Raw genomic sequence first — 72,089 nt, forward strand, 5'->3', positions numbered from 1 at the left:
TGGATTCCCAAGCCCTGAGAGATGTTAATTCAGAACAACAAACCCCATTGAGGCAGCCTATGAACTGAAGGGTACCATCCAGCCAAAGAGAAATATTTTTCATTCTCTTTGATTTCAGTGAGATTTACAAAGGGCCTCGTTGAATCAGACCTAAGGCTTATCGACTCCAGCTTCCTCTTTCCCACAGTGGCCAATTAGATACTTAGAGCAACTGTTAAAGCAGAACATGAGGGAAATAACTTAGGTCCGGCATACCTTAAGGACAATCTTAACCTGTACACCTCAAATCAATCACTAGGATCAACAAGGGGAGTATTATTAGTGGTTCCCTATGGGTGAGAAGCACAGCTCATGTCAATGAAAAGTTGTCTCTTTGGTGGGGCCAACTCTATGGAACTTCCTCCCTCAACAGGTTAGACAGGTTCCATCCCTCCTGAGTCTCAGATGCCCAGCCCAATTTTTTGTTTCAGGAGACCTTTGTACCCTGAATGCTTCTTCTGTGTTTTTCCCTTGTTTTTCGTATTTCTTTTGAGACTTTTAAATTCTTGAGGTTTTAAATTTTGTACACTACACTGTTGTAAGTTGTTTTGGGGTGTGTGTGTGTGTGTGTGTGTGAGAGAGAGAGAGAGAGAGAGAGAGAGAGAGAGAGAGAGAGAAAGAGAATACATAGACCTCTCATTCTATTGTTCAGAGGGATGCAGAGTTTAAAACACCATCTCTTGCAACATTTACGTGGAAACTTTGGGACTAGGCTGTGTAGCCTTCTTTCAATATACCCAGGCTGTGGTAACAAACTGGATTTCCCCCTTTCCCCTCTTCATTAAAATAATCACACAACAGACTGTAGATTAAGCATAAAAATAGTGTTTACTTACATAAAGTATTGTGCTTGATTCCAGCAGTAACAGTAACAAAAACAAGGTAGGAAAATTCTACTTCCAGATTACAAAATACATAGGTAGGGATAAAATAGGGTCTCCAACGTTAAGTTCAGCCAGCATTGCTATTGGAAGTAAAGAAAAATAGGGCCAAATATTACATACTACTTTATCTTTCTTTCTTTCTTTTTTGGAATATTTTTATTGGTTTTACAAAATAAATATCTCCCCCCACCCTGTTTTATTTATGCTTTGTTGTAAACACCAATAAAAATCGAAAAGAAAAACCATACATCTACAAAATAAATCTCACAATTAACACAATTAAATTTTAAAATAAAACAAGATTCTTCCAAATCTTAGAACTTCCCTCCTCCCTTCTGTGGGTCCTTTAAATATCTTAATCATCCAAATTGTAGTCCTTCAATATATCCAAAGTCTTTGTAACATTGCAAGATTTGTTCGAAGCCTGCCCGAGAGTTCAAGTGATTACACTGTTCTTTTAAATACAGTCTATATTTGCCCACAAGAGACGTGGGTGGCGCTGTGGTCTAAACCACAGAGCCAAGGGCTTCCCAATCATCCCCGCGACGGGGGTGAGCTCCCATTGCTCCATCCCAGCTCCTGCCAACCTAGCAGTTTGAAAGCACGTCAAAGTGCAAGTAGATAAATAGGTACCACTCCGGCGGGAAGGTAAACGGTGTTTCCGTGTGCTGCTCTGGTTCACCTGAAGTGGCTTAGTCATGCTGGCCACATGACCGGGAAGCTGTCTGCGGACTAACACTGGCTCCCTCGCCTATAGAACAAGATGAGCGCGCAACCCCAGAGTCGTCCATGACTGGACCTAACGGTCAGGGGTACCTTTACCTTTACCTTATATTTGCGCCATTCTCTATTGAAGTTTTTTTGGGGGGAAACATACTACTTTATCTTTATCTGTTTGGTGGCAGAGTCTTCAAAAGGGAAATAGTTGGGTGGCAAATGTATAATATTTGATGCATACTTTCCTTGAATTCTTGGCTGATAAAGGAAGGCAGAATTCTTTGCAATGGACTAGATGCTGGCTCTGTAACTGGAAAATAAAATTAAAGTTGAAAGCAATTTGAAAGCAACAGCACCACACAATGATTTTTTTAAAGGTGTTAGCGGAGATGATGAGAGAACAATCAGAATTGGGCTTAATTGTCTTCTGCCAACCTGTTGCTGAAGCTGCCTCAGCACAATTTGGCTGGATAATCCTTGCGCAGCCTGTGGAGCTGCAAGGTAGCTTGCCAAAGCGCTCTCGAGCAAAGGGGGTCTGGGGTCATTTGTATATCTTCCCAATTATAGAAGGGATGTTAAACCCAGATAATGCACGAAATAAAGTTAAGGGTGTGTGTGTGGATTTTGCCGGAATCATAATTAGGTGCAAAGACATTACATGGGGTTAATGGCTTAGAGTTATATTTAGCTTGCAGGGTAATAAATTGACCATCCTTATCTGGATCTCTCCCTCTCGCTTTTAAAAAGCTTAATTGGAAATTTTCTTCTCCAGCAATTAAGACTGAAACCTTTCACTGTGCTTAAAACTGAGACTACTACACAAGACAGCACATTTTGTGATAGTATGCTCATACCCAACAGCAACAACCCCCCCCAAAAAAAAGGTAAAGGGACCCCTGACGGTTAAGTCCAGACGCGGACGACTTTGGGGTTGCGGCGCTCATCTCGCTTTACTGGCCGAGGGAGTCGACATTTGTCCGCAGACAGTTTTTCCAGGTCATTTGGCCAGCATCACTAAACCGCTTCTGGTGAAACCAGAACAGCGCACAGAAACACCATTTACCTTCCCACTGGAGCGGTACCTGTGCTGGTCCCGGGGGTAAGGTACCGTGGGTGTAGCAGAGTCCACACGAAGAGGGGCGAGGTCCGATGCAGAGAGCCGGGCGGGGAACAGGAACGCTGGAACAGAAGGCTGAGCAGGTAACAGGAATGCCGGATGGTCGGGAACAGGAGGCCGAGCAGGGAACAGGAGTACTGGATAGTCAGGAACAGGAAGCCGAGCAGGGGACAGGCGTACCGGATAGTCAGGAACAGGAGGCCGAGCAGAGATCAAGAACACAGGAAGGTCCGTAGCCAACAACGACGTTGCTCCCGCAACCTGGGGCCGGCCTGACTGGGCTTTTATCCTCTTCCAAGGTCAGGGGCGGTCCCGACCCCCAGGAGCCCCGCCTCCTCTGGCCTTAAGGCGAGCACTCCTCCTGGGGGCAACCAGTTCCCTTCGCCTCTCTGCCCTAAGCCTCTGCAGATCAGGAGAGGCCGAAGGGTTACTGGGCCCTGGAGGAGGCTCACCTGTGGCCACTGAGTCATCCAGCACCTCTGGGGCCAGAATGGTTTCACCTGGTGCCTGCTCTTGAGTTTCCTCAGCATCTAGGCCCTGCCCCAGTTCAGCCGGCCCTGGAGGCGGGGACTCCTGTGCCGGCTGGGATTCCTCCGGATCGCTCTCAGACTCGGAATCCCAGGCCATCACAGTACCTATTTATCTACTTGCACTGGTGTGCTTTCAAACTGCTAGGTTTGCAGGAGCTGGGACCAAGCAACGGGAGCTCACCCCGTCTTGGGGACTCGAACCGCCAACCTTCTGATCTGCAAGCCCAAGAGGCTCAGTGGTTTAGATAATGCCAGTATTTCTGTGCAGCAGTGTAGGCAACAACCCGGGGCCGTATCCTGAGGGCAGAACACTTGTTTTCCACAGAAAAGGTCTCACATTCTGCCCTCGACATTCAGTGTTGCCAGACGGAAGGAAGAGACAGCTAGTGGAAGGCTGCACTGCCAGCAAACCTTGAGTAAAAAGAGGCAGCCTCGGTTTTGCATCTGGGGAATGGGAGTTAGAAAAAGAGCACACCAGAAGCACCCAGCTGGAGCAGACCAAAGGCCCATCATCAGTTCCCACATCCTGTGCCAAAAATGGCCACCAGATGCCAACATGAAAACCACAAGTAGAACCTGAACACAATGGGTTGTCTTGCTGGAGGTGTAGTCAGAGTGCTACATAGGTCTGGGTCAATACTGTCGGAATCAGTGGCGTAGCGTGGGGGGCGGGGGGGGGCCGGCCGCACCGCGCGCAACATCTGGGGGGGCGCTCGCACTCGCAGCTCTCTGCCCCTACCTGGCTCACTCACTCTCTCTCACTGCAGTGCTGGCTGTGCGAATCCGCGAATCGCCACCCACTGTGAAGGGGGTGGGTGCCAGGCGTGCGGTGCAGAGAGAGAGCGAGGGACTATCTGGGGGAGGGACAGTGCAGCAGCTGCCCAGCGCAGCGCTGAGCGCGGGAGAGAACAACACCAGACCAGACCAGGCAGCAGCAAGAAGAAGCTGGCAGTGGCGGCAGGTTAGGGGTTAGGGGGCGCAAATTACTTGCCTTGCCCCGGGTGCTGACAACCCACGCTACGCCGCTGGTCAGAATCTCCACTCGGCCAAGCCAATAAGGCCTCATCTTCCTCCCAGCCGAGCCTTTGAAATCGCCTCCGACGAATAATTAATGACCTCGAGTCTTTGATAAGGCTCCAAGGCGCATTCTTCAATCAGCAGAGTTCCCAGCAGCATGCGGAAGAGATGAGAGGTTTGGGCTACATTGTAAAGAGTTTTATTTCTAAACTATGCAGAACAGAAAAGACATCCTCTCTCTATAGAAGCAGAGAGCAACTGAAAACAAAGGAACAAAGGAAACAGGAAACCACTAACGTCATATCCCGTCTCCCTTTCCCGTGAGACTGCAAGGTCTCTGGAATGTAAACAGAGTCCTGTGACTCCACGCAGCTGCACAGTGATAACAGAAACTAACAAATACAACTGAGATTAAGACTTACTTTTTTTTATTGACTTAAGAAAATTAGACAGCAAAACGAAGAAGCCTAAAAATTGCTTTCTACCAATAAGAAATAATAATAACTATTACAATAATGAAAATACTAAAAATGCATTTACTTCCCCTTTTGAACTTCTATTCTGCTTACAATTTATTAATATTCTATAAGAATCTATTATATCCTTTGCAGTCCCATATATTATTTTATTTCCCAAATTCAACCTAACCCTCCCCTCCTCCCCACTGCTTCCCTTCACCTGTGTGAGATCTTCCCATCATAATATTTTTTCTAGTTGCTTTAATAAAATAGAATAACATGAAAACTGTTAAATTATAATTACTTATTTTGTCCTTACGCGCTTAACAATTGCCTATTAAGAGTTCTCCTTTAACACCATATTTCCTCATGTATTCCCCTATTCATTCCCATTCTGTAAAGAATTTTTGATTGGAGCAGCTCCTGATTGATACAGTCATTTTTGCCATTAAGACTTACTTGAGGTGATAATATTTAGAACATACTGGAACATATTTGTGCACTGTTTTGTTTTTTTAAAATATATATTTTGGATTCCCAGGTGCAGATTTTCTCTACCCTTCTTTTATATGCTGCCTCTCTTTTTAGACTCTGCAATTTATTATGTATCACTTATTTTAAGAATTGTATTTATATAATCATTCTGACCTTTCTATTGTAAAGGTATAATGTTGTGTATTGACATTTGTGTTCTGTGCTGTAATCTGCCCTGTGGTCTTTTGACAGAGGGTGGTATATACAGTACATTTGAATATGAATGCTAATACTGTAATATGAAGGTTTCCTATGCCAATTGGTTAGGGCTCAGGACCCCCAAATCACCTCATAAAAATAATAGAATCGTACAGTTGGAAAGGACCAATCGGGTCATCTAGTCCAACCCCCTGCCTTGCAGAAATCTTTTGCCCATTGTGGGGCTCAAACCCACAACCCCGAGATTAAGAGACTCATGCTATAATCAGGGGTCAGCAAACTTTTTCAGCAGGGGGCCGGTCCACTGCCCATCAGACTTTGTGGGGGGGCTGACTATATTGGGGGGTGGTGAATGAATTCCTGTGCCCCACAAATAACCCAGAGATGCATTTTAAATAAAAGGACACATTCTACTCATGTAAAAACACGCTGATTCCCAGACCGTCTGCAGGCCGGATTTAGAAGGCGATTGGGCCAAATTCGGCCCCCAGACCTTAGATTACCTACCCATGTGCTATATTGACTTAGCTATCCCACAGGCATCTGATATGATAAGATAGCCACTTCCACCTTAAAGAGGAGGTGGGGTTGCAGGCTTCACGGCCCCTCCACACGCGCAGTGGGTGGAGGCCAGCCCTGCGCGATTGGGGAGATTCCCTGCCGTGTCACACCCTAGCTGGCCAATTGGCTGGCTTGGGGGCGTGGCCTGCCCTATATAGGCGGGACATGGCCGGGGATCTCCCTCTTTGCCGCCCGCCAGCTGTTCCTGTTTTCCCACCCTCCCACCCTATAAGGTTTCGTTCTTTGACCTTGCTATGGACCTTGGTTGGTCACCATTGAGGGGCCTGGTAGGAATTTTTCCACTTGGCAAATTGGTACCAGCCACTTGGTTTTTGCCTACCTCATAGCAAATCGTTACAACTTTCTGGGTATTGGCGGTTAGGCAATGGTATTGTTCTGTAGATGGAAGAGGGGAGGTAGCGCCATCACCTCTCCCGCATATTGAAGGGTAGTCCGTTAAAGGATTCTGGGGTGTGTGGCCCTGTCCGAAACCTAGGGAGGTTCGGGCCTAAGGCACACCCCCGAGTGGTGATCCCGGGGAGTTCCTAGTTGATGTGCATCAGGAAGACTCCCCCGACTGGTGGTTAACCCTTCCTGGACTTCAAGCAGATGGGCTGGAATTGGATATAGTCGGTTAGGACCAATGCCTAAGCCAATACCGCTCATCACCTGTAACCAATAAAGTTGTGGCCTTTTTTAGCCCATTAACATTAATAATTGCGCCATGTGTCATTATATCCACCTGGGGGGGGGGGGTCGGGAACTCGCCACGCAAATGAGCCTACCCTTAGATCTTCTGCTAAGGCCCTTTTCCAGACCCTCAGAGGGTTGTAACAAGGGAGAGGGCCTTTTCAATTGGAGTTCTCCATCTATGGAATGCTCTCCCCAGTGAGACTCACCTGGCACCTTCACTGACATCTTTCAGTAGCAGGGAAACAGTTACATTTTCTTCTATACTTTTGATAGATTTGTATGGTGGTGTTTGGTTACTAGCATGTGGCCAAAGCTTCTTGTGATGTTTTGGTGAAGTCTCTATCTCTGTCTCTTATAGGTACATCCCCTCCAACATTTCTCCAATGAAAATAGGGATGCCCCATTCCATAATGATAATTTTACTATTTATACCCCACACATCATACTGGGTTGACCCGGCCACTCTGGGCAGCTTCTAACATATATAAAAATATTTTTAAAAAACATAAAGAACACTTCCCTATACAGGATTGCCTTCAGATGGCTCAGGGATCAGATAACTCCATACCCTCCAACATTTCTCCAATGAAAACAGGGACGTCCTAAGGAAAAGTGGGACAATTTGGACTCAAATCAGAAACCGGGATAGCATCTTTAAATCAGGGACCCCCTGGAAAATAGAGACACTTGGAGGATTTATAGCTATAGCCATATAGCCAAATAAATGGTAGATGTTTCTATGGATTCTTTTAACATATTTATGTTTTTAAATGTGTTGTGATTTGCTTGGAGACCTTTCAGTAGCAAGGAACTATCACAAGTCGAATAATCATCACCATCACCATCATCTTATTTGAGAGGTGATGCTTTTGAAAAGAAAATGATAAACCTCCTTGCACTTTGCAGGCACTGTTGCTTGGGAGGCAGTAGAGTGCAGTGGTTAGAGTGTTAGACATAAGTGGGAGAGACATGGTTTCTAATTGCTCTTCAGCTGTCAATTTAACAGAGTGCCCTGTTCCCGTCTCTCAGCAGGGTTGCCATGAGGATTAAGTAAAATAAACCCAATGTATACCATCTTGAGCAACACGGCAGAAAGGTGGGAAATAAATTAAATGTGATATGATGGAGACATAATTATCTGTGATGCTCACACTTATTTTCCCTTACTTAAAATATTTCTAGCCTGCTTCTCAGTATGAAAGCATATACACTCCCAGAGCAGCTAACAGTAAAAATGAAATAGCCAATTAAAATGTAAAATAAAGAACAAAAACCAGGAAGCAGGTTTTTAAAAATATTTTTTAAAGGAAGCCGGTCATAAAAGAATGAACAGCCATAGATGGGTAGTCAGCACTAGTGGGCACAGCACTGAAATCATCCATTAAAAACTCATGAGTATCAAATCGTCTTCAGCTAATAGTCTAAAAATGAGTGCCCCCAGAGAAGGATCTGCTGCAATGGCGATTCATCTGGGGCAGGCATAGGCCCAAAACATCTGGAGGGCCGAGTTTGCCTATGCCTGATCTGGGCTTTCCAGATGTTGCTCAGTTAAAACTCCCATCAACCTGAGCTGGTATGGTCAATGAATGGTCAGGAATGATGCAAGTTGCAGCCAAACAACATTATGAAGCCCATAGGTTAGTCACCTCCAATCTATTGCAATTAGGGTGCCACCACTGAGAAGGCCAAGCTTTGGTCAACACCATCCTAACTTCTGAAGTAGAGAGGGGGCAACGACAGCTCACCTACACTGTTAACATACTCAATACCCATCGGCTAGACTATGGGATGCAAACGTTTTTCTGGCCATCTGGCACATTTTGAAATCAGAGGAAGTGTTGTGGGCCACAGCCACAAAATGGTCACCATGGGGTACAGTCTAACAAAAAATGCATATCAAAGAGCAGAAAAAAGTGATGGGGATGCCCTGCCCCCAATCAGCTGCCCATCAATGGGGGATATTGCACCTACACCAGCTACCACATGGCCCTGGGCACAAAATTCTGAGGAGGTGCAACTAGGAGCTCCCACCCAGGCTCCAGCTTCTACAAGGATCCCCACCATGTCCTGGTGAAGGCGGCAGAGCAGCTCAGGCCGACAGTGAGAGGGTGTGATGGCCTGCGATTCGGACTCAGATCCTGAACCTGAGGGATCCCAGTCTGCACAGGATTCCCCGCCTCCAAAACCAGCTGAGCCGGGGCTGGGGCATGAGCCTGAAGGGTCCTCACCTGTGCTGGATCCTCAGGTGCAGGCATCAGCTGAGTCTGCTCTGGCTCCAGAGGTGATGGAGGACCCATTGCCTGCAGGTGCTCCACTCTCAGCCCCGTCAGAGGAAGCTGAGGTTGCCTCTGGGTCCAGTAACCCTCCAGCCTCTCCTGAGCTGCAGAGGCTCAGGGCAGAGAGGCGGAGGGAACTAAGTTCCCACAGGAGGAGTGCTCGCCTCCAGGCCAGGAGAGGCGAGTCACCAGAGGATCGGGGCCGCCTTACGCCTCGGGGCAGATAAAATCCAGCCAGCCCCAGTCCCAAGTTGCGGGAGCAACATTGTTGGTTCCTGCCTGAACCCTGTCCTGCTTTCCTGCCTGAGCTCCTGACCCGCCCTGGCTCCCTGCTTGCAAACCTGTTCCTGACTTCACCCAACTCCCTGCCCTGCACCCAGCTTCAGCTACTACAGACTGCCTCCACGTTGCACCTGTTGAATGGTTTCTGTACATGTAAAGGTTCATCATTGTTCCACCCGATGTGTGTGTCTTTAAGGGGCCGGAGCAAGGGCCAGAGCAAACTAACGAGACCCAGCTTTACAGCTGTGAAACATAGCAGGTGCTGCTGAGTTGTACTGATTAAACTATGTCAGCAATTGGGTAGAGTATATAAGGAGCAGCACCTAGCTCTCCCATTACCCTGGGGGATGGGTTGGTGGTTGGGTCTGGTTTGTTGATGTATCTAGTGTAAATGGGGTTTTTGTTTTTCTTATTAAAACCTCCTTTAAGTACTTTTTGAGTCCTTTCTTTTTAATGCATGGTCTCCCCAGCAAGCTCTCTGCAGCGCTACCATACTGCAAAAAGCCAACAGCACCTTGACCACGGACCGGACTTGGAACTTGCCTCTTGGGTAACCCATGGGACCAGCACAGTGGGCATGAATGGAGGGTGGTGGTGGGCAAGGGGCAACCACAGCCCGGCCCAGCACTCTTCTCAACAGGAGTCGGAAGGATTCGCTCACCAAGGGACACGTTGGCCAGCCAGGCTCCCCCCTGCACGGACAGGTGGCGAGATGCAGCCCTCCTTGGCTCTGTTGTGTGGGGGCTGTGTTGTCGTCAGCAGCTTGCCTGCCCCGGGTGCCGGCAACCCACGCTACGCTGCTGCTTGCACCCCTTCTCTGTTCCGAACCGGTGGGAGGGTGGACACCAAGTCCTGGCTTCCAATGATAGGTGGGTTGCATGTTTCATGTAGGAGAGGCCGAGTTAATGCAAAGAGGAACTGATTTTCCCAAGCCCAACCCAGAAGGGCAGACACTGTTCAACAGTGGCACAGATGACTTTGGAAGGTGGAGGACTCTCCTCCATTGGTGGGTTTTAAAGGCTGGATGACCATCTGCCACAGATTCTTAGCTGTGATTCCTGTGGGATGTAAACCACTGAGAGCAGTCAAGTACAACATTTCCTTTTTTTCCTAGAGTGGACCTGCAAGGGAATGTTTGATCCAGCCAGTCGAAACTTCCTCCTGGCCTGGAGCATCCTTCCTTGCATGTGACTGGTGGGTGGGTGTGACCTTTCCAGACCTGGTAAAAGGACTAGGCTGTTAGGATATTGTTCCATTCCACCTTTAGAACAGTTGTTGTATGTCACATGTCTGTTTACTTCCAGCACAGTCTGCTGGGAGCTTCTGTTATATATAGCTTTTGCCTATAATGTTTGCTTGGACATTTTTACAGAGTGTTCGTAAGAACCAGTCAGATTTCTTCTGAGCATTTCACAAACCCACGTGGGGAGAAAGTTAAACACTAGTTATCCATGCATACTTTTGGGGTAAATAAGTTGAGAACTACAAAGGGGAGCATCTGGCAATCCCGGTGGTAATAAACAAGCAATACACATGATAAGGAGGATGGCCAGGAGGACAGGGAGCATTATCACCTTAATGTGAGATCTGTTTCCTGGCCCTAAGATTAACATCCTACATCAGAGAAACTTGCCCACGGTCTTTGATGACCCAGGACGCCTGCCTGTCTAAGTGTGTACGTGATTTGTGAAGAGCAAGGAGAAATGGGCAGCAGAGGCAAAAGGGCATCAAAAGGGCATGAATGTAGAATCTTATGGGATTTAATCAGAAATTATCGTCAATATATCAAACCCAGTCAACACAATGCTTTCATCGTGGACACGATGGCTTGATGTATATTTTATAATTCCTCATGGTAATCCCACCCGATCACTACATCTCTGGATATTTGCACTCCTACACCATACACAAAAGTGGGACAAGAGGAATACATGCCTGCTACACAGGCATTAAAAAAGCAACCAACCTCTCATCACTCCAACTTTTATTCTGTTGGAATAAATATATATATCTCAGTCTTCAGCTTCGGAGTCTTAAAGAACTTTTCTTAAAACTGTGCAAGTTTCTTTTTTCCACAAGGAAGAAAGAACCCCCAGCCACAACCCACAAACAATCCGAGCCCCCTCTGGACCGTTTTTGAGCTGGAAATTTTATTTATTAATTTCCATCTACATTCTTCCCCCCCCCTCCCCAAATCAACCTCACCCTCCATCAGCCATCAAAATGCTTTTTAGACATGACAGGTCTACTTCTCTCTCCCCCAAGCCTATCAATCTCCATTTTAGACAATGTTACTTGGGGGGGAAAGGAAAAAGATTTATGCTTCCTCTCCAACGATATTTCAAAGGGGAATTACTAAATCATAACCGCTCTTGTCTCCCTGCATACTGACAGGCTTGCGGCTTCTCAGTTAAATCAAGTAAATGGGTTTCTACTTTTTTATTTTATTTCTTAGATTAAAGGGACTGCTTTGAATCTTCCTTAGTTTAATGTGGGGCAGAAGGCCCACTTTGCTGAACCATTGATTTGACCAAGAGTCGCATGATACATTAGGAACTGGGGAAATTAAAATTGGATTTCTTGGCTCCCCTCTCTTGAGCTGAGCTGTTTTGGTGTCAGGAGGATTGTTAATATTTCACTTGTAATGTGACTTTCATGCTGTTAGTATTATGGGAGAGGGGGAGAGATCTAGGAATGGGGTTCATCCTGAATTTGGGGTGTTGATGGTGGGGACAGGTCAGTGATTAATATCAAGCCACAGTTTAAATCATACTTCATTCAGCACATGTTGATCTCTCTCTCTCTCTCTCTCTCTCTCTCTCTCTCTCTCTCGGTGGGTAACTGGAACATTTATTTATAGAATGAAAAATTCTCCCCCAATGGCCAACCCTCCGTCATTCTCTTATGTCCGGAATGCCAATGCAAGCACTAAACGAGTGTTTCCTATTTGTTTGACACTCCTACGTAACCAAACATCGCACTAACTTCTCCTTGGCTGCTCTTGAACGTTTGAAGGTGCCTTTTGCAGAGTTAAACCCAGGGGCCAGTACCAGTGGTTGACATCGGGGGGGATTGCCAAGGTCTGCATCCCATTGGGGCCCCCACAGTTGGCTGCTGATGGAGTTCGATTATGTGGATGTCCTTCCTGTTTGCTGTTGCTGTCTGTTCACCTGACTTTATTTGGACAGATTAGTGGAGTAGAGAAGGATCAGTAACCTGGACATACCTCATCTCCTTTCTCTGGGAGGTGTTGTTGCTTGGGATCAGATAGAGAGAGGGGGGGATTCATGGTGTTTATTCAGATGTTTAAAGCCCAAAGCAGCCAGTACATTTCTGAGCACAATTCAAAGTGTTGGTGCTGACCTTTAAAGCCCTAAACAGCCTTGGTCCAGTATACCTGAAGGAGAATCTCCATCCCCATCACTCAGCCTGGACACTGAGGTCCAGCTCTGAGGGCCTTATGGCGGTTTCCTCACTGCAAGAAGTGAGGTTACAGGGAACCAGGCAGGGGGCCTTCTGGGTAGTGGCGCCCTCCCTGTGGAACGCTCTCCCATCAAATGTCAAGCAAATAAACAATTATCTGACTTTTAGAAGACATCTGAAGGCAGCCCTATCTAGGGAAGTTTTTAATGTTTGATGTTGTTGTTGTTTAGTCGTTTAGTCGTGTCCGACTCTTCATGACTCCATGGACCAGAGCACGCCAGGCACTCCTGTCTTCCACTGACTCCCACAGTTTGGTCAGGCTCATGTTTGTAGTTTCGAGAACACTGTCCAACCATCTCGTCCTCTGTCGTCCCCTTCTCCTTGTGCCCTCCATCTTTCCCAACATCAGGGTCTTTTCCAGGAAGTCTTCTCTTCTCATGAGGTGGCCAAAGTATTGGAGCCTCAGCTTCAGGATCTGTCCTTCCAGTGAGCACTCAGGGCTGATCTCCTTAAGAATGGATCGGTTTGATCTTCTTGCAGTCCATGGGATTCTCAAGAGTCTCCTCCAGCACCATAATTCAAAAGCATCAATTCTTTGGCGATCAGCCTTCTTTATGGTCCAGCTCTCACTTCCATTCATCACTACTGGGAAAACCATGGCTTTAACTATATGAACTTTGTTGGCAAGGTGATGTCTCTGCTTTTTAAGATGCTGTCTAGGTTTGCCATCGCCTTTCTCCCAAGCAGCAGGCGTCTTTTAATCTCGTGGCTGCTGTCACCATCTGCAGTGATCAGGGAGCCCAAGAAAGTAAAATCTCTCACTGCCTCTATTTATTCCCCTTCTGTTTGCCAGGAGGTGATGGGACCAGTGGCCATGATCTTCGTTTTTTTGATATTGCGCTTCAGACCATATTTTGCACTCTCCACTTTCATCCTCATTAAAAGGTTCTTTAATTCCTCCTCACTTTCTGCCATCAAGGTTGTGTCATCTGAATATCTGAGGTTGTTGATATTTCTTCCGGCGATCTTAATTCCGGCTTGGGATTCATCCAGTCCAGCCTTTCGCATGATGGATTCTGCATATAAGTTAAATAAGCAGGGAGACAATATACAGCCTTGCCGTACTCCTTTCCCAATTTTGAACCAATCAGTTGTTCCATATCCAGTTCTAATGTTTGAAGTACTTATCGTGTTTTTAATATTCTATTTGGAGTGGCTGGGGGAACCCAGATGGGCGTATAAATAATAATAATAATAATAATAATAATAATAATAATAATAATAACTACTACTACCCAAATGTCTGCAAGAACACCTCCTCCCATATCAACCATGCTTTGAAATCAGCAGATGAGGCCCTCCTGGTGGTCTTTATGCAATATGAGGTACAAAGCAAGCTGGAAATGTGGAGGTCTGAACATGAGTTCAGGAAAATGAGAAGCTGAGAGACACTGAACTTGACCGGTGCTCCCATTCTTGGTCTCAGTATGCCAGTGGCCCAATGTGTCGTGAAGGGCAGGCCATTGATTTGGCCTTTGTACCACATCAAGAAATGGGTGGTTTAGAAGTGGCTGTGCCATGGTGAGACAAACTCTGAGTGAGGTTTGGACTAATGATTGCTCCCCCCCCCGCCATTCAAGGGTTGTAGGGGATCCATTAAGATGGTCTGCCCCAACAGACCTACCGAGTCCAGTTCATTCCTGAATAGTCTGGGTAAAAATTCTGGGCAAAATGACTAGTTACCCTTTGGAAGCCCTAGTGAAAAGATACCTTCTATGTCAGTGGTAACCAAACTTGGCCTTCAAGCTGTTTTGGGACTACAATTCCCATCAGCCCTGGCCACTGGTCCTGTTAGCTAGGGATGATGGGAGTTGTAGTACAAAAACAGTTGGAGGGCCAAGTTTGGCCACCACTGTTCTATGGGGTGGCTCTGGAGTCAGCTTTGCCTGCTGAACAGCAGGCAGAAGGTAGAGGAGGCAGAAGGACTCCACCTGCAGCTGATCAGCCTTCACAGAGGAGAAGGCACTGAGGAGAACCAGCTGGCTTCAGCCTTCTTAAACAGAGCTCTCAACAGCAGTCAGATGCTGGAAACAATGCATGTAGTTTCAGACCCTTGGTGTTTCCTGTGTTCCATCTGAACCCTTGGTTCTGTGACCATCTAGATTCCCTGACCTTTGGACTGTATATGGATTCTGCTCTTGGGTAAGCATTCATTGGAGACCCCTAGCCCCTGCTTTCTTGGCAACGAGACTCAGAGCTACAGCACCATGAAACACGCCCATGGAAAGGAGGAGGCAATTTTGGTAATCCATCCTTCCATGGGCAGCCCTTTGTGCCTTCCAAAAATATTCTCTAGAGCAGTGATGGCTAAACTTGGCCCTCCAGCTGTTTTGGGACTACAACTCCCATCATCCCTATCTAACAGGACCAGAGGTCAGGGATGATGGGAACTGTAGTCCCAAAACAGCTGGAGAGCCAGGTTTGGCCATCACTGCTCTAGAGGGTTGGGGAAGCATCTGGAGAAGTGTGGGAGGTGGTTTGGGGTAGGGGGCATTGATCAAAATCTCCACCCCCATTCAAAGAAGGGCAAGTCTGGATCCAACCTGCTAACTGCCCCCACATTCTCCCCAAAGGATGTTGCAATAAAATGTAAACACTACTTTGGGTTTTGCAACACGTTCTGATAGAGGGAATTGTTTCTGCTGAATGCGGACGGTGATCGTGTTTTAATACATCTTTTAATTTTTATAAACACTGCAACACACGCACGTAAACATATGCAATCTACCTGACATTTCATGGAAAGGTTGGAGGGGAGCAACATTCCAGCATCCTTAACTTGGTGCTCAGCTGACAGAGAGCTGATATTTAAAAATTAATTGAGCTGAATATATTCCCTCTGTTTGTTTCAATAAGAGAGCGTTTTTCAGTTTGTGATGATAATCACTTCCCTTATGTTCAGCTCTCTTTGTTGACTGAGATTTTGGAGTGGGGCGTGTGTTGTGGGGGGGGGATTTAATTTGCTGAGGTTTAAGACATTCAAAACTTCACTAAAGGTGGCCATTAGGATAAAGTCTATTATATTCCCTGCAATGAATTCCATTCTGATAAGGGCACCGCATGCAGCCTTCATGAAAAAGCTGTGTAAAATGAGTGTTGGGACTAGATAACATACTTTAAACAAATCCTGATTGCTTTAGAAAACTGGCCAGCCAGAAAGGTTGTAATGGGGTTTTTTCTCTCTCTCCCCTAACTAAGGGGTTTCTGAAGTTGATGATGGGTACTGAGATTTCATTTTATTATGCGCCAGCCAGCCAGCCAGACTTCTTGGGTGGGATTATGAAAACTTCGTCTGATACAGTGGAACCTTGATTCTCAAACTTAATCCATTCCAGAAGTCTGTTCGACTCCTGAAACTGTTCGAAAACCAAGGCACAGCTCCCAATTGGCTGCAGGAGCTTCCTGCACTCAAATGGAAGTTGCTTCTGAAAAACGTTAGAAAACCAGAACACTTATTTCCGGGTTTTCGGCGTTCAGGAGCCGTTCGAGAATCAAGGTTCCACTGTACATATTTCTGGTAGCCTCCTTGGGTCAAGCCATTGGGCGTTCCACAGGGTGGGTGCCACTACCGAGAAGGCCCTCTGCCTGGTTCCCTGTAACTTGACTTCTTGCAGTGAGGGAACCGCAAGGGAATATAATAGACTTTATCCTAATGGCCACCGTTAGTGAAGTTTTGAATGTCTTAAATCTCAGCAAATTACTGTATTTTTCACTCCATTGGACACAGTTTTTCCCCTCCAAAAATTGAGGGGAAATGTGTGTGCGTCCTATGGAGCGAATGCAAGCTTGTGCCAATGACAGGGAGAGGCTGCACGGGGCTATGGCTTCTTTAGCCCTGCGCAGCTTCTCCCGGGAGGGAGAGGTTGCATGGGGCTAAAGAGGAAGCCAAAGCAGCCAGCGGGATCCATCCCGCTCGCTGCCTTGGCTTGTGCCATAGCCGCGCGCAACCACTCCGGCAGGGAGAGGTTGTGGGCAGCCTGTACACTGCTCTTTGGGGCTGGGGGGGGAGATCTTTTTTATTGATTTCCCCATCTAAAAACTAGGTGCGCCCTATGGTCCGGTGCGCCCTATGGTGTGAAAAATACGGTAAATCCCCCCCAACACATGCCCCACTCCAAAATCTCAGTCAACAAAGAGAGCAAAACATAAGGGAAGTAATTATCATCAGAAACTGAAAAATGCTCTCTTATTGAAACAAACAGAGGGAATATATTCAGCTCAGTTCATCTAGCCCAGGCCTGTCCACTTTGATTGACTCTTCTTCCTCATTAGCTATACGAAATATTTTTGATAGGAGAAGGGACATAGCTCGGGGACAGAGATCTGTTTTGCATGCAGAAGGTTCCAGGTTCAATCTCTGGCATCTCCAGGTTAGGCTGCGAAAGGCTGCTGGTCTGAAATCCTGGAGAGCCGCTTCCTGTCTGTGTACCGTGGTTAGCACCCATCTGTCTTGAGAGACAATGAAGCATGCCTCCAGGGGTGAAGTCAAACTGCTTTGTTAGCAGCACTGAAGAGACCTCCTCTGGGTGCAAGCCTGGGAGTCTGCATGGAGCACAATTCAAAGTCTTGGTGCTGACCTTTAAAGCCCTAAACAGCCTCGGTCCAGTATATCTGAAGGAGCATCTCCACCCCCATCATTCTGCCCGGACACTAAGGTCCAGCGCCAAGGGCCTTCTGGCAGTTCCCTCACTGCAAGAAGCCAAGTTACAGGGAACCAGGCAGAGGGCCTTCTCGGTGGTGGCGCCCTCCCTGTGGAACGCCCTCCCACCAGATGTCAAAGAGAACAACAACTACCTGACATTCAGAAGACATCTGAAGGCAGCCCTGTTTAGGGAAGCTTTTAATGTTTGATGCATTACAGTATTTTAATATTTTGTTGGAAGCAGCCCAGAGTGGCTAGGGAAGCCCAGCCAGATGGGTGAGGTATAAATAATAAATGATGATGATGATGATGATGATGATGATGATGATGATGATGATGGAGGTCCTGGGCTGCCTAGATGACAAGACCCCACCTCTCAGCCTCATTGATGTTGTCCAAAGGAAAGGAAAGCAATAGCTTCGGCACCAGCTTAGTGGCAGGAGTTGCTGGAAGGAGAAGAGGCAACTGTCTTAAGGACTCCACACTGGATTTGTGTAGGGTTTACTCTTTAGTCTTTTGTTTTCCCAAAGGTATCCTGCAAGGTTTAGGAAACGAGCTTCCCTTCTCCAAGATGGACTCTCTTCCCAGGCTGATGAACCCCATCTCAGTGGATTTGTAACTGGCTGACTGACCGAACCCAAAGGGTGCTCATCAATGGTTCCTCTTCATCCTGGAGAAGAGTGACTAGTGGGGTGCCACAGGGTTCTGTCTTGGGCCCGGTCTTATTCAACATCTTTATCAACGACTTGGATGATGGACTCAAGGGCATCCTGATCAAATTTGCAGATGACACCAAACTGGGAGGGGTGGCTAACACCCCAGAGGACAGGATCACACTTCAAAACGACCTTGACAGATTAGAGAACTGGGCCAAAACAAACAAGATGAATTTTAACAGGGAGAAATGTAAAGTATTGCACTTGGGCAAAAAAAATGAGAGGCACAAATACAAGATGGGTGACACCTGGCTTGAGAGCAGTACATGTGAAAAGGATCTAGGAGTCTTGGTTGACCACAAACTTGACATGAGCCAACAGTGTGACGCGGCAGCTAAAAAAGCCAATGCAATTCTGGGCTGCATCAATAGGAGTATAGCATCTAGATCAAGGGAAGTAATAATGCCACTGTATTCTGCTCTGGTCAGACCTCACCTGGAGTACTGTGTCCAGTTCTGGGCACCACAATTCAAGAAGGACACGGACAAACTGGAACGTGTCCAGAGGAGGGCAACCAAAATGGTCAAAGGCCTGGAAACGATGCCTTATGAGGAACGGCTAAGGGAGCTGGGCATGTTTAGCCTGGAGAAGAGGAGGTTAAGGGGTGATATGATAGCCATGTTCAAATATATAAAAGGATGTCACATAGAGGAGGGAGAAAGGTTGTTTTCTGCTGCTCCAGAGAAGCGGACACGGAGCAATGGATCCAAACTACAAGAAAGAAGATTCCACCTAAACATTAGGAAGAACTTCCTGACAGTAAGAGCTGTTCGACAGTGGAATTTGCTGCCAAGGAGTGTGGTGGAGTCTCCCACTTTGGAGGTCTTTAAGCAGAGGCTTGACAACCATATGTCAGGAGTGCTCTGATGGTGTTTCCTGCTTGGCAGGGGGTTGGACTCGATGGCCCTTGTGGTCTCTTCCAACTCTATGATTCTATGATTCTATGATTCTATGCTCCTCATTTCTCTCTACATCTTGTGCAGAAACCACCTTCTTGACTGTTCGGCCCACTATTGGTCTCATCTGCTCATTCCACCAGAGCCTGTCTTCACATGCAGGGGAAGAGTCCCCAACTCATGGAGAGTTTGAGACCCATCGGCTACCCTCACCTGGTTTTGCCAGCCAGTTGAAGCCATTTCCCAGGCTTTACATGCTGTCCTGACTCATTTGGAGAAGCAAGGGAACTATGAAAGACTGTTATTTGTAGACTTTAGTTCTGCATTTAAAACTATTCTTCCGCATAGATTGGTGCCCAAATTATTAGACCTGGGACTTCCACCATGTTTGTGCAGGTGGGTATTAGATTTTCTATCAAACTGTTCCCAATGGGTCAGGATGGGTTCCCACTTCTCTGCGGATCTCATCATGAATAGGGAGATGCCACAGGGGTGCATGTTGAGCCCGCTTTTATATATGCTCTATACAGCTAACTGTGCCCCCAAATACCCCAGTAATAAGATCATTAAGTTTGCAGATGATACAACAGTGGTTAGTTTAATCACGGCTGCAGAGGGGGAGGTGGCCTATAGGAAGGAATTTGAGCAGTTGGGGGAGTGGTGCAGGAAAAACAGCTTACTCCTTAACTTAAAGAAAACAAAAGAGATTATTGTGGACTTTAGGAAATGTAAATTGAATATTCAGCCACTTATTATTGAGGGGAAGTGTGTGGAACAGGTCTCGGTGTTTCGATTTCTGGGAATGGAGTTGAGAGATGACCTAACCTGGGGAGAAAACAGCAAAGACCTGATGAATAGAGCACAGCAGGGGTTATATTTTCTGAGAATCCTCCAGAAAAAAACAATCTCTCAAAGGACCTGTTGATGGCATTTTACCATTGTACTGTTGAGAGTGTATTAACTTATGGCCTGTGTGTGTGGTTTGGGAGCTGCACGGCCAGGAAAAAACAATGCTGTCCAGGGTTGTGAAGACTGTGGAGAGAATAACTGGGTGCACTCTTCCCACCTTAGATCAAATCTATACTTCCAGGTGCCATAAGAAAGCTGCAGAGATAGTGCAGGATAGTGCACACCCCGGAAATGATCTCTTTCAGCTTCTGCCTTCTGGAAGAAGGTCCAGGGTTATAAAGACCAGGACTAGCCGCCTGAGAAACAGTTTCTACCCAAATGCAATTCTGGTTCTAAACGCAGTATAAGGAGTCTCTACAGTATATTGTATTTTAAAATGGGGTTTCAGAGTTTTTAGGGGTTTTTGAATGTCATAGAATCATAGAATCATAGAGTTGGAAGAGACCACAAGGGCCATCGAGTCCAACCCCCTGCCAAGCAGGAAACACCATCAGAGCACTCCTGACATATGGTTGTCAAGCCTCTGCTTAAAGACCTCCAAAGTAGGAGACTCCACCACACTCCTTGGCAGCAAATTCCACTGTCGAACAGCTCTTACTGTTAGGAAATTCTTCCTAATGTTTAGGTGGAATCTTCTTTCTTGTAGTTTGGATCCATTGCTCCGTGTCCGCTTCTCTGGAGCAGCAGAAAACAACCTTTCTCCCTCCTCTATGTGACATCCTTTTATATATTTGAACATGGCTATCATATCACCCCTTAACCTCCTCTTCTCCAGGCTAAACATGCCCAGCTCCCTTAGCCGTTCCTCATAAGGCATCGTTTCCAGGCCTTTGACCATTTTGGTTGCCCTCCTCTGGACACGTTCCAGTTTGTCAGTGTCCTTCTTGAATTGTGGTGTCTTATGTAGATGGTGAGAGCCAAGCACAGGGTGCGGACCAAAGGTGGACAAAATACCCTAGACGGAGCACAATGTGTCCCCCACCAGAGATGCTACCCCTTCCTGACTGTAAGATGCCAGGGATGAAACCTGGGTCCTTCCACATACAACATATGTTCTCAGCCATTGAGCTATGCACCCTCCCAAACTAGCAAGCCACTTGTACCTGTGGTTTTCTTTTACTTTTTTGTAAATCGTTTTTATTGGTTTCACAAATACAAAGTACCAATAAACACCAGTTAGTAGAAACATATCTGTATAAAGAGATTCTCTGAATCTCAAGACTATTTCCTCCCCTATTTCCTCCATGGAGTCTTATTTTAAGAATCTGCAACTGCATATTTGTAGGTACTCCAATTTTTATATCAGATCATATTTGCCATAATATTCTTTACACTACAAATGAGTAAAAATCCTGCTTGTTTTGATCTGCTTACAGTGGTTTTCTAGTTAACTTTTAATTTTTTTCTATTCTTTTATAAAGTTTTAATCTTCTCGGTTTCTAAGTTTTCCAGTCAGCTTTGCCATCTCAGCATAGCCCATCAGCTTGGTTTGCCATTCTTCTCTGGTAGGGACTTTATCTTCTTTCCCGCTCTGGGCTAATAACTTCCGGATGGCTGCTGTTCCATACATAAAAAGTACTTTCTGCTCCTTTGGTATGTCGGTACCTGTACTTCCTAATAGGAAAAAAAAACCCACAGGTGTTAGGAATTTCTATTAGTGCCTGTGGGTGGTGGTGGTGGTTCTTTAAACAAAACAGTTCTGACAGGGTTCCCAGCTTGCAACTAAGAGACCCCCCCCCCATCAAATGTGCTTCTGAACACTTTGGTTTGTCTTGGAAAGGGCTGTAGGTCAGTAGTAGAGCATATGCTTTGTGTGCTGAAGATTCCAGGTTCAATTTCTGACCTCTCCAGGTCGTGCTGAGAAAGCCTCTATGTCTGAAACCCAGCATCGTGTTGGAGGATATGTTGGTCACCTTGGGCCCAGTCACTGCCTCTTAGTCTCACCTACCTCAGAGCAGCGGCAGATTCAGGGCAGAGCAACTCCCCAGACTGCAGAGTCCAAGGGGCTGCCTTCCCCCCCTTCTTCTTAGTCTCACCTACCTCAGAGCAGTGGCAGATTCAGGGCAGAGCAACTCCCCAGACTGCAGAGTCCAAGGGGCTGCCTCCCCCCCCCTTCTTCCCAAAGCCTAGTAAGTGTTGGATTTGGGAAGGTGGTGTGAGGGCTCTGACAGGGTCCTGGCGTCCTCTTGCCTCCTTCCCAAAGCCCAGTGCCTGTCAGGGACCATGCTGAGGAGGGCTGCACTGAAGAATGGTGGGAACCACCCCCTCCTCCTGATCCTGAATCTTCCCAGGAGCAGGAGGACAGTATAGATTTGGAACAGTGGTTTGCAGAAGGGCATAGTTCAGAAGGCAGAAGCTGGGAAATACTGGATGGGGAACAGCTAGCAGAAGAAATACTGGAAGAGAGAGGGTTAACAGATTCAGTGTCTCTGGATGATATCCACCCCTCTTCCCCCAAAGTCTCGGAGAGCTCAAAAAGTGTAGTAGTAGTAGTAGTAGTAGTAGTAGTAATAATAATAATAATAATAATAATAATCATAATAATAATCATAATAATAATTTATTTATACCCCACCCATCTGGCTGGGCTTCCCCAGGCACGTTGGGCAGCTTACAACCAAATATTAAAATACAGTAATACATCAAACATTAAACACTTCCCTGAGCAGGGCTGCCTTCAGATGTCTTCTAAAAGTTTGGCAGTTGTTCTCTTTGACATCTGGTGGGAGGGCGTTCCTCTGCCTGGTTCCCTGTAACTTGGCTTCTCGCAGCAAGGGAACCGCCAGAAGGCCCTTGGCGCTGGACCTCAGCGTCCGGGCAGAATGATGGGGGTGGAGACGCTCCTTCAGGTATACTGGAGATATCCTTCACATATACTGTCAGAACAAAAAGCACAGAGACTACAAACTCAGATTACAAAATGTAGGAGTGATGAGGATTAATAGGGACGGAGGGGGGATTGACCTTAATTGGAAGCACTGCAATTCTGGTTAGATGCTTTCTTTGATCCTTCACTCTGTTTATTAAAACACAGTTTGATCTGCTCCTTTACGGCCACAGGGGAGGAAGCTGATTCCCTGAAACCTGACTGTGCCTCCCTTACCTAGCTTTGGGAAGGCAGCTTTGAGGTGGGGGAGGCATCAACTTTTGGCTTTGCACAGGGTACCATATTACCAAGGTCTGCCGCTGCTCACAGGGTCATCACGGGGATTAAATGAGGGGGGAACCACCTTGAACCCCTTGGAGAAAAAGGTGGCACATAAATGCAATAGGTTAATGAAATACATGTGTACAGCAAAACACATGAACAGCCCTTGTGATATGTCCAAAGGAATCCATGCAGATATTCAGCTCCAGTGCAGCATCTTACCCATGCATCCTGTTAAACCTAAGTAATTCCTCCCCCCCCCTCCAAAAACACAATTCTGCTTTGGAATTGCATCAGGATCAGCTCGAGGGGGAGCAAGAAAACAGATTTAGGTGACATCTTCCCGAGCCCACCAACTTAGTGCATTATCATTCATGCTCCTTTTGCATTTCCTTTTTAATTTCTGATGGCCTAATGAACGAGGAGGCAATCATTCCATCTAACTAATCACAAAGCATGCATATGACTCCGCTCAAAGAACCTGGCGAGTCTGCTAAGCCGAGCCACACAAAGAAGTGTGTTGTGCAAAGAACTGCATGAGTAATATGTCTTGAGGGGCCGGCACAGTTAACTGCACAGTAAGTAAGGTCAAATTATGTGTGAAGCAAAGACATTTAGCATAAAAACAATATTAATAATTCAGCGGGTGAGCAGGAGTGTGGAATGATAAGATACAGAGATGGAATAATGCAGCCAGCAAACAAGGGGGACGCGAGGAGCTGGGGTGAGGGCACAGGGCAGAAATGCCAGTTGAGGCTCCTCTGATCACGGGGCCACGCAGCGCTGGGCTTGCAATAGCCTGCAATGTCACCGTTCTATTCGGCTAACGGTTATCTCTGGCTAAAGGAAAGCAGGAGTCCAAACTTGATCTCATCTGCCGATAATGCAGAACAGAACTCTGTGGGTAGTCTCTCCGTTGGACACTAGCTTCAAAAGCAGTGCTTTTGAGGCAGCCCCCTCCAAATCATGACAGTAATAATAATGGAATAAACATTTTGCTTTTGGTGTGCTTGTTTGTGGCTGTTTCGATCCAGTCCAGCGACCTTTCGTTCTCCTGCTTCTGCTTCTTCTTTGCACTGTAAGAGCCAGGGTGTCTAACAGGTGTCCCGACTCCTAAGGCTGGAGGTGTCATTTGCCCCCTCCATGATGAGGGCATGGAGGAGGCCAAGCACACAGCTGAGCGTGCCACAGTTCAGTGGTTGGTTCCTCCTGAGCACAAGAGAGGAAGCCAAAATGGGGTGGGCTTTGTGCTTGGCCTCCTCCCAACAATGCGATGTCACACACGCATGACGTCACGCATGCACCATGTGCAATGGGGCTCCTCAATCTTGGGCGCAAGACAGAACTGTTAGAATTCCTGCTCCACGATTGCAGTCATGGGATTTTTTGTCTATGTTTTGACTCCAAAGAGTGGGAAGTGACGGAGACAGGATGTTTGTGTTACTGTGTTCCGTGAAGTGGGACTATTGTCCTTTGTTCTTTTTCTCTTTGCTGTCTGATGCTAGAGAGAGAGGGAGCCATGTTGCAGTGCTCCGTGTGTGTTTATATGTAAATAAAGTAGATTAGCCAAAATGCTGAGCTGCTGAGGTCTGTTACGCAAGCTGCGAAAACCCTGTGGATCCCTAAGTGTGCCGGTGTCTGTTGGCATTGGTCGCTGTGATGTTCGGGCTGAAGAAAGCTTTTGAAGCTCCCAAATGATAGGCCAGGAGGGAGGGAACATGCCAATCGGGCATGTGTCTCTGCCAGGGTCCTACTCGAGAGCAGGACAAGCTCCTGACAAGCTCCTCTGGTCCACAACCTCCCGGGGGAGTCTGTTCCACTGTCAAACGGCTCTTACTGTCAGAAAGTTCTTCCTGATCCAAAACACCCACCCACCTCACTCACACACAAAAACAAAGATCACCACAGCCAATCACAAACAAACAATCACACCCTAGGCCAACCCCAACCTCTCTCACCACCAAAGGAACACAAGTGAACAACACAAGCACGCTGACACCAAACTCTACATACATTAAGCATAATAGAAACACCGCTACCCGACCCCACCCCCATCCATCTCCCCTCCCTCCACCCCCTTTCTTTCTTTTTCTTCCTTTTTTTTCTTCTCCCCCTAATGCCTCAACAAATGAAACGGATTTGTAAAAATGTTACATGGGGAAAAAAATACGAGGCATTACACTTACACTATAAACAAGAAAACCCTTAATAAAATATTTTTAAAAAGAAAAAGAAAGTTCTTCCTGATGTTTCGTTAGAATCTCCTTTCTTTTAACTTGGATCCACTGATTTAATTCCAACCCTCCAGACCAGGATAATAGACTCCCTCAAGAGGTCATGGAGCTTTTCAAGCAGAGGATGGATGGCCATCTGTCATGGATACTTTAGTTGAGATTCCTGCATTTCAGGGGGTTGAACTTGATGACCCTTGGAGTCCCTTCCAACTCTACAATTCTATGATTCTGTGACTCGTGGCGGAGAATCCCGTGCTGTGGTTCCTGTCTGTGGCAGCACTGTGTAAGTTTTCCAGAAGGAAGAAGAAGACTCTGCTGTGGGCGAGAGCAGGAGGGCAAACTTTTGTCAGGTAGCTTGCGGCTCCTGACGTTGCCTTCGGTTCATGGCTGTGAGGTGTGCGTGCAGGAGCCAGGCCCTGTAACCAACAGGACTCTGCAGTACTGGAGCCTTCCTAAGTTTGTTCTGGAGAGGCAAGGCACACAGGTGAGGCCGATTGGTAACTCACAGCACCTGGTGGCAAGAGCTGGGAAGGGATATAAGGTCAGCATTTCCCTTTGGCTTTTTGCCACAGCAACACGTTCCCTGCCTTGCTGCATTTGACTCCTTGCTTCTTGATCCTGGGACCCTTGACTTCATGACTCCTTGTTTCTTGACCCTCGGACCCTTGGCTTCTTGGCTCCCGGCTCTCTGACCCTCAGAATCTTGGCTTTGACTCCTGGCTTCTGGACTCGCGTTCCTGCTCCCACCTCACCATCTTGCCCCCCCCCCCGGTCCCGATGTCCCCAGCTGGGACTTCGATCACCCGTGAACCAGACCATAACAATGGCTGTGCTGCAATGACACCCCCCCCCCGACGACAATAAGCATAGCTTTGGATATGGGCTCAGCTACACATGGAACTAAGTGTGGAGATGCTGTGCTAGTTTCTTCTTGGCCAAAATATTGGAGGGATTTTGAGAGAACCAAAGAACAGAGACAATAGCAACAGAAATCAAAACCCGCTTTTCAGCTGGACTTGCAAAATGTCTGAAGGGAGTTCCGCAATCTGTAGTTGCGTACACTATGGGGCCATTTATGCTCATGTTTTCCTGAGTGAAAGACCTTCTGTGCTAGACTTGTTTGCTTTCCGCCCACATTTCTGCAAGTTAAGGGCAACGCAACTGCAACCTCTTTCCATTCAACACCAGCTTCTTCTTATAACACAGGGCAATCAAATTCACAATATTTGAATCATATCCAGTATCTGTTAATATTGGAAAATAGCCTTGTGGCACTGAGTGTGGGTGGACCAAAGTCTACCAATAGGTTTAATATGTGCTGTTTCAAAGAGGCCTGGCCCCATCTGTTACTATTCTTATATTACAATTGTAATGATTGTGAGGAGGCAGCTGAGGCAGTTGCTCCCGGCCTCTGTGTTGTCCTGTTTTTGCCCTGGCCAGATTGAATACGTGCAAGCCACATGTGCTGGGTGTGGGCTTAGGGATGCATGCCATGAACTGGCTGTGTCAGGACAATGCAGATGGAGGGTTAAGGACCCCAAGGAGGGGTCCAATGGGATATGCCACAAGTGGGGGAAATCTGCCATCAATGATTTTGGGGAGCGGGCTTCCTCGGCTTGTTCTCTTGCTTCATTCATCCTCATGATGGGAGCTGCAAGCTCAACCCCTCTCTCTGTCCTCCCTTTGCTATCCAGGCTTTCCTGGCTTGGCAGAGTCACTCCCTGACATGTCTGCCATCACACCGTCAGATACTGGGAGTAACTCTCTTTCCAGAGGGAGTCAGCTCCCTTGTCACCCTGGTCTAGGAGGAATCTACTGACAAGGGGGCACAGGACATTTTGATGACAACAATGCCATCTGCATGCTGCAAGAAGCTTGCATGCATGAGGAACTCGCATCCCATAATAGACATTTGTCCAGAAGCACCCTAAGAAGTTCAGCCAAAAGCTTCATGGAAAAGGTGGGTTTTGTGGTGGGATATGGATTTGGAATGATGTTCTAGGGTGGACCATGCATAAGAAAGGAAGAGTGGATAATGGGTGGAGTCATTCAAGTGATCAGGAGAACTTTGGATGGCTGAGAATGGAAGAGCAGGAGAAGTGAAGGCCACAGGAATATATGCCCAGAATAGTAGGCCAGAGATGTTCTAACACAGGTGTAGTGAACTTTTGGCTTTCCAGATGTCATTGGACTGCAACTCCCATCAACCCAGCAAGCGTGGGCAATGGCCAGGGATGGTGGGAGTTGTGGTTCAGCAACAACTAGAAGGCCAGGTGCTCTTCATACCTGATCTCGAGTATTTGGAAGAAGCAACTGTTTCTTCACCTAACTCTTTGTATATTGCTGTAGGCTGTGTACATCTGGTTTAGCAAGTGAGCTAATCACTGCTTCTTCAAAGCTGCTGTTAAGGGGATTATCTCAATTATCAGAGTTTTTTAGCAAGCAGGTTTGTGAGGGCAGCAGGAATGATAATGGGATTAGCGGTCACCTTAGCAGTGCCCTATAAACATGTTAGCTTCCTTGATGAGCATGGAAGAAAATGGCATTGAGGAATATGTGTTGAGATGTCTCCCTGTGCATCTGTTGATGGTGATTAAAACACAGCAGAGGGATTTTTTTCCCCACTATGCCACTCATTTTATTTTATTTTATTAAAAACCCCAAGTCAGCACACCTTGTATTGTATACAGTTCTGGCCCACCCATAAGGCAGGGTGAAGCAGCTGCCTCCGGCAGCAGCCCCACCCCATCCACTACCAGATAAGGGAGATGTCAGCTGTGGCAGAGCAGGACAAGTTCCCCATCCCATAATAATGCTGAAGACATTCCCACTGGGGCTTATTCTTTGTAGGGGTGTTTATGATCACAGCTACAGTGTTGCAATTCTAGCATTTTAATGTAGATAAGTCACTCCTTTGCAACATGCATATATTAAATTAAGAAACTGGGGAGTGCTAAGTCTCCATTTCTTATCATATTTTGCTAAATGCCCCCCTATTCCTAGCTGTCATGGGCCAGGAGTCAGCTTCACTTGCTGAACAGCAGCCTGAAGGGGGAGAAGGCAGAAGGACTCCACCTGCAGATGATCAGCCTTCAGGGACAGAAGAAGACACTGATGAGAACCAGCTAGCTCTGGCTTCTTACACAAAGCTCTCAGCAGCAGTCAGATGCTGGAAACAATGCCTGTGGTTCCCGGTCCTAACTTGCTGCTCTCCATCCGGCTCTTTTGCTCTGTGATCATCTGGATTCTCTGACTTCGGATGTGGAGCCTGCTCTCAGGTAAGTGTTCCTTGGTTATTCTTAGCCCCTGTTTGCTTGGTAACAGGACTCTGACGGGGCTGTGGCACTAGTCCAGAGAAATGTGTTGAGATGCTGCTGTTACGTTCTCAGTTTGCATTAGCAGTACAGTCATACCTCTGGTTGCAGACGCTTCAGGTTGCATTTTTTTCAGGTTACGGATGCACAGAAACCAGGAAGTACTGGAACGAATTACTTCCGGGTTTCGGCGGCCGCGCATGCGCAGAAGCGCCAAATCACAACCCACGCGTGCGCAGATGCGGTGCTGTGGGTTGCGAACATGCCTCCCACATGGGTCACATTCACAACCTGAGTGTCCACTGTATATGTCAGAAGAGTCGCAGCAAACAACAAAGGTATATTTGAAATTTGAAGAGAAGGGGGTAGTTGTAAACATGCCCTCCTAGTTTAAAAGCACCGTATTCCATTTTGAATTTGGTTCAAACTCCTCTGAAGTTAGGGACCAATTCAGAATATTACCAGGACTCCCTGCGGCTAACATCCCTCCTTCCTTCCTTTCCTACACGCATCTACCTGCAAGAGGGGAAGAGGAAGATTCTTGACAAGTCTTCAGTGTTGCTCTGTTACATTAATCCAGCAGTGTCCTGGGTAGCTGGGGAAATGTAGCATCGGTTTATCTCATATGAATAAAGGTAGAGATGGGAATCTCCAGCCCATGGACTTAATCCAGGCCAAAGGACTTCTCATTTTGCCCCCCCCAGCACCCTCTACAGGCTGATTTCCCAAGAATCCTGGTCAACAACAGACCCCTCAAGTGTCCTGAATTAATCGGGACATCCCAAATTTTCAGAAGCTGCCCTGGCTCCTGAACTTGATCTGGGATGCCCCGATTTTCCCAGAAGTCACTCTAGGCCATGCTGTGTCTACTGACTTGGCAAGGGCTGGGGCAATCTTCCCAGAGCCTCTCTAGAGCCCTGGGAGAATGTGGTGTAGTGGTTAAGAGCAGTAGACTCATAATCTGGTGAACCAGGTTCGCTTCCCCGCTCCTCCACATGCAGCTGCTGGGTGACCTTGGGCCAGTCACACTTCTTTGAAGTCTCTCAGCCCCACTCACCTCAGAGTGTTTATTGTGAGGGAGGAAGGGAAAGGAGAATGTTAGCCACTTTGAGACTCCTTCGGGTAGTGATAAAGCGGGATATCAAATCCAAACGCCTCTTCTTCTCTTCTAGGGCTTGCGGCATCTGGAGACACAACATCTCATGAGCAGGAGGCTGAAGATGGGGAGGGGAAGAGCAGGTGGGCGAGGAAGGGTTCAGTGGCAGGGAGAGGGCAAGCGACAGTGATGAAGGCTCATGGGGAGGACCCCCAGGTATGAAACAATATACGGCTTTGCAGCATTGTGGGACACAACGGAGGTCCCACAAGTCCTCTCCATTGTGCAAGATGCATGTCCATTGCAACCTCAATATGAGTTCTTATTTCAGGGTGGTGTGGTGTTTGTGCTTGGTTTTTGTGGCACTCCTGCAATATCATGTGGTCTATGACAGGAATGAGCTTCAGAATGGCCTCAGAATAAAAATGATGGTTTTCCTTTGGTGTGGGGATGAATAATTTTACCTAATCCCATTCTGAAGTGCAGGAAGAAGTTCACCCACCGCTACAGGTATTTGGAAGACAAGTCAGACATATTCTTGCATGATTAATAACCTGAGATTTCCCAGATTTCCCCACTTGACCTTCACCCGTCTTTTCATATTTAATGCTAAGATATCAGATGTTTCCCAGTTAACCTTCTAACCAGAGACTTTGCTAAATATGCTAGATAACAAGATTGGTTCTTGCAAAGATCTTGGAACTCATTCAGTCTGTCGTCATTGCACAACAATGCTATAAATGCTATAGCTATGTCATCCATTTAGTCAAATTGTTGTTGATTTTGAACCCCCAGGTTATGAAAGCCATCGCTTTCACCAAAACGTTTCAATATGCCCTCCTTAACACTTCTTGATAATCCAAAAGCAGCTTGCAATGAGATATTCTCCAATGAGATGACTCCTATACCATTAAAGGTAAAGGTACCCCTGACAGTTAGGTCCAGTCGCAAACGACTCTGAGGTTGCGTGCTCATCTCGCTCTATAGGCCGAGGGAGCCGGTGTTTGTCCGCAGACAGCTCATGTGGCCAGCATGACTAAGCTGCTTCTGGCAAAACCAGAGCAGCGCATGGAAACACTGTTTACCTTCCCGCCGGAGAAGGGGAAGTGCTTGATGTGCTTTCAAACTGCTAGGTGGGCAGGAGCTGGGACCGAACAACGGGAGCTCACCCCATTGCAGGGATTCGAACCGCCGACTTTCTGATCGTCAAGCCCTAGGCTCTGTGGTTTAAGCCACAGTGCCACCCGTGTCCCTTATTTCTTTATTACTTTTCCTTATTTAGTGCAATGCTATGCATGTCTTGGGAGACACGCGTGGCGCTGTGGGTTAAACCACAGAGCCTAGGTCTTGCTGATCAGAAGGTCAGTGGTTCGAATCCCTGTGACAAGGTGAGCTCCCATTCAGTGGCGTAGCGTGGGGGGTGCAGGGGGGGCCGGCCGCACCGGGCGCAACATCTGGAGGTTAGGGTTAGGGGGCGCAAATCCACGGGTTAGGGGGCACAAATTACTTGCCTTGCCCCGGGTGCTGACAACCCACGCTACGCCACTGCTCCCATTGCTCGGTCCCTACTCCTGCCAACCTAGCAGTTCGAAAGCACGTCAAAATGCAAGTAGATAAATAGGTATGGCTCCGGTGGGAAGGTAAACAGCGTTTCCGTGCACTGCTCTGGTTCGCCAGAAGTGGCTTAAGTCATGCAGGCCACATGACCCGGAAGCTGTATGCCGGCTCCCTCGGCCAATAAAGCGAGTTGAGCACCGCAACCCCAGAGTCAGCTACGACTGGACCTAATGGTCAGGGGTCCATTTACCTTTACCTTTATGCATGTCTATTCAGAACCACAAGTTCAACCGGTCTTACTCCCGAGTAAGCAGATATAGAAATGCAGCTTTATTCTCTGGTTCTCATCACTGGTCTTACCTCCTATATTCCTGGGTTTATTTTTGAGCAACAGTTGCATCTGCCCAAAACAACAAAGCGGCTCGAAAGAAGGTGACAACCTTTCATATGCAATTGAATGAAATCCGCAGTCATCCAACTGGAGAAAACCAGCAGCCGGCAGTGACAAGCATTCATTGTGTCTGCCTTTCAAACAATCAAGAGGACAATAAGGGTTGAGCAATCAGTCAATCAAGAAGACAATTGGAGAAAACCAGTGTCTGGAAATCTCAACATGAGTATTGAAAAGTGGGTTTTGTGTGTGGGAGTATGGAGGGGTGAGAAATGCAAATGTTGGCTCCAAAACCAAATATTTGAGTGGGCAACTCTTAACCAAATTCTGCAGTGAAGAGACAGTTTGTCCCTGCCCCAACTTCTCTGAATAGCAAGAAGTTTCAGAGGTGACCTATTTGAAGAGAGCAGTGATTTATAGTAGATTTTAAATACCTATTTATAAAAGTAAAGTCAGGTTGCTGAGTGCCAATCCATTTGGAAAAAAGGATTCCCTGGAAACAAAGTAGAATTTTCCTGTATGCTTGATGGACTCCTAGATATTTAGAAATTCAACCTTTGGAAATTATGGATGGTATTTTAACTGCTTTGGTTCAGCTGTATTTTTGCATTGATTTATCTTGTTAGCTGTCAAGGGTTTATATCCATGAGTGGCAGCTTAGAAATGTCTTAGAGGTGGCTAGATATTGGAGGAACACCTGGAATAGAGACCAGGGAAGGACATCATCTCTGTGTGTATCCATTGTCTCATCTGCCTTGGTACCAAATTCTGCTAAGGAAGAGCAATGCTTCATTGTTCTTTCCCATTTGCATTTAGGGGCAGGTTTGAATATATTTTGGGGGTTTCAACATGATGCGAGACGGTAGCAATTTAGAGAGAGAATCTCTTGCGTATGTTGGTTTCCAGGCTGCGGAGTGTCAAATTAATCCTGACCTGGGGAGAACATGGTGACAGGAATTCCCCCCTTGACGTTCTGCTTTGTTTCCAATCAGCCTAGTAAATAGTTTTCAGCAGATGCATTTGCAGTGGCGTAGCGTGGGGGGTGCCAGGGGGGCCGGCCGCACCGGGCGCAACATCTGGGGGGGGCGCTCGCTGCCTCCGGAGTCGCCGAAGAGCCTCAGGCGCAGGCTGTAGCAGAGCCGCATGTCTTGCGGAACCGACGAGCTGTGTGCGCGTCCGGGCTGAAGGCGCGCGGCAGGCAGCGGCTCTCAGCGCTCGCCGCGGAGGAAGCGCCAGGCAGCCCCTCCTCACAGCCCCGCCTCCGCCGCTGCTGCTGCTGGGCCATGTTGCATTTTCCTCGCCTCTCTGCCCCCCTCCTCCTCCGGGCAAGCGGCGTCGTTTGGGCGGCAGCAGCAACTCGCAGGTTAGGGGTTAGGGGGGGCGCAAATTACTTGCGTTGCCCCAGGTGCTGACAACTCACACTACGCCGCTGTGCATTTGCATGGAAGTGGCTGGGTCTGATGAATCAGCCAGGCTGGAGTCAGATTTGCTTCCCGGCTTCCCACTCCTTCCCTCCCTCCTTGCCTTTCTATTTCCCTCCATCCAGTACATTAATATTGATTACTTGGAAGTAATTCCATCTCTGAGTGTGAAGGGTTACACCTCACTGGCTCTAACAAACCTTTAATCTCTGTTAAGATAGTCTATGGTAAATTAAGTATGTGTGTGTAGACATCATAGAGATTTGGCAATGTGGCATTTGTGCGCTTCCTTGTAAGAACCTGAAAAACAAAACTTCCTGAATCAGGCCAATGGCTCATCTAGTCTAGTATCCTGTTCTCACAGTGACCAACTAGATGCTTATTTTTATTTTATTATTACATTTTTATTAATAGAATTTCATTTATAAAAAGAGTAAGGGGGGAATGAAAGAAAAAGAAAGCGAGAAAGAAAAGAAAAAATACTGTTACATTACCATGCATTAATATACAGATGTGTATATTATTCTAATACACATATAATTGTCAATAACCTAATGTATTCTGTGCAAACTCATTCCAAATATCACTGTGTTTATCCAAAGAAAGTTTGCATCTATAAGCTAGCAACGTATGAACAGACAATGTTGTCATGTCACCAAGCCATTGATTAAGGCGAATCATATCTCTATTCTTCCAATTCATCAGTATCAGTTTCTTGGCCACCTTTAGAGCACATAAAATTTATTTTCGTTGTCCTGTTGTCAGTATCTATACAATGGGTATGCAGTTCAAGAGCATATAGCGTTACCTCGGGTTAAAAACTTAATTTGTTCTGGAGGTCTGTTCTTACCCTGAAATTGTTCTTAAACTGAGGTACTACTTTAGCTAATGGGGCTTCCCATGGCCGCCACGCCGTCGTCATGCAGTTTCTGTTCTCATCCTGAAGCAAAGTTCTTTACCCGAAGGTACTATTTCTGGGTTAGCGGAGTCTGTAACCTGAAGCATATGTAACCCGAGGTACCACTGTATTCACCTCTGAAAATCTCTTCCCCACCCCCTGCAGTTTCTCTGGTTTGTAAGAAATATATTGTCAGGGGTTCAGGAGCAGAGGCACAGGAAAGGGAGGAAACAGAGAGCGAGGGGGAGGAATCCGAAGGAAATATGAGCGATGACAGCGGCCCGAGATCTCTGAGTCTTTCCAGTGAATCGGAAGATTCACAGAAAGGAGCGCCAGTGGTCAGAGCAAGGGGGGCGCCTAGGGGGACACCCCAGGAGGAAGGGACCAGAGGGGACTCAGAGAGCAGCAGTTGGAAATCGGGGCCAGCTTCCCCACCAGAGCGCAGTAGGGAGGAGGGGTCCCAGGTATCGGGATCCGGCGGCTCGCCGCAGGCGGGAGGGCATGAGTCAGGATTGGCCACACCTCCATCGGGGAGCGAAGAAACGGTCAAGAGGAAGGTTGAAGGTTGGGCGCGCGCGCCAAGTTCAAATGCACAGGAAGGCGGCACAGTAAGCAGCCCGGATAGGGAGCCAGGTCCTAAAGCCCGCCGCAAAGAGGGAGAAGAGTCCGGGGGGTCAGCGTCAGAAGAGTCCAGGAAGGAAGAGACCACAGGGGGCAGAGGGACCCAGAGAAGGAAGGAAAGATGGAAGAGGTGGAGTAAGGCTAGAGTATTAAGTTGGTGTACAGGAGGCGGAGACTCAGACGGAGCTTCGCCGGTCTAGCTTCTAAGACGTAGAGCTGCGCGCTGTGGCTTGAAAATGGAAACTGTAACTCAATAAAGACTTTTGTACAGTGTTGCCGGCTAGCGTGGTCCTCTGTGAGCTGGGACCTGGAAGCAGCTCTGACATATATATTTTAGTGTTCTGGCACCTACACTTTGGAAACCCCTTCCTACTGACATCAGGCAAGTTCCCTCACTTTATTCTTTTGATACCTGCTAAAAAACCAAACAAACAACCTTTTAGACAAACCTACCCAGATACCTGGGACGCGGGTGGCGCTGTGGGTTAAACCACAGAGCGTAGGACTTGCTGATTAGAAGGTTGGCGGTTCAAATCCCTACGACAGGGTGAGCTCCCATTGTTCGGTCCCAGCTCCTGCTCACCTAGCAGTTCGAAAGCACGTCAAAGTGCAAGTAGATAAATAGGTACCGCTCCAGCGGGAAGGTAAACAGTGTTTCAGTGCGCTGCTCTGGTTCGCCAGAAGCGGCTTAGTCATTGCTGGCCACATGACCCAGAAGCTGTCCACCGGCTCCCTTGGCTAATAAAGCAAGATGAGTGCTGCAACCCCAGAGTCGGTCACGACTGGACTTAATGGTCAGGGGTCCCTTTACATTTACCTTTTACCCAGATACCTAGAATGCTGATGCATATTCAGTTTATTGCTGGTTTCCATTTTTTTAAAGTGTCTTCATACTTTTTCATAATTTTGTTTTACTCTTTTCATAAAACACTTTGAGGTTTTTCACACTCAAGCGGTATATAGTTTCAATGAAATAAATACATTGCTTAATTTTAAAAGGCTGGTGATACCTGCTATATAATGTAAATAAAGGGCAATAACCTCATAAGACAGTTTATTTAAAACCTCACCGGGCACAGCTTTCTTGGAAACAAAACATCCATTTCCCAAAACCCTTTGGCAGTTGGAAGTGGGCATCCAGGTTGAACCTCTGCATAGAATCATAGAGTTGGAAGAGACCACAAGGGCCATCGAGTCCAACCCCCTGCCAAGCAGGAAACACCATCAGAGCACTCCTGACATATGGTTGTCAAGCCTCTGCTTAAAGACCTCCAAAAGAGGAGACTCCACCACATTCCTTGGCAGCAAATTCCACTGTCAAACAGCTCTTACTGTCAGGAAGTTCTTCCTAAGGTTTAGGTGGAATCTTCTTTCTTGTAGTTTGGATCCATTGCTCCGTGTCCGCTTCTCTGGAGCAGCAGAAAACAACCTTTCTCCCTCCTCTATGTGACATCCTTTTATATATTTGAACATGGTTATCATATCACCCCTTAACCTCCTCTTCTCCAGGCTAAACATGCCCAGCTCCCTTAGCCGTTCCTCATAAGGCATCGTTTCCAGGCCTTTGACCATTTTGGTTGCCCTCCTCTGGACACGTTCCAGCATTATGTGGGAGGGATGGTAGTTTTTAAGCGGAATTTAAGAAATGGGAATTCACTCTGTTCCTTTATGTTCCAGCTTCCTTGTATCTTTTTAAAGGCAGAACCCCTTCTGAATCATGTCACTAAGGTGAAGCCTCTTACATCAGCCATGATGGACAGTACAATTTTCCCCACAACTCCCCCCAAGTGATATTTTGACTTGTTGTTAAAAAGAGAGAGATTGCTTTGCAAATATGGGAATGGTTAAGCAGGTCTTTGAAAAAAAGTTGCGGAAGGTCAGGTCTTTCAGTGGGGAAGCAGCTGTGAGAGAAAAGCAAGGGAGTCACCTGGCAATTTTAGCTTCTTTAGGTATTGTAAAGGCAAAGGGACCCCTGACCATTAGGTCCAGTTGTGGCCGACTCTGGGGTTGCTGCGCTCATCTCGCTTAATTGGCCGAGGGAGCCGGCGTACAGCTTCCAGGTCATGTGGCCAGCATGACTAAACCACTTCTGGCGAACCAGAGCAGCGCATGGAAATGCCATTTACCTTCCCACTGGAGCGGTACCTATTTATCTACTTGCACTTTGATGCACTTTGATGTGCTTTCGAACTGCTAGGTTGGCAGGAACAGGGACCAAGCAACAGGAGCTCACCCAGTCGCAGGGATTCAAACCGCCAACCTTCTGATCGGCAAGTCCTAGGCTCTGTGGTTTAACCCACAGTGCCACCAGCGTCCCTTTAGGTATTGTAGGAAACAGCTGAAAACCTGACCTGAGCAGATTTGAATGTCATTATGTTAGGTCTTCTTGCCATTTGCAGCTTTCTTTAAAAGAATGGTGTAAAGGGATCCGAGAGAAATCCAGTAGTACATGGGTTATTTTGGTGTGTCTGTGTGTTATTTGTATGCCACCTTTCTATAATTCAAACCATGCCCAAGGCAGCTTACAGCATGAAAAAATACAAACATAACAAAAGTAGTTACGAACAATAAATAAAACGCCCAAAGTACACAACCAAATTAAACAATTTCCACATGAGATCTGAATTAAGATAAAAGACTTAATATTAATAACGGCAACAGCCTCTGCCTGCACCCAACAATGGCCTCTAAACAATTCCCCAACCAAAGGTCTGTTCAGCAGTCTCAGCTTTTGTAGCTGGAGACAGTCCGGGCCAGGTGGAAAAATGCCTGGGAGGCAGAGAGCAGATCTCACAGCCAAGATGGTCTCTGGCCTCTTCAGCGGCCTCAGCTTTTGAGGCTGGAGTCAGTCAGGGCCCAACCCTCCCAGGCCAGGTAGAAAAAGGCCTGGAAAGCAGGGAGCACGCCTTCCATGACTCACAAACAAGATGGTTTCCACAGATTAAAATTTGGGCTCAGCAGAACCCTATTTCTTCTCTCCCTTTCTCAGTCCATATGTTCAGCACCTGCGTCTGGTAAATGGGAGGGATAGGGATATGGATGATGGGAACTGGAGTCCTGGAGAGTGACAGGTTCATCACCCCTGCTGTTCTCCATCTATCCATGCTTGTATATTGGACCCATGCAAGAAATTGCTGAAGCAGAGCATGCATAATGATGCGAGCAAGCCATTCATTACCTGCTGGCCAATAGTGCGTTCAGCAGAGTCGAATAAGTATTGGTGGCATATAAGGAAGGCCTGGCAATTAATCTCTATTTAACATTAACATATGCTCATTGACCCTGATACTGATTAAATTAAACATGCTTCTTCTGGCACCTACTTTCCAAATGAAATATTCAGTATCCCAGCCTTGCTACATCTTATTTATTTAAATAGCTGATTATTTAAGTGGTTTTTTCCTAAAGATGAAAGAATGCGGGCGGGGTGATGGATAATAATCATGGTGAAACCCGTTGTGTAGGATGAAGGCCATTTTTTAAATTATTTTTTGCATAGACTGTAAAATCAAAGTTGAAATTAAATCTGGATCTGTAGGCTGCTACACACACATGCGTGTAAAGACACACACACACATACCTCATAACTCTCAGAAACTGACAAGGGCATGATTAATAACTCTGACCTTTTAATGCAACAGGGCTTATTCATCTAGTCTTTCTGCAGTTCTGTCGGGAAAGGAGCTATAGCTCAATGGTAGAGCTCCTGTTCTTTCATGCAGAAGGTACCAAGTTCAGTTCCTGGAATCTCTAGCTGAAAGGCTAAGCTGGAAAATGGCCATTGCCTAAAATCTTGGCTGCCACCTGGGGCAGCGAATACTGCCTGGTGCTCCTTGGAACTGGCAGGGTGGAAAATGGGAAGCCCAAGAGCAGGTGCAACCTGCGCCATTGATAAGTCTAGTTTCTGTCCCATCTTCCACCCAGTTCTACAAGGGTGATAGTAGACTGAGAAGGAGGAAGCTGACTGAGGTTGAAGGGGCAGTGCCACGTTTGCCCCAATAGATCAGCCTTTTGTTTTTATCTCATATTTTTATGCTGTGAAAATTATATGTGTGTTAGAATAATATACACATTTGTATATTAATGCAAAGGACGCAGGTGGCGCTGTGGGTTAAACCACAGAGCCTAGGACTTGCTGATCAAAAGGTCGCGGTTCGAATCCCCGCAACAGGGTGAGCTCCCGTTGCTCAGTCCCTGCTCCTGCCAACCTAGCAGTTCGAAAGCACGTCAAAGTGCAAGTAGATAAATAGGTACCACTCCGGCGGGAAGGTAAACGGCGTTTCCGTGCGCTGCTCTGGTTTGCCAGAAGCGGCTTAGTCATGCTGGCCACATGGCTCCCTCGGCCAATAAAGCGAGATGGGCACTGCAACCCCAGAGTCGGCCACGACTGGACCTAATGGTCAGAGGTCCCTTTACCTTTACCTTTATATTAATGCATGGTAATGTAACAGTATTTTTTCTGTCTTTCTTTCTCACTTTCTTCTTCTTCTTTCATTCCCCCTTACTCTTTTTATAAATGAAATTCTCTTAATAAAATGTAATAATAAAATAAAAATAAGCATCTAGCTGGTCACTGTGAGAACAGGATATTGGACTAGATGAGCCATTGGCCTGATTCAGGAAGTTTTCTTTTCATGTTCTTACAAGAATGCCCACAAATGCCACATTGCCAAATCTCTATGATGTCTACACACACATACTTAATTAACTATAGATGAAGGGCAGTACAGTGGTACCTTGGGTTAAGTACTTAATTTGTCCCGGAGGTCCGTTCTTAACCTGAAGCACCACTTTAGCTAATGGGGCCTCCTGCTGCTGCCGCGCCGCCAGAGCACAATTTCTGTTCTTACCCTGAAACAAAGTTCTTAACCTGAAGCACTATTTCTGGGTTAGCGGAGTCTGTAACCGGAAGCGTATGTAACCCGAGGTACCACTGTATACAAATTTAACAAATAATAGCTCAGTTGGTTATGATGTGATGCTGCTAACACGAAGGTCTCGGGTGTCCATGAGGGACAGCTGCATATTCCTGCATTGCAGAGAGGTTGGACTCTAGTCCCTAGATGATCCTCGGGGTCCCTTCCAACTCCACGAATCTATGGCAAAAGTAACTTGACTTCTCTGTGGGATGATAGGCCATTCAAGCCATGCAAGGAGTTCAGAGGAGCTGTCCAGCACTGTCAGCAGCCAGGAAGCCTCATACAGAGTAAGAGAGAAATTTTCCTGAAGGTACTGTTGGATTCTCTAGCCTTATCAGAGGAAACTGGCCACTCTCCAGGCACTCGGCTTGAGATCCTTGTTGACCTCCCCGTCTGCGTCTCCCGGCAGGATACAGGCTAGGTCACTATCGGCGATCCTCCTCAAGCGTGAGAAGAACACACCACTCTTCCCTCCTCCCTGCCTCCCCCAGGGAGGGGAAAGAGACAGACAGAAATGTATTTACATGTCTTTATTTCTGTCTTTGCAGCAGTACAGAGAAACGCGTCTGCACCCGCATTGCTGCTTTTCCGTAACAGGTACAGTAACTAGACTACCAGCAGGCTTATGAAGACTCTCACACCAGTAGCTCCCCAACAGAAACTGAATGCTCATCTGGACATCCTCCACTTCCTGGTTTATTAGAGGAACCCTGATCCTTCATATGACCGTGCTTCCTCTAATTATTAGGATTCTGATATAGGATGCTTTGTGCTGCCAGGCAAGGGGTGCGCTGGTGGGACTGAGTATTGGCTCAGGCCGATTGCCACCTCCTCCTTCAATATCTAGTGTGGTTCTGGAGCTCCAGAACAGAGAGATTATGTATCCAGCTGGGTATATAAGTTCTCCTGGTTCTCTGGCTGAAGTGATGTCCTGGAGTACCCCATCTCCTCCTGGACCTGTTTGGTGCTGGGGCCCATAGTGGAGTCCTATTCATAAGGAAGTGAGAGCTGGACCATAAAGAAGGCTGATCACCGAAGAATTGATGCTTTTGAATTATGGTGCTGGAGGAGACTCTTGAGAGTCCCTTGGACTGCAAGAAGATCAAAACTATCCATTCTGAAGGAAATCAGCCCTGAGCACTCACTGGAAGGACAGATCCTGAAGCTGAGGCTCCAATACTTTGGCCACCTCATGAGAAGAGAAGATTCCCTGGAAAAGACCCTGATGTTGGGAAAGATGGAGGGCACAAGGAGAAGGGGATGACAGAGGACAAGATGGTTGGATAGTGTTCTCGAAGCTACCAGCATGAGTTTGACCAAACTGCAGTAGGCAGTGGAAGACAGGAGTGCCTGGTGTGCTCTGGTCCATGGGGTCACGAAGAGTCGGACACGACTAAATGACTAAACAACAACAAATTCATAAGGAGGTCTTGCCCAGTTCCAACTCAAGGTCCTGACAACTCCCAGCAGTAGGCTGGTTGCCACACTGCAAAAGGAATAATCAAGATGTGTCTATTAATCTGGGCAGATGAAAGGAACATGGTAAGATTCGGGGGGGGGGATGAATGGGAAGACAGCTGAGGGTTAGGGTCACATTGCAACATTTGCTCCTGCAAGTCATCAGGAGACTCATAATTTAATGATGTGTTGACTTGCATTGCAAAGAAACCAGTAATTGGAGCACTAATTAAGGAAGAAAGTGGGATGAGGTACAAAAGGTTTTCACTGACCAATGCTGGGGGGAAATGAAGCTGCTACAGTTAGATGTTTATGCATCCGTTGTGCAGACTTAGTTGACCATGGGGCTGAGGGACAGGGTGGAGATGACGTTTGTGCATTTGCAATGCTGCTCTTTTGGGTTTTGCAAACTGGATATATTAGACGTGTACAGAGAACTGGATGATAAGGCTATATTCTATTTAAAGTGTCAGAAAAAGTATGTCTCTGAATTCCCGTTTCCGGGAATCACAAGTGGGAAAGTGCTGTTCCCCTCAGATAGGCTTGCTAGACTAGATGAGCCTTTGGCCCAATCTAGCAGGCCTCTTCTTATGAAGTCATGGGAGAAGAACTAACACAGTGAAAACAAGAGTTGGTGGATACATAGCTTTTGGGTGGAAAAATCGGCATTTTCAAGTCTGGTTTTAAAATTCTTTCTGCATATCTAGCTTGGGCTTAATTGTGTGAGAATCTAAATCCAATGATTGATGGGGTCCTAAGGTGATTTAGGTTTTTATTTCCTTCCTTCATTTCTAATTACTAGTTTGGATGCAATCCAAACCAAGTGAGTGATGAGATAAATAATCCCATTTATTCTGAAAACATGAAATAGCTTTCATTACACCGTGTGTGTTTCTTTTGCTTTTGTTTGATATTGCAGGTATTGTTAACTCTTGTTCTGGTACTGTACTCATAATTAAAGCAACAATGGGCATTTCCATTAAAAAAACAAAAACCTACAGAATTGTGGAAACAGAAAATTATGTCTTGCTGGGCTGAAATTCTGTGCTCGCTGCATCAGTACAAGAACAAATATTTCCCTGAAGTTGAATGCAGATTACAAAAAGCATCTGCATCCAGATATTAAAAACAGATTTCTGCAGATGTATCTCCAGTTACAAGCAAGAAGGAACCTGCTGTGTGTTGGGCAAAGGACTGTATATAGTTATTTGGTAGGGCCTGAATCACTCCATCGAGATGCGCCGAATTTCTTAATCGAAACATATGGTGCAGCCACATTTACAGAGTACAGTTAAACCAAAGGCTGTCACTCAGTTGGAATATGGTTGGGAAAGGGCAAACTAAAATGATCCAGGGAGCCTCAGGTTCACCCACCCTGGGGATTTTTTGTATGGTTTTTCACCCTGGCTGTCTGTCCTTCCTGCCTAATGTCCAACCCCCTGACAGCCACAGTTTGTGCTAGCGCATCTGAGACCCTCTGATTATGTCCACTTTGTTTTGGCCCTCAGATAAATCCATTCCACAGCCTTAAAATATATATTCATTAATGCTTCCATTCTCTCTGTCACCTACTATTCTCAAACTAATAAGAGCAATTTCATTACATATTCGAGGAGGAGGGTGGGGGAAGGGAAGAAAGGAGGAGGAAGCCAAGCTTTTGTGTGAAGTTAATAATTCCCACTGATTAATCAAAGGTAATTACATTATGAGAAGTTATGTCTTCGCGTATCCCGAACCATAAAATGAAATTCTCATTAAAATTATATTACATTCATTACCTGTGTATACCCAGATTCCCCGAGATATACATTATATAAGAATCTCCACTCCAATATTGTTCTGAAAAACTCATTACTATGATTCAAGACAAGATCTTGTTTGGAGGAACCATGGAGATTAGTGGAGGTGAAGCCCCCTCGTTGTTCTGCTTTGAATATAATTTTGCAAAGGCCACAAAGTTCCTTCATCTACAAGTCAACGCCCTACAGATTTCTGTCCAGGATTCCCCCCCCCCTCAAAAGACTATTATATTTTCATTCACTGAAGAACAGAAGAAGCTGTCCATGCAGCTCAGTACTGCCTACACCAGCAGGAAGCAACATCTCAGGCCAGGGTCTCTCCCAGTCCTGCCTGGAGATGCCAAGGTTTGAACCTGAGACCTTCTGAATACGAAGCAGAAACTGAGCTATTGAGCCAGAGCCTTTCTTCTTCACCTATGTATTGTATTGCTTTTATACAGCACACCTCTATAGGCGCAACATTTCAGGAGCCCAGCAAAAACTAAATGGTACATATTCCAGTTTAGGGAGAATGTCCAAAAATGTGTGTGTAGGTGTTTCTGTTATTCTTCAGAAGGAGGGTATAATTCTTTTACGAATTTGTGACATTTGAGTGTGTGGTGTTGATATCCACAGGTAAATATTGGCAATCCCAGTTGGGTTTGTGAATGCCTGGAAACCAGCAAAACCTCCTACTTTTTGAATGCTACGCTGGCAAATGCTGACAATTATGAGTAGCTGCAGTGCTTTTTTCCCTAGGAGGATGCAGGTGTACGCATACCGCTAAACATTTTGTGAATCTTTGTACTTTTGTCCATTTGCTGTATTTATTTTCCCTGATTCGAACTGTAAAATGGTGATTTTCTTGAGCCAAAATGAAAATAACATTTGACCCATAACATTTCTTTTAAGAAAAAAGCACCGAGTAGGTGACATGCTCAGTTGTGTCCATCTCATTCAGTTGTCTCCTTAGACTTGTGTTCTTGGTCCCATGGATGGTGTCCACTAATTGAGGAGGCCGTTTTTGCTGATTCCCTGAAAATTGGTTCTTGGAGGTCCCCCTAAGCTTTTGGAACTGACTCCTGGGGAGAACTGAGGAGGGAGAGGGAGCTAGCTGGTATCACTACCTCTCCCATTAGTGGGTGCGTCCTATCGAAGCAACAGCACTAGGAGGACCATTTTGGCAAATTCACAGAAACATGGGGTTATCTTTAAAATAATATTTATTGAGATTTTACAAACATTAAAAAGTTTCAAAGTTTAGACTTAACAAATAAGAACAAAAAATAACCTTAAAAAAGAAAAGAAGAAAAAAAACTACAAAAGTACAAAAACAGAACACATGAAAAATACAAAATAGAAAACAGTTAACAAAAAGGAAAAAAGAAAAGAAAAAGATCAATAATTTCATATCTTATACTTCATTTACTAGTTTCCTGACCTCCTCACACCTCCCTTTTTGTATTCCAGTTCAGATATTTAATTCAGCAAATCCTTACCCTCTGTCATTTATCTTTACTCAGTATCTTAACCTATCATAACCATGTGTTTATAACCATTGTCAATCCATATTTACATATTTTTGATAATCTTTTTACAATACCACTTAGTTTCCATCCGACATCATTTTAACATTCCTTAATTTTACAGTATTTCTGCAAGTAGTCTTTAAATTTCTTCCAGTCTTCTTCCACCGACTCTTCTCCCTGGTCACGGATTCTGCCGGTCATTTCTGCCAATTCCGAAACATGGGGTTATCAAAGACTGCCTTATGCAAAATCAAACCCATCGTCCACCTATCAATCTTGTCAACACAGACAGGCGGCAGCTCTTTGAAGTTGTTGCTGTAAAGAGCAGAGAGTAACTACACACACACACACACACACACACACACACACACACACACGTGTACCCTGAACAGAACTGTGTAGGTACGTCCCCTTTAAAATGTAAATGGCGCCCCTAAAAAATAATAATAGCTTGACATTAAGGAAAGATAGATCTCGCAAGATGTTAATGGTTACAATGAAGTTCTAGAAATATCACGCTTGCTAAAGCCATTATGTTTTTGTCAGAAATTAGCAAAAGAACATTCTGATCTGACATTCTCCTTTTATGCCCCAATCTCTTTGCAGCTAGACACTTGTAACTTTATAGATGATAGCTTATAATTATCCGGTGTGTACCTGTTGGTTTCTTTAAAATATAATTGCCAGGTTAGCACTTTACATTCTCCTTTCTCACTGGATCATTTCACTAATAAAGTCTCAAAGTGTTTTTTTGTGAAGAAGATTGCAAGCACTAGGCTCATCGTTATTATCTGGATGACATCTTCTGCAAATACATCTACAGGGGCAGATAAAATTGTTGGGGCGATGTGGGGGGTGGCAAATCTGCTTCCTAGAATGCCAGTTAGCTCTTCAGACTTCAAATAATCTCCCTGGGATTTTGTTGTTGTTGTTCTGTTATTGTTTTTCTTAAATTGTATGGGGAATTCAAATTTCCTTTGAAACTGCTTTATTCTCTGGGAAGAAAGGAGAAATCAGTTTTGAGATGACGTAGCTGAAAGACAGCGAGCAAATGAATGTATGGAACAGATGAGTGTAGCTTAAGAAATCCCAAGAGGACCCACTAATTATACTTCACACAGAATTGTTAAGATTATTGTCCTCCTCCATCTCAGCTAGAGAATCATGCCACAAAATGATTGACGGAGGAGAACCCATTTCTCTGCACCGCAGAGACACAAACAGGCTCCAGAGTTGCTGCTCGATTGCAGAATTTATAGTAGTACCACTCATGTAACACGTTGGCCACTAATATACACACAATAATTACCAAAATAATTATATATTCTTTATCAATCTTCTGAGAAAAATACAAAACCTTGTGCAAAGCCACAGAAACTTGCAAACTACCCAGCCTAAGATGAACTTATGATGTCTGATTTCAATAGATTTTTCAAATGCTGGACTCAGTCTTTTGTTTTCTTTATCTTTTTAGGTAAGTTCATGAAGATACCAACAAAAGGTAAGTTCGGTGTTGTCAGGGGTTTAGGAGCAGAGGCAAGGGCAAGGGAGGAAACAGAGAGCGAAGGGGAGGAGGCAGAAGAAAAGATGAGTGATGACGACGACCCGAGATCTCCGAGTCTTTCCAGTGAATCAGAGGATTCACAGAAAGGAGCACCAGTGGCCAGGGCAAGGGGGGAGTCTAGGGGGGCACCCCAGGAAGATAGAGCCAGAGGGGACTCAGAGGAGAGCAGTTGGAAATCGGGACCAGCGTCACCGCCAGAGAGCAGGGAAGAGGAAGGGAGCCAGGGGGCAAGCGCTGGCAGCTCACCACAGGAGGGAGGGCATGAGTCAGGAGTGGCCACACCTCCATCGGGGAGCGAAGAAACGGTTAAGAGGAAAGTGGAAGGTTGGGCGCGCGCGCCAAGTTCAAATGCAGAGGAAGGCGGCGCAGTAAGCAGCCCGGAAAGGGAGCCAGGTCCTAAAGCCCGGCGCAAGGAGGCAGGAGGGTCCGGGTCAGCGTCAGAAGAATCCCGGAAGGAAGAAGCCCCGGGGGGTAGAGGGACCCAGAGGAGGACAGTCAGGCGGAAAAGGTGGAGCAGGGCTAGGATATTAAGTTGGTGCGCACGGGGCGGAGACTCAGACGGAGCTTCGTCGATCTAGCTACTAGACGTAGAGTTGCGCGCAGCAGCGTGAGAATGGAAACTGTAATTCAATAAAGACTTTTACTAAATGATCGCTGGCTAGCGTGATCCTCTGTGAGCTAGGATCTTCAAGCAGCTCTGACAGTAAGCTCCGTCTCCGAATTGTGGGCATCTACAGCCCCGAGGAGGGGAGAGAAACAGGTGCCTACTAGTGAGCTCACGAACAGCAGACGACATGACGGCTGAGCAGCAGATAGAGGAACTCAGAAAAGCAGTGGCACAACTGAATGCCGAGGCTCTCGCATCCAGGAAGAGAGAGGAGGAGGCAGCTGCCGCCTGCAGGGATCTCCAGATCAGGTTAGACGTGCTGACGAAGCAGACACCCCGGCAGGAGGGAATTGGGTTGGCGAGACGAACAGGCGGGCTGGTCTCTCACTTCGATGGGAACCTGCAACAGTATCCCAACTTTAGAGCAGACGTACTGTGCGCACTGCAACTGCTGCATAAAGACTTTAGAGATGAGCAAGAGAGAGTGGGATTCATCATGGCCCATTTGCATGGGGATGCTAAAGCATGGCTACGCAATTTATGGAGGGATAAGGATCCGGCGCTCCAGAATGCAGATGCCTTTATTAAAGCGATGGATGGGTGTTTTTTATCAAGTATTGACGTGGATCTTGCCCGGAAGGAGGTGCATGGGCTAAGACAAGGGAGGGCCAGCGTCAGACAGTACCATGCCCGCTTTTTCGCCTTGGTCAGTGCCCTGGAATGGGACAGAGATTCGGCCCCTGTAAGAGACCTCTTTTGGGAGGGGTTGCACAGCTTGATTAAAGATGAGATCGCGAGGGGGGAGAGACCCCGAACCACCCAGGAGGTCGTTCAGAGGGCACTGGCAGTGGGGGTGAGGCTGGAAGAACGTCCGTGGAGCAGGGACGAAGGGCGTGGAGGGCGCGAATCAGCCAGGGGCCCCTCCTTCCTTCCCAGAGAAGCAGCGCGGGCGCAATCCACGCCTCCGCCAGGAGGAGGAGCCGAACCTATGGAGGTTGGAGGTGCAAGGGCTCAGTCAGCAACCAGAGCCCTAGCACCGGCAGCAGTGAAAGCGAAGCCTCCTAGAGGGAACAGAAAGTGTTACGTCTGTGAGGAGCCAGGGCATATGGCGAAAGAGTGTCCCCAGAGGCTCCACAAGCTCATTGCAGCCTCAGCAATGGTGACTGCAGCAACGCAGCAAGGAGAACCACAGCAGGGAAACGACGATGTCTGGCTGGAGGAAGAGGCACTGGGGCCCAGCCAGACATGTCAGTGAAGCAGTCCCCAGAGATTTTACAGCCCGTGAACCCCCTCCCGCCCAAACCAGTGGTGAGGCTCACCGCATCTCTCCAGCTGCCCAATGGAATCACCATGGACGTGCCAATTACCATCGACTCGGGCAGCAACGCGGACTTTATAGGGCAGGAGTTTGTCGACAAGCACGCTATACAGTTGCTGCCTGCCACGCTGCCCCTGCAGGTTGTCACGGTGGATGGAAGGGAGTTGCTAGGGGGGCAAGTGGTGAAGCAGACGCCGCCAATGGTGATGCGACTTGGGAATCACAGGGAAATCATCAGCTTCAACGTCACTCAGCTATCGGACACGCCCATTGTATTGGGCATGAGTTGGCTGGACAAGCACAGCCCGGCGCTGGCTTGGTACCAGAGGCAGCTGACCTTCGGCTCTTCCTTTTGTGCTGAACACTGCATCATGCCCCAGCAGGAAGGGGAGCAAGAGGAGTCACAGCTGCAGCTAGGCACGCTGCAAGCGATTCCCCACAAGTACGCAGAATTTTTGGAAGTTTTCTGCGAGAAGGAGGCGGACAGGCTACCCCCTCACAGACCATATGACTGCAAAATTGACCTGCTGCCGGGGGCGGCGCTGCCCAAAGGGAAGCTGTATTCCATGTCAGAGGACGAGCTGCAAGAACTCAAAGAGTTCTTAGATCATAATTTGGAGCGCGGTTTCATCCGAGAGTCCAAGGCAGCGGGGGGCAGTCCTGTATTCTTTGTTAAAAAGCGAGACACGCCCCAAAAAAGACTGGTCGTGGACTATCGCATTTTAAACAATGGGACCAAGCCGTCGGACTTCCCCATGCCACGAATCGACGACCTCCTGGCGAAGGTGCGGAAGGGAAAAGTGTTCACCAAGTTAGACCTGCGAGGGGCGTACAACCTCATTCGCATGCGGGAGGGAGATGAGTGGAAGACGGCCATGTTCACGCCACTGGGTACCTACGAATACAGAGTTATGCCTTTTGGATTGCAAAATGGCTCCCACGTTTTTCAAGCTTTCATGCATCACGTGTTGGCGGGACTTCTCTACAAGACGTGCGTCTGTTTCTTAGATGACATCCTGATCTTTTCGGAATCGCAGCAGGAGCATGACAGACACGTCAAGGAAGTGCTGACCAGACTAAAGCAACATAGGCTCTACGCCAAGCTGGAGAAGTGCCAATTTGACGTGACGGAGGTGAATTTTCTGGGCTACAAGTTGTCTGACAAGGGGCTCGCCATGGACAGCGCCAAGGTTCGAGCGGTATTGGATTGGAAGAGTCCACGCAACCGAAAAGAGGTCCAAAGGTTTGTCGGCTTTGCGAACTTCTATCGCAAGTTTATCAAGGGCTTCGCTATGCAGACAGCGGCCATCACAGACACGCTTAGCTCCAAGAAAAAGAAGTTCGTTTGGACAGAGGAGGCGGAGCAGTCCTTTCAGGCACTCAAGCGTCTCTTCGCGTCGGAAGAGCAGCTGCTTCACGTCAACCCCAGCAGGCCGATGAGGGTGGAGACAGACGCCTCGGACAGAGCCGTGGGGGCGGTCCTGCTGCAAAAGGACCAGCAGGGGGTGTGGCGGCCGGGAGCGTTTTACTCCAGGAAGCTCAGCAAGTCCGAGCAGAACTACACCATCTGGGACAGGGAGTTGCTGGCCATTCATGCAGCGTTCAAAGCGTGGAGGCACTTCCTGATCGGCGCCAAGCACACGGTGCAGGTTTGCACGGACCACAAGAATCTGGAGCACTGGCGCACGGCACAGTTCCTAAACCAGAGGCAGATACGTTGGGCTGAGTTTTTTGCGAACTTCGACTTCCGCATAGAGTATGTCCCGGGGGACACTAACATCATGGCGGACGCCCTCTCCCGTAAGCCACAGTATCTGGAGGACGCAACGCCAGCGGCCGCCATGCACATCTTCGCACCAACAGTATGGGCGTGCGCCGCGGCCACCGTGGACCTGGAGGCGGTGCGACGAGCGTTGCAGGATGACTCCTTCGCGCAAGCAAAGATGGCAGAGGTGCAAAGGGGCAAGGCTGCGGCCGACGGTTTCCAGCTACGAGATGGATTGCTCATCCGTAAAGGGGCCATCTACGTGCCGGGAGACGACCTTCGCGCCAAGGTGCTGCAGCAGCTGCACGACGCGCCCACGGCCGGGCACTTTGGCAAGGAGAAGACGGTGGAATTAGTAGCCAGGGATTTCTGGTGGCCTGGAATGAGAGGGGAGGTCGCAGACTACGTGGCGAGGTGTGACACCTGCCAGAGGGCCAAACCAGTGCACAGACCGCCGGCAGGACTGTTGGAACCGCTGCAAACTCCGGTCGAACCTTGGGAAAGGGTGGCTCTGGACTTTGTCACAGATCTGCCCAGCTCGAGGGGCAAGACGGCAGTGCTGGTGGTGGTGGACCTGTTTTCCAAGATGGCACATTTCATTCCGTGTGCGAAGGTGGCCACGGCGGAGCAAACCGCCAAACTGTTCATAGACCACGTGTTCAAGGTTCACGGTCTGCCACGGTCTATTCTGTCCGACCGCGGGCGGCAGTTCATCTCGAATTTCTGGCAGAAGCTGATGGGCTTCCTAAACGTCAAGATCAACCTGGCGTCGGCGAGACACCCGCAGACCAACGGGCAAGCGGAGCGGGTCAATGCCATCATGCAGCAGTACCTGAGATGCTATGCGAATCAACAGCCTGCGACGTGGGTGGATTACCTGCCGCTTGCCGAGTTCGCCTACAACAACACGAAGCACGTGTCCACGGGGGTCACGCCGTTCTTCGCCAACAACGGGAGGCACCCCAGAACCTTCCCGGGACTGGAAAGAATGGGGGAGGGGGAGCCGCAGACAGCAGATGCGTTCGCGTCGGAGCTGCAGGAAGTCCACGATCAGCTGAGGCGCCACCTGGAGCTGGCCAAACACGCATACAAGGTACAAGCGGACAGGCACAGAAGGGTTGGCGAAGAGCTCCACGTGGGAGACTGGGTCTGGTTAGCAGCCCACGCAGTGCCGGCCAGGTCGTTGGCCAAGAAGAAACTAGGGCATAAACAACTGGGACCCTACCAAGTCGAAGAGCAGGTCAACCCGGTAGCTTTCAGACTGGCACTTCCGGAGGGTTCCAGAATGCATCCGGTGTTCCACAGATCGGTGCTCACTCCCTACAAGGCACCGCACAGGTTCCAGGAACCCGGAACGGCGCCGAGTCCGGTCAGAGACAGAACGGGGCACGCGGGAGTGGCACAGAAGGAGCGCATCAATGACGTCACGGAGATTTTGGACTCCAGATGGGGGGAAGAGGGGGTAGAATACTTTCTCGCCAAGGAGGGCACCCTGGCCAGTGCGAACAGCTGGGTGCCGGGCTACGCCTTGGACGAACCTCTACTCAAAGACGAGTTTCATGCCCTCTTCCCACATAGACCTATGCCAGCAGACTTTTTCGACGACTGGCTTTTCACGCCCACGCTTTCGGCCAGCACTTTCCGGGGGTTCGACTCGGACGAGGACCCGACACAAGACGTCCGTTCCCCGGAGGGGTCACCCTCGGGATCTGCATCAGAACCCTCGTATTGGTGGGACGATAGACCAGAGGAGCAGTTCCGCAGAAGGTGGCTGGAAGGCCCAGGACGAGCAACGCCGCCAGGAGGAAGTGAGAGAGAGACGGACATGGACGTTTTCGGGGACGACCCTGGTTTCGAGCACGGCGGCACAGAGATGGAAGCGGAGGTGACCGTCGTCGACGAGAGCAGGGAGGAAGACCCGCGAGACTTCAGATGGAGGCCCGCCACGGGAAGCGAACGATATCCGACGTTCGTCCCTTTGCAACAGCACACCCCAGCTCCAGCACCGGAAGGAGGGGAGGGGGGAATGGGGGGCTTCGAGGGGGGGATGGATGTCAGGGGTTTAGGAGCAGAGGCAAGGGCAAGGGAGGAAACAGAGAGCGAAGGGGAGGAGGCAGAAGAAAAGATGAGTGATGACGACGACCCGAGATCTCCGAGTCTTTCCAGTGAATCAGAGGATTCACAGAAAGGAGCACCAGTGGCCAGGGCAAGGGGGGAGTCTAGGGGGGCACCCCAGGAAGATAGAGCCAGAGGGGACTCAGAGGAGAGCAGTTGGAAATCGGGACCAGCGTCACCGCCAGAGAGCAGGGAAGAGGAAGGGAGCCAGGGGGCAAGCGCTGGCAGCTCACCACAGGAGGGAGGGCATGAGTCAGGAGTGGCCACACCTCCATCGGGGAGCGAAGAAACGGTTAAGAGGAAAGTGGAAGGTTGGGCGCGCGCGCCAAGTTCAAATGCAGAGGAAGGCGGCGCAGTAAGCAGCCCGGAAAGGGAGCCAGGTCCTAAAGCCCGGCGCAAGGAGGCAGGAGGGTCCGGGTCAGCGTCAGAAGAATCCCGGAAGGAAGAAGCCCCGGGGGGTAGAGGGACCCAGAGGAGGACAGTCAGGCGGAAAAGGTGGAGCAGGGCTAGGATATTAAGTTGGTGCGCACGGGGCGGAGACTCAGACGGAGCTTCGTCGATCTAGCTACTAGACGTAGAGTTGCGCGCAGCAGCGTGAGAATGGAAACTGTAATTCAATAAAGACTTTTACTAAATGATCGCTGGCTAGCGTGATCCTCTGTGAGCTAGGATCTTCAAGCAGCTCTGACAGGTGTTGTTCACAATACTGAGGGATGCCAGTGAAGTTGTAAAGGTAAAGGTAAAGGGAACCCTGACCATTAGGTCCAGTCATGGCCGACTCTGGGGTTGCGGCGCTCGTCTCGCTTTACTGGCCATGGGAGCCGGCGTACAGCTTCCGGGTCATGTGGCCAGCATGACTAAGCTGCTTCTGGTGAACCAGAGCAGTGCACGGAAATGCCATTTCCCTTCCCGCCAGAGTGGTACCTATTTATCTACTTGCACTTTGACGTGCTTTCGAACTGCTAGGTGGGCAGGAGCAGGGACCGAGCAACGGGAGCTCACCCCGTCGTCGGGATTCGAACCGCCGACCACCTGATCAGCAAGTCCTAGGCTCTGTGGTTTAACCCACAGCGCCACCCGCGTCCCACTAATGACTATACTTAGGCCCATTACCAAGATGCTGGTCTGGCTACTTTAAGAATTGAATCCTCCATAAGATTTTAACCCTTACTGGTTCCAAGGGATTAGAATGGATTCGGGCATCGTACAACCCAGCCCAGCCCCCAAACTCACAACAATATTAAAAGTGAAATATCAGAAATTTATAAGTTTTAACAAGAAAATAATCTGTATGAAACACTGCCCCTCAAAAGACAGTATGCCACCCCTCTGAGGTTCTGTGCCTGGGTAGTGATAATAAAATGTTACTCATGCTTATAAAAAGTTGCTTCCCTGTTGGCAGCCAGAGCTGGGCCTCTGCAGCAGAAGTTCTTTGAGGTGTTTCCTGGCAGAATGAGACTGAGACAAAGCCTCTGGGAATGTTGTGTTTGTTGTTTGGGCTGAACTTGTACAACCAATAAAGAGAAGTTTCCAGTCTCCTCGGTTGTTAATCTCAGAGCTTGGCACAAACAGCCAGCATTTTTACTGTGCACAAATTCTCTTTCTTCTTTAAAGTCATGTTCGACTTGCTTGAGGTTACTTTTTACGTGCCCCTGGAGTGTGTGGCGGGAGAGGCCTAATGAGTGAGAAGCAATGTGAAACCTTTTTTATTGCCGTGTGTGAAGGCTTACAGACTGACGTGCTGTGGCAGGGGATATGGGACCTGTGGCCCCGCAGACGTTGATGGGTTTCTATTCCCATCAGCTCCAGCTCCCAGCATGGCCAGTGGTCAAGGCTGATGGGAGCCATAGTCCGACAACATCTGATGGGCCTCCGGTCTCCCCACTCCTGTGCTTCAGGAAACATGATCCTGGTGGTCTTTACCTCTGAAATCTCAAATGCCACAAATCTACTGATGGAACTCCAGGTTGGGCTGTGTTACTCACAGATTCTATGTCCAGTTCTGGGCACCACAGTTCAAGAAGGACACTGACAAACTGGAACGTGTCCAGAGGAGGGCAACCAAAATGGTCAAAGGCCTGGAAACGATGCCTTATGAGGAACGGCTAAAGGAGCTGGGCATGTTTAGCCTGGAGAAGAGGAGCTTAAGGGGTGATATGATAGCCATGTTCAAATATATAAAAGGATGTCACATAGAGGAGGGAGAAAGGTTGTTTTCTGCTGCTCCAGAGAAGCAGACACGGAGCAATGGATCCAAACTGCAAGAAAGAAGATTCCACCTAAACATTAGGAAGAACTTCCTGACAGTAAGAGCTGTTTGACAGTGGAATTTGCTGCCAAGGAGTGTGGTGGAGTCTCCTACTTTGGAGGCCTTTAAGCAGAGGCTTGACAACCATATGTCAGGAGTGCTCTGATGGTGTTTCCTGCTTGGCAGGGGGTTGGACTCGATGGCCCTTGTGGTCTCTTCCAACTCTATGATTCTGTGATTCTACTTAGACGGCATTATAAGTCATGTGGCTGCCAATTAAGTGCATGGTCAGGTGACCCAGGGAACCAATAAAGTCCACGGCTATCTGATGCATGGATGAAAACTAGCAAAGATTGGGGAAGGGCCGGACCACAGTGCAGAGGTACCAGCTTGCAAGGGAGATTGTGGGGAGGGGTGCTAATGACATGTGTAATGTTGTGCACAGCATCAGGATGTTGGGACTCATTGAACTGTAGAGTTGGAAGGGACCCTGAGGATCATTTAGTCCAACCCCCTGCGAGGCAGGAATATAATAAAATAATAATAATAATAATAATAATAATAATAATAATAATAATAATACATTTTTATTTATACCCTGCCCTTCCTGGTTCAAAAACCAGGCTCAGGGCGGCTAACAACAAATTTAAAACAATTATAAAAGCAGCGTAAAATATAGTATAAAAACATGAATAACAATAAAATTCAAAAATCAATTAGATAATCCCCAGGGCTAGCTGGCTGAATTGGTCCTACTTGGGCCAGCGAGGAGGCCAGGGGAGAATTAGCTGTGGGGTCTCAGAGCGGGTGATCTTCATAAAAGGGGAGGGGGAGGGAAGAGAAGGGAAGGGAAATAAAAGATCAGGCTGAATTCAAATTAAAGGCCAGGTGGAATAGTTCTGTCTTACAGGTCCTGCAGAAGGAAGTTAAATCCTGCAGGGCCTCGTCTCATGGGACAGAGCATTCCACCAGGTCGGAGCCATCACTGAGAAGACCCTGGCCCTGGTGGAGGATAGTCTGACTTCCTTAGGGCCCGGGACCTCTAAACTATGGTTATTCATGGACCTCAAGGTCCTCTGTGGGACATACCATATGTAGCTGTCCCAAAAAGGGATTGAACCTGCAGCCTTGGTGTTATCAGCACCATGCTCTAACCAACTGAGCTATCCAGTATGGCTCTTTCTGGCACTTGGCCTCTTCCTCCTCCTGCTGCTGCCATCACTGGCCAGGGGCCACTTCCCTTCTCTTTCCCTTACATGGCAGGAGGAGCTGTTGGCCACTGGACTGAAGCCATGCTGCTCTCAACTCCATGCTTGCCCTTCTCTGCCCCCTGATTTTATTTTACTTTTTGCCAATTAATTTTCATTGCTTTTCAAAAACGTTAACCAATTTAACATTGCATTAATTCAAACTGAATGCAAATTTTAAAATGACTTCCTACCCCGCCATCTTGATGTTTCAGTTTCCACCCTTATTAGCTGCTCTGTATGACATACCTTTTCAAATGACATTTCAAAAACTTAAAATATTTTATTTTTGATTTGTTCAGTTTTCGTCATCTTCATTTCCCATCGGCTGCTCATTTTTGATTCCTGCTAGACTTAACTATAACATATCTGCTAATGTCCCTGTTTTGAACATTGGTGGGGCCTGCCCTCCCCCCCCAAAAAAAAAATACCAGAGGGGCCAAAAGAGCCGGGCACCAAGGAGTTGGTCCTTATTCCTCAGTGAACAAGCTTCTGATTTGCACCCAGAACCTCCTTGTTGCCTGCTATCTTAGATCATTTTAATGGGAGATGCCACTGGTGAAACCTATGGCCTTCTGCAAACAGAACATGCAGCCACACAATCATGCATTTTCCTAAACTAGCAGACCACTTGGGTCCTAGGGTTTTTAACCAACACTGACAGGGTTTCCACCTGGCAACTAGAATCATAGAATCATAGAATCATAGAGTTGGAAGAGACCACAAGGGCCATCGAGTCCAACCCCCTGCCAAGCAGGAAACACCATCAGAGCACTCCTGACATATGGTTGTCAAGCCTCTGCTTAAAGACCTCCAAAGTAGGAGACTCCACCACACTCCTTGGCAGCAAATTCCACTGTCAAACAGCTCTTACTGTCAGGAAGTTCTTCCTAACGTTTAGGTGGAATCTTCTTTCTTGTAGTTTGGATCCATTGCTCCGTGTCCGCTTCTCTGGAGCAGCAGAAAACAACCTTTCTCCCTCCTCTATGTGACATCCTTTTATATATTTGAACATGGCTCTCATATCACCCCTTAACCTCCTCTTCTCCAGGCTAAACATGCCCAGCTCCCTTAGCCGTTCCTCATAAGGCATCATTTCCAGGCCTTTGACCATTTTGGTTGCCCTCCTCTGGAAAAAAGATTTCCCTCCTACCATTAACTTCAAATGTGCTGCTGAATCATGAGATGGGGGCCCTGTAGTTTGCATGGGGAAGAGGCCATAGCTTAGTGGTAGAGCATCTTCTTTGTGTACAGAAGGTCTCAGATTCAACCCCCAGCCTGTCGTCGTTGGGCTGGGGAAGATTCCCTGCTTGAAACCCTGGAGAGCGACATAGAGGGACCAATGGCTTGACTCAGTAGAAGACAGCTTCCTATGTCCCTGTGTTCCAGCTGACTTTAAAAGGAACTTAGATTGCTAGAGGATATATCTATCACTAGCTCTTCGTCACAATGACTAAATGAATTTTCCAGATTCAGAGGCAGTATTGACACTGAATGGTTGGCTATTGGGGAGAAGTAGAGCATGCTATGCCACTATGTCTCATTTGAGAGGTTCTCAGATGTTTCTGAGAACATTTGGCCATTGTGGTAAGTGATACAGTGGTGTCTTGGTTCTCGAACTTAATATATTCCGGAAGTCTGAAACCATTTGAAAACCAAAGTGCAGCTTTTGATTGGCTACAGGAGCTTCCTGCACTCAAGCAGAAGCCACGGCGGACGTTCAGCTTCCAAAAAACATTCGGAAACCAGAACACTTACTTCTGGGTTTTGGGTGTTCGGGAGCCAATTTGTTTGTCAACTAAGCTGTTCAAGAACCAAGGTATGACTGTACGTTGGACAAGATGGCTCTCTGGTCTGATCCAGAAAGTTCTTCTCAAGTATTCTTGTACATTCCTGATGGCTGCACATAGCCATGGGTGACTAACAGGTATGCAGAGACATCCTGCATGATTTTATCTAAGTTCCCTTTACTCTCACAGGTCATGAAAAGGCTGCCTGTGTCTGACCTTGCAGGTTTGGGGCAGAATCAGTGCAAAGGCAATTTTAGCCGAGAGGTATTCAGCATCAACATATGCATTTCTGATGTTTGTTTATTTAAAATTTAATAGACCATTGCTCTGCTCCATCAAAGCTTCCAATGCACTTCACAGTTCAAACAAAAAACAAATGTGGTATTAAAATCAGTTCTACAATCAAAGCCATGAATACTAAAGCGTTTGGAATTAGATGAACTTCTGTTTGTTGTTCTGTTCTCCTAAACGAGTTATTGTTGCATATTGTGTAATGCTACATTTTAATAAGCGCTTGATGGTTCAAGTGTTTATATGAACCTGTAACTTAATTTCTTGAGGGGGGTTGTAAATTGACTTAAGGAAAGGCAGGATATCAGCACAGAAAAGTAAAGTAGCAGTCATCACTTGAAGTTATAGTCATCAGCTGATAAATATTCTGGTTGAACATATCCTTGTTTCGGACTGAACAACCTGTTGGTTTCAAATTCAGCCATTTGGCCAGCATTTGTATCAACAAAACAAAAAATGCTGGAATGACTAGCTGGGCCAAATACTGAGTTTTTTTCTCTTCCACTTAGGTCCTCCAAGCAGAAGTTTCCTAACTAAGCCAAGTGATTTAGGATCCAGGGATCATGTCAGGCGGTGCTTGCAAAGAGCAAGGGGAATACTCACAGGTGATCTTGAAAAGTTTGGTCATCCATTTTTGCTAGAATGTGTTTAAAAATAGGAATGGCCTGATGGATCGATCTGACATCACTGCCTCATCCATCAATTGTTTGTTGACTTAGAAGGAAAGGCAGCAGCGACTGTCATTTATCATTGGAGAGGATCTTTGGCCATAATGAAGGTCAAGGAATAGGAAAATGTGTTTATATGGATCCCTATAAATGGGTTTTGAATTGTTAAGTCCTTGGACTTTGCTTGGAACTCAGAGTAATGCATCTGCCCTTTGCAGCCTTTGACTTATTTCCCCATCAGTCCTCTCTAGCTCGCTTCATTGTCTCACAGCTATTTGCTTATCAATTAAAATATTTTTTTAACCACCTGATATCATTCGAGCTTAGGGTGGAATGCAACAGTAAACAGAAAATGTCTTCGAACACCCACAACCATAAAAGAGGAGCATCTCGTCCAGTTTCCTGTTCTCACAGTGGCCAGCCAGATGGAAGCTTCTTCCATTCAAACCTTGTCTGAGGAAGCTGCTCTTCCTGAGCTCTGGCCTATTCCTGTATCCTTGGCTATTCCTCAGTCTTGACTTTGTCCTCTTCACTTATGATTTAATGCATGCCTAGGACCCTCGTACCTACGGGAGCGCCTCTCCCGGTATGCCCCGCATAGGACCTTAAGGTCCATAAATAGCAACACCCTAGAAGTCCCGGGCCCTAAGGAAGTTAGATTAGCCTCATCCAGAGCCAGGGCCTTTTCAACACTGGCTCCGGCCTGGTGGAATGCTCTGCCTCATAAGACCAGGACCCTGCAGGATCTGATTTCTTTCCGCAGGGCCTGTAAGACAGAGTTGTTCCGTCTGGTCTTTGGCTTGGAGCCAATTTGATTCCCTCCCCTCTTTCTTTTTTCTTTTCCTTTCTCCTCCTGCGATGAGGCTACATTTTAATATTTTAATGTTTCAATATTTTAATGTTGTATTTTAATTTTGTTTTTAAGTTGTAATCATTCAACTTATTTTTATTATTGCTTGTTAGCCGCCCTGAGCCCAGCCTTGGCTGGGGAGGGCGGGGTATAAATAAATATTATTATTATTATTCTGACTTCTCGCTCGACTCAGACCACAGAGCCTGGCAGGTGCTCATCTAGCAACCCCTCAGCACAATTGCTGAATTCTCCTACCCTTACCTATACTCCTAGACACACAGTAGACCAAGGATAAGAACTTTCCCCCAGCTGAGGGCCATATTCCCTCCTTGGCAGCCTTCTGGAAACCAGATACCAGGGATGAGTGTGGCCAAAAGCAAAGCATGAGTAGAACCAGGAATGTGTGACTTGTCTTGTACAGTAGGCAACATTCCAGGCATGTGAAATATACTCGGAGTCGAGAGTGGATTTCATGCTCTTTATTCAGCTCATAGTGGTGATGAGGAATGGAAGTTCCCTCAGAATGTCTGCTTTATACACAATGGGCCCCACGTGATTGGCTAATTCCGGGATTCTTCTGTAGGCCAATCAGGTTGTGGATTCACTTCCACCTGGAGCTGGATTGGGTGGCCCCTGTGGACCAATCAGACTGCTGCATTCTGGATCCTATTGTTCTAGGACCAATCAGACTGCTGCATTCTGAATGCTATTGTTCTAGGACCAATCAGACTGCTGCATTTTGGATCCTATTCAACCCAGTACATAACACCATGCAAATGTCAAAGTTTTCTATGAACACACAGCTATCTTTCCACCCTCTGTCCGGGCAAGCAAGAAGCATTAGTAAGGTTTAAGAACACATTCCAGTCTGGCACAAACACAGAAGGTGGTGTGGAGCAAGGACAACGAGGGGCGTGGTCTGGAGAGGGGGTGTGGCCCAGGAGAGTTCCAAGGGCCAGGAAGAGAGGTCTGGAGGGCTGCATGAGCCCCTAGACCTGAGTTTCTCCACCCCTGCTGAATACAGGGTAGAAACAGATGTCCTACGGCCTCGCTAACATTTTGGGAGAGGGTAACGTCCTGTCCTGGACTCAAGAGAGTCTTCTCTTATAGGAACTCTACACCACAGTCAGGAAAAATGGCACCTCTCCCCAATTTTGAGACATGGAAAACACAGCAAAGCAGAGGCTCATGTGCAGTAACTGGGAAGCTGTAGATTTAGCGGACGGGTCACATTTTTAACCTCCAAAATAATGTCTTGCAGCACTAGGGAGAATAAGGATCTTGATACATCCCGATTAATGGGTGATAAATGATTTAGAATCCACTGAAAATGTAGCTGCAGGCGATCTTGAAGTCTCTAGAGAGGATTATCCAACAAAGATATTTCATTTATCACTTCCCCCTCCCATTCCACACAGGACTGAGAATGAATTCTTTTTATAAAGTAAAGCAGCCAAGTTGTTAACTGGGATCTCCTGGACTGAGCATCAGTGAGCATCTCTGGTCAGTCCTTAAAGATTTCCATTAGCTCCCAGTTTGTTTCCCAGTGTAATTCAAAGAATCTGGGGTCAGGGTATCTGAAGGAGTATCTTGTGGACTTTCCAGTCCACTGAAATTGTCACCAGAAGTATAATTCTGGGTGTACCAACCTTCCTTGGTAAGATGGGAAGGGGTCATCAGAGACATCATCTTTTCTGCACCTCAATTGTGGAGCATACATTATTTACTTACTAGATTTAGATCCTGCTTTTCAACCAGCTCCCTCAAAATGGCCAAGAACATTTTAAAAACACAACAGATACACCAAGAACCACATGTTCACAAATGTTCCTTCCCATAGGGCAGATTATGTCCACTGGCCTGTGATGGCAAGGAGGGCAGTCTGCTAAACATATTTACTCAGGAGTAAGCCCCATTAAACCCAATGGGTGTTTCTGCCAAGTTGACATGCATAGGAATGCACTCTTCGCTTTTGCCAGAACTTCTCCATGATATACTTCAGTCTGATTAGTTTAATTGGGTTTAATTGTTTATTTTGACTGCTTTCTGGAACTGCTGGTTAAACCACTTAGAACTACCTATGGTGGAAAGGCAGGGCAGAAAGGCTTTAATATTCCATTGACTGTTGGTTAGAGCATGGTGCTGAGAACACCAAGGTCACACGTTCGATCCCCATACAGGACAGGTGCGTATTCCTGCATTGAAAGACTAGATAATCCTCAGGGTCTCTTCCTGCTCTGCAGTTCTATGATTCTATAGGGTACCACAGCCCATGATGAAGGTTGTTGCTTTCTTTTTCTGTATCTGTTTGGTTTGTTTTTTTTTAAAAAAACAACATCAAAAGCTTCCTCTCCACACTGAGAGTCAGTATGGTGTAACCTGGTGAACTGGGTTCACGTCTCCACTCCTCCACATATAGCTGCTGGGTGACCTTGGGCCAGTCACACTTCTCTGAAGTCTCTCAGCCCCACTCACCTCACAGAGTGTGTGTTGTGGGGAGGAAGGGAAAGGAGGTTGTTAGCTGCTTTGTGACTCCTTAAAGGTAAAGGGACCCCTGACCATTAGGTCCAGTCGCAGGCGACTCTGGGGTTGCGGCACTCATCTTGCTTTACTGGCCGAGGGAGCCAGCGTACAGCTTCCAGGTCATGTGGCCAGCATGACTAAGCCGCTTCTGGTGAAACAGTGCATGGAAACACCATTTACCTTCCCGCCGGAGCAGTACCTATTTATCTTCTTGCACTTTGACGTGCTTTCGAATTGCTAGGTGAGCAGGAGCTGGGACCGAGCAATGGGAGCTCACCCTATCGCGGGGATTCGAACCGCCGACCTTCTGATCAGCAAGTTCTAGGCTCTGTGGTTTAACCCACAGCACCACCCGGGTCACTTGCGACTCCTTAGGGTAGTGATAAAGTGGGATATCAAATCCAAAGTCATCGTTGTCGTCGTCTTCTTATCTCAGATCAGACTCGGGTTCAATATTGTCTATAGCATAGCATTGGTGGTTTGGAGAAGTTGTCTTTAGCCAGCATCAGTAGTAGGTGTATAGCAGTCTAGGAAACAAACCTGGGGCACTCTGGATGTTGTTGAATGATATTTCCCATAATCTCTGGCCACTGCCTACGCTCACTGGGGATGGTGGGAGTTGAATCCAGCTACTTCTGGGGGGGCCCCAGTTTTCCACTCATGGCCTAAAACACTAGCAACTTCTCCCCAGGAGGATCTTACCCCGTCCTGCCTGGTTATGCCAAGGGTTGAACCTGGAACCGTCACCATATGAACCATGTGCTTCACCACTAAGTTATGCCCAAGATGCTTTTAATGCCATTTTTGTGATTTCCATGTTGATGAAAATTTCTGCATTGCCAAAGTATTGGAAGACACAAGATCTACCCACCTTGGAAGAATGGCAGATGAAGGTGATAGACTATATGGGACTGGCAGAAATGACTGGCAGAATCCGAGACCAGGGGAAAGAGACGGTGGAAGAAGATTGGAAGAAATTTAAGAACTATCTTAAGAAACATTGTAAAATTAATGAGTGTTAAAATGATGTGGCTTTAGAAAGTAAGTGGATTACAGCTGTAAAGATTAAGTTAAAAGAAAAGAAAGGTTAACAATTGGATAAAATTAAGGGTGAGGATTTGCTGAACTAAATATTGGAAATTGGAATGCAGAAAGGGGAGGTATGAGGAGGTCGGTGAAGTAAGTTTTAAGAAAATAAGGATTTGAAATTATACTTGTTTTTTCTTGTTTGTGTTTGTTTGTATTGTTGTGTTTGATTATATAATTTGTGAAACTTCAATAAATATCTTTTTTTAAAAAGAAGAAAATTTCTGCATTGCCAGAGTGTCTGAAACAAACACTAAAACCTTTTGTGATGCAATTGTCTTTTGAATACAGTCTTTATGAAAAATTCACAAGGAGTTTATGTTTTGTATGTTTAGGGATGAATCTCGTTTGAAGATCAAGGAAGATTTTGGGGGGTTGGTAGGCAGATAAGATCTTTCTAAAGTGACTATGGATTTGTCTTGTCTGTTCATGTACTGCAATATTTCTTTTAAAGCAACACCATTCCCCCGCCCATTTTTTATTCAGGTTCTCATTTATGATGAAATATTATTTCATTTTTAATTTCCTAAATATAATATCACACACACACGCACACAATTCTAATCTCTAATGTCATACACAGGAGTATTGGGGGGGGAAAACAAATGTTATGAGCAAAATGAATGCTTTCTTGAGGATTGCCTGTAATATATTATTTAGCTTGATATCTCCCACGATGGCAGAGGGAATATCACGGTACGCTTAATTCCTGAAGACAATTTATACATTAAAAATAAATTGCGAAAACCCCAGTGGCTTCCAGCATGTTGACACATTTTAAATTAAGGATAGTAATGGGAATGACTGCTACCTCTTTAAATGAGAAAAGAGCAATCATTAGCAAGGACTCATTTCGATAGTGCAAGGGGAAGAAACGTCTTTGTAAAAAGTATCCCCTGCAAAAAAAAAAAAATCACCTGTCAAATTACACCACTGCTCTTTCGTCTTTGTAGTGTGGAGTCTTGATGCTGACAACAAATCTCTCAGCTCTTTCTCCTTTTGCTAAAAAATAAATAAAAATGCTATGTCTTCTCTTGACACATAATCAGCACGCCTGCTTTCACATCTTCATAGCTTGATCAGTGGTTATAATAACTGATATAATAACATATCAGAAGCGTACCTGGGCAAGATCAATGGGCTGCCCAGCTGATAACCCCATCTGTGCCAAAATTATTTGGGAGGAAGTCGTTAAAGTGGTGTCATTGCATTTCAGTCGTATGATGTGAAATTTGGTCAAAGAAAAGCTGCCCAGGAAAGATCAGGATAACCGGGGGGGGGGGATTGGGGACAAGTAAGCCACTTCCCTCCACCCCCATCTCCACTACCCCTCGGCTGAATTTGACCTGGAGAAATATGCCTTGCAAATCACTCAAATAGGACAGTGGCCCCACTCCCCCTGGAGTGCTGTGAATTAGACGAGTTGCATGAGATGAGGACCACGCAGTAGCTGTCACCATCAGCATACCCCGAGGCCTTGTATGCAAACAGAGCTCAGCCAGAGCTCTGCTGGGAGAGACACAGGTGGGACTCCTCACTCAATTATTCCTTTTTCCTGGCTTGGAGGCAATAGAGGCAGAGAAAGGTAAGGATGCTTTGCAACAGGAACGGATAACCTTTTCCCTTCTTGTGGGCCTCGTTGCCCTCTACGGAGCCCTCTGAGGGCCAGACACCTGCAGCACACAATGAAGAGTGAGATGAAACCTCTCAGCCAGGTACAGCAACAGGGAAGGAAATCTCCCCTCTCTACTCATCTGATAAGCAAGAAAGGGGCCATATGCATCCCAATTTGGGCAGATGAGGAATAGGTCCATTGCAAAGGCAACAGCTGGATTTTGTAATCTCCACAAACATCAACACCTCACCCATTGCTATTGCACATGGGCTGTTGGCAAAGTTTATTTGTCTCAGGCGCAAATAATGGTTGGGAGTCCAGAACTGGTCTACTGACTAGAGCAGGCATCCCCAAACTCTGCCCTCCAGATGTTATGGGACTACCATTCTTCAGATACACTGGATACACTTCCAGTGTATCTGAAGAAGTGTGCATGCACACGAAAGCTTATACCAAGAACTAACTTAGTTGGTCTTTAAGGTGCTACAGGAAGGAATTTTTTTATTTTGACTATGGCAGACCAACACGGCTACCCATCTGTAACTGTTCCAAAAAAGAGAGCCCATTCTCAACTGAACACAGGAAACTGCCTCATGCAACCTCAGACAGTTAGTCCAAGTAGCTTGGTACTGTAAATATTAACTGGCAGCAGCTCTGTGGAGTTTCAGGCAGGGAGTTTTTCCCAGTCCAGCGAGGAGATGCTGGGAATTGAACCTGAGAATATCTGCACATTTCTACAGCTGAACAACTTTCCTTCCCCTCAAATACTGTCATTGGTATCCATCTCTCTCAAGAGGAAATGGAATGTGTCTCTGTGGGTGAAGTCAAACCGCAATGTTGGAAGCACCGAAGTGACTTCACCTGGGCAGTGTGTATGGAAGTCGTGGGCTGCCCAGATGAAAATACCCCCTCTCAGCCTCTCTGATGTGGTCCAAAGGAAAGCAGAACAATACATTTGGCACCAGCTTGGCTACTGGAGTTGCAGGAAGGAGCCGTCCAAGGCACCATCCAACCGTCTTGGATTTGTGTAGGCCACTTCCTCCTCACCCTTTTATTCTCCTGCAAGGCAGCAGAGGTTTGGGATCAAAGTTTCCTTTTCCAATTGCTAAAAACTGGAAAAAAGAAACTCTGCCAACAAAAAAGGAATGATAAGACAAACTGTTAGAGTACATCAAACTGGCTAGAATAACAGAGGCAATTAGAGATCACACTAGACAAGAGTTTCAAAAAGCATGGGGGAAATACAGAGAACATTTCACAAAACAGTGCTCTAAAATACATACCTGGACTTGTTTCGATTAATGTCTGCAGAAGACTTTGTGGATATTTAAGTTATAATTAGAAAAATCTTAATAATTATTCACAAAGGAAACAGAAGTAAATAAGGAGGCCAGATAAAGGAAGTATTTTATTTGGTTGTTTGTATTGTTCTATGTTATGCTCTTTGTATGTTATGTTCACGTTTAATGAGGGTGGATTTCTGTATTGGGGGGATGGGGGGTTTATGTTATGTTGTAAATAAAATTTCCAATAAAAATTCAAACAAACAAACAAAGTTTCCTTTCCCTAGATGAGCTACCTTCCCAGGCAGATGAGCCCCAACCTCCTCTCTCTTCCCTCTACAGTGGGCAAAGGCAACTTTGGCCCTCCAGATGTTTTGGGACTACACCTCCCATCATCCCCGACCACTGGTCCTGTTAGCTAGGGATGATGGGAGTTGTAGTGCCAAAACATCTGGAGGGCCGAGGTTGCCTATGCCTGCTCTACAGCATGAGCAGAAACCACCTTCTTGACTGTGGGGCCCCCTATTGGTCTTGTCCATTCATTCTGCTGGAGCCCGTCTCCATATGCAGGGTATGTCCCTAACTCAGAGGGTTTGAGACCCATTGGCTACCCTCACCTGGTTTCCCAGGGTCTGGTTGCTGTCACATGTTGAGACTGCTTCTAGGACCCACAGGTGAGAGCTGAGTGGAGGGTGGGGGCTAAAGGTGAACAAATGGCCCCAGGTGGAGCACGGTATGCCCCCATCAAACCTAATACCCCATATATATATATATATATATATATGAAAAGCCTTTCATTCCTAAGACAAGTATGACAACCCCTCCACTACAAAAACTTTGTTGTCGTTGTTAAGTCGTGTCCGACCCTTTGTGACCCCCTGGACCAGAGCACGCCAGGCACTCCTGTCTTCCACTGCCTCCCACAGTTTCGTCAAACTCATGCTGGTAGCTTCAAGAACACTGTCCAACCATCTCATCCTCTGTCGTCCCCTTCTCCTTGTGCCCTCCATCTTTCCCAACATCAGGGTCTTTTCCAGGGAGTCTTCTCTTCTCATGAGGTGGCCAAAGTACTGGTGTCTCAGCTTCATGATCTGTCCTTCTAGTGAGCACTCAGGGCTGATTTCCTTCAGAATGAAAAGCCTTTCACTCATAAGACAAGTATGACAACCCCTCCACTACGAAAACTAGGGAGACCAATAAATCCCAGCACCGCCTTCGTTGTCATAACTGCAGTGCAGTTTTCGCTGCTTTGCATTTCCACAGCTTTGGCCTGGATCCTAGCATGACTGAGGCCATGCGAACTTACAGCCTCCCCTCCCCTCACCTGTGTTCAAGTAATTCAAGGCCTAGAGTCAGAAAACAATAAAATCTCAGGCAGCTGAGTCAGAGCTTTTGCTGTCACACTGAAATCCCCACATCCCTGATGCAAAGCGGAGGCAGAGGAAAGCGTTTCTCAGCAGTATTTGGAAACTTTCAGGGGGTCTCCCCCCCTTCTGGGTCCTGAAAATGCTTTTAAGTAGTCAGGTTTCTATGTGGGGAAATCCGTTGGGGCTTTTATTTGTCAAATTGCATGTACAATATATATCCCAGTGGACTCCAAGCTTGAATTCCCTCAGGAGTTAGCTTTCAAGTTATTAAGCGGGGAAATCTTGCGTTTTCTATGTAGCTTTGTGTAATTCAATCTGGGTCTTCATACGACCTTTTTTCTTTTTCTTTTTACACAAGCACCCCAGGTCACTTAGCTTAGCTTTGTCCGGAGACATTGCTTTGCGGGGTCATTTTCTAAAACTAATTCCAGCCTTTTGCTACATGGAGAGAAGGTTGATCCATCATTTCTCCCTCCTTCCTTTCCCCCTCATCTCCTTCTGTCGCTAAGCTCACGGAAAACATTGTCCCGTGGAATATATTATTCACGAATTAACCGCAGCTCCCTTAAGTTAACAGCGCCGACGCTGCATGCTGCCTCCGTGATTCTCGGACAGGCAGAAAGACCCGAAAATCCCAATACCCATCATCTTTTTAGTTCATCACCATCACCCTTCATCAACTGCTGTGCCACATATCACAATTCTTCCCTCCACCCCAGAGTGCAGGGCTGGTTTTGCTTCATCTTGATCGCACATTGATTTAGGACTAGCAAGAAATAATACTTAACACACTGGGTTGCTGAGTGAGTCATAACTGCACCTGATTGACTGAATAACTTTTGGGTGGACACCTGCGGGGCTTCTCTCTGCAAGGAAATGGAATCCTTCCTCACATCCCAGGTATTTTCAAGCTGCCAGAACAACCATTGTATATTTTATTCTTCTCTTCCTCTCTAGCAATGTTAAAATGAGAGTTGTGCTGAAATTTTTGTTTCAGAATTCTGAGCTTCCAAATGGATAGAATTGGGGATGGCTCCAGGTATTTTGCAGGAGGCAGGGGACTCAAGAAAGATGCTTTCATTAAAAGGAGGTGGGGAGATAATTGCTCAGTTTGCATTTTAATGCAGATTTACAGTTCCTGAACTACAATGTACAAACTGAAACATAGCTATCCTTCGAATTCTGTAGTGTGGTTCTCCAACCTGAAATGCAGATATGACCTCACCCCCCCCCCCAAAGGAAGTAAAGGTAAGGGTAAAGGGACCCCTGACCATTAGGTCCAGTCGCGGACGACTCTGGGGTTGTGGTGCTCAACTCACTCTATTGGCTGAGGGAGCCGGCGTACAGCTTCCGGGTCACGTGGCCATCATGACTAAGCTGCTTCTGGCGAACCAAAGCAGCTGGAGTGGTACCTATTTATCTACTTGCACTGTGTGCTTTCGAACTGCTAGGTTGGCAGGAGCAGGGACCGAGGAACAGGAGCTCACTCCATTGCGGAGATTCGAACCACTGACCTTTTGACTGGCAAGCCCTAGGCTCTGTGGTTTAACCCACAGTGCCACGTGCATCCTTAAAGTACTTTGGGGTAAAGAGTGCCATTGATTCCTATGGTGTATAAATTAAAATTTTAAAATAAATACATAATTTACAGTGTGCATATTAGTAAAAATATCACCTGGCATGCATAATGCTGTGGGGGAAATGCTTGAGGAAATGTGTATATTAGGCAAAGGTTGAGGCACAATTAGGAGAGATATGCACACTGGTGCATGTGAATTTGTATTTAGAGTTGCTTTAAAAAATAATAATCACAAACTGGTGTAGTAATGAGGTGGACTGAGTTTCAGACTGGAAAATGAGAAACTGATAACAGTTTCTCAAAATAAGCTGTGTGGATATTTGGAATTTGCTAAAATGACAGCGGTAATCAGGCAACAATCAAACAAAAACTTTAAAAAGAGTGGAGAAGTGGGGAAGAATATATGATCAAACATTGTTCCCAAATCAAACCCTTGATATGCATTGACTAAATTTCACAAAGTAAAAATTCAGATAGATAAGTTATTTATTGTGTGTAAATGAGATAACGCAGGTGGCGCTGTGGGTTAAACCACAGAGCCTAGGACTTGCCAATCAGAAGGTTGGCAGTTTGAATCCCTGTGACAGGGTGAGCTCCCGTTGCTCGGTCCCAGCTCCTGCCAACCTAGCAGTTCAAAAGCACGTCAAAGTGCATGTAGATAAATAGGTACCGCTCCGGCGGGAAGGTAAATGGCGTTTTCATGCACTGCTCTGGTTCGCCAGAAGAGGCTTGGTCATGCTGGCCACATGACCCGGAAGCTGTACGCCGGCTCCCTCGGCCAATAAAGCGAGATGAGTGCCGCAACCCCAGAGTCGGTCACGACTGGACCTAATGGTCAGGGGTCCCTTTACCTTTAAATGAGATAACAAAGGTAATCAACACAATTGAAAGAAAATAGAAAAGAAGTAGCTGTAATGGGCTGGTGGGAAGTCATGGGCGAAGAAATGCGGATATTTATTATTTAGATTAGTTTTACACTCAACATATGTTGAAGTATATATGCAATTGTGTAACAACAGAAAATCAAATAAAAAGCATAATGGGGGAGGAACTGCTTTGATCGCTGGAACTGGCAGTTCGATGGGTGTCTCGTTATACCCGCATTACGTTGGTAAGAACTCAATTGTTTAGTGTGGCAGCCCCGACACTTTGGAACTCCCCGCCAATTGATATCAGGCAGGCGCCTTCGTGGGCAATTTGAGCTCATTCCCAGCACCCTATGAATTGTTGGAATTGGCTTGCCAGATCAGGTCAAAGAAACGCCACCCAATCCGTCATCTGGCACATCTATACTTGTGGCCAGCCATATGCTCCTGGGAACGTCGCTAGCAAGCCATGTCACGGGTAACTGATTGCTCCCTGAGCATGGCAGCCCAGGGTTCTGCTGTTGTGAACGCCACATTGCTCTTTCATGCTGCGATAGTCTCTTCTGTTCCCTAGGCTTGCTGCCGTTTGGCCTTTGGCACCACACTCTGAAAGAGCCGTTTGGCAGCTCCTTGTCTGAGTTGCTTTGCAGTCCACCAGAATCACCTGCCTACCTAAAGGGCGCTGGCAATCTGTTTGGGCCTGGTTCTGGGGAAGGCGTGTGAAGGGCATTTGCCAAGAGAGCTGCAGAGAACCATCTGAGTCTGTAGTAACTGGGCTGCAAGCGAAACAAACAAACAAAAAAATTCCTTCCAGTAGCACCTTAGAGACCAACTCAGTTTGTTATTGGTATGAGCTTTCGTGTGCAGACCAACATGGCTACCTACCTGTAACTGGGCTGCAAGCGTTGCTGAGAGGATGGCCACATTTTGGGGTGCTGAGATTTCTCTAGAAGCAGTGCAGCTTGCAGTGCACTTACTTCTGCTGCCCTAAGATCCCATGTACACATTCATTTACAAACACGCCATCTAATAACATGCCTATCCTCCAATGTGTTTTAGGTGGCATTCACGGCTCTCTTCATCACCAATTTACCTTTACGACGACCCTATGAGGTAGATTAGGCTGAGAGGCAGTGAGTGATTCAGAATCACCCAATGGACTCCATGGCGAAGTGGAGATTTGAACCCTGGTCTCCCAGAGTAGGGACGCAGGGGACGCTGTGGTCTAAACCACAGAGCCTAGGACTTGCCGATCAGAAGGTTGGCGGTTCGAATCCCCACGACGGGGTGAGCTCCCGTTGCTCGGTCCCTGCTCCTGCCAACCTAGCAGTTTGAAAGCGCGTCAAAAGTGCAAGTAGATAAATAGGTACCGCTCCGGCGGGAAGATAAACTGCGTTTCCGTGTGCTGCTCTGGTTCGCCAGAAGCCGCTTAGTCATGCTGGCCACATGACCTGGAAGCTGTACGCCGGCTCCCTTGGCCTGTAAAGCGAGATGAGCGCCGCAACTCCAGAGTCGGCCACAACTGGACCTAATGGTCAGGGGTCCCTTTACCTTTACCTCCCAGACTTTAGTCCATCCCGCTAACCTCCAAGCTACATCACCCCCTCCAACATTTCTCCAATGAAATAGGGATGTCCTATTCAACAACAACAACAACTTTTATTATTTATACCCCACCCATCTTCCTGGGTTGCCCCAGCCACTCTGGGAAGCTTCCAGCATATATATAAAAACATAATAAAACATTAAACATTTTTTTTTAAAAACTTCCCTATGTAGGGCTGCCTCAGATGTCTTCTAAAGGTTGTATCATTACTTATCTCCTTGGCTCGTGGGTCGCATAACTCCGTACCCTCCACCATTTCTCTGATGAAAATAGGGACTTCCTATTTATAATAAGGACATTCCAGGATCAAATCATAACCCAGAATGGCTTCTGCAAATCCGGGACTGTCCCTGGAAAATAGGGACACTTGGAGGATCTGCTACATTGGCTTCAAAGAACACACACACATATTACTGATTCATTTTACCTATTACTTGGTAAGAAAGCCCAATGGGGACCCCTTCACAGGTGCCATTTTTCCTGGAGCCTCAAACTTGGCTCTGAAGTTGGCAGCCATCGTGCTGCTTCTAAACATGTTTCCAAAGCAGAAGATCTTTGTGGCCTTGCTATGAGAGAAAACATGAGAGTGTTGGAGCAGGTTACAGGCAAACTCTCTTCCGTCACCCTTCTAAGATTCCTGAATGAAAAATGTGAATGGCGAGGATTTGAACAAGGAATCTAGGATGATAATTGGGAATGGCTGCTAAGGAGAGCTCTGAGCACATCACCAGACTGCAGCTTAAATTGGTTTCACTCTTGTTTCTGCCTCTGAAGGACCTTGAGAGTTATTGTTCTGGGCTGCGGAGAAATCTGGGGGAAAGTTATTATCATGCCGCAAACCCCAGGATAAATTGGGGGAGTGGGCAGAGACGACAGTTAAAGTGCTATGCTGGGTGTAAGTTGGGCTGGAGGGACTTGAGCTTCCTTACTTGTGGGGAACTGGAGTTGGCAGAATACTTTCCTCCTGGCTGTGAGGCGTGTCTGACTCTGTCCCAGGAGGAAATAGAGAAACGTCCCCTCACACAACCAGGAGGCAGATATTGAGGCAGGGGGCTAGTCTATTCACAGCATATTTCAAGGTGGGGAACTTTGGGCCTATGAATGTAGCCCCCTAGACATCTCTGTGTGGCCCTCAGCACTCTCTCCCTGCCATGCCCCCACCTCAGGTCATGCCCCTTCCTGACCATATCCTGACACTTCCCCAGAGAGCTTTTGACTGACTGGAATGTGGAGCGTCCCCACCCCCATCGCTCAGTCTGGACACTGAGGTCCTCCTCCAAGGGTCTTCTGGTGGTTCCCTCACTGCAAGAAGTGAAGTTACAGTGAACCAGTCCAAGGCCTTCTTGGGAGTAGCGCCCTCCCTATGGAAAACCCTCCCTTCAGATGAGATGAAGGAGATAAAGAATGAACCAACTTTTAGA

The 72,089-nt window shown here is 47.0% G+C and overlaps 1 long non-coding RNA gene across 2 annotated transcripts; it reads left to right on the forward strand.

Moving 5' to 3' along the window:
• Positions 1–23,340: 23,340 nt before the first annotated feature.
• LOC309539663 lies at positions 23,341–58,437 on the forward strand. Of its 2 annotated transcripts, XR_014222928.1 has the most exons (5): positions 23,341–23,639; positions 28,299–28,573; positions 30,100–30,215; positions 31,657–31,902; positions 57,745–58,437. It is a non-coding gene; the product is annotated as an uncharacterized lncRNA (long non-coding RNA). The 2 variants fall into 2 exon arrangements; XR_014222929.1 differs by lacking the exon at positions 30,100–30,215.
• The last annotated feature ends 13,652 nt before the right edge of the window (positions 58,438–72,089 follow it).

This window comes from Podarcis vaucheri (assembly GCF_965113315.1).
Source record: "Podarcis vaucheri genome assembly, chromosome: 8".
Lineage (NCBI taxonomy): Eukaryota > Metazoa > Chordata > Lepidosauria > Squamata > Lacertidae > Podarcis > Podarcis vaucheri.